At 40.8% G+C, this 72,089-nt stretch overlaps 1 protein-coding gene across 1 annotated transcript; it reads left to right on the forward strand.

The window, feature by feature from the left end:
- Positions 1-30,259: 30,259 nt before the first annotated feature.
- LOC117041262 (teneurin-2-like) lies at positions 30,260-54,880 on the forward strand. The gene is given in 3 exon segments (XM_033139835.1): positions 30,260-30,305; positions 30,308-30,484; positions 54,748-54,880. Coding segments are annotated over 3 exon segments (336 nt in total). The 3' UTR covers positions 54,861-54,880.
- Positions 54,881-72,089: the final 17,209 nt, after the last annotated feature.

Here is a 72,089-nt window from a genome sequence, read left to right on the forward strand (position 1 = left end):
AATGCCTGCTAATATAAGAGAAGGGGAGGTGAGATTGTCAATTGCTGCTTCTTCCTAGAGCCCCTTCCCTAAAATCGGTTCCAAGGGATTTGGCTGCTCTTCACAAAACCATGTAAAGTTTCACAGGGTGGGAGGAGGTTGTTTGGTGAAAATTACCTTCCTTTTTTCAACATTGGTGTTGCCTCTGCTGAATCAAAAGCTGTTCTCCAAGCAGGGTCCCAGAACTGGAATTCGCCTAATATCTTTATTCCCTCCAGACTGAGGCTCAGATAATAATTAATCACAACTGCATGGAAGGATTTTGCTCATGGTGCTATCTAGTACCCAAATCACTATTCCTAGGAACTGAGAGTGACACTCAAATTGGGGTGCAGGGAATTATGTCAATTGCCCTATGCACATTTTTCCTCCATCTGGACGTTACTAAAGTATCCTGGGACTGCAGTTCAGGGAAATGGTTTCTACACTGTTGTAGCAATGCATGGCTATAGATCAGCCTTTGGTTGTACGTTTGGAACAGGTGTGTGCCAAAGCCCAGCCTGATGGAATTACTTCCAACTAAAAATCCATAGGATTGCAGTGTTAATGTAAAGTGCAGATCAACCAGCAATTGTTTCTTAATAGCAGCTTAATCAGTGTACATTTTTGTGTTGCGAGGGGTTAGGAGCAATAAAACCCCCGCGTTCAGAAGCCATAAATCACCAAAATGGGTCCGGCAGGCTTCCCGATCGCGCAGTTCCAAAACACTTTCACCTTCATAGCAGAGTTTAAATACACAGCGTTCTTGAAGCGAAACCCCCTGCAATATCGTCTTTGTTAATCAGCAGTCTTTAACAAACGTACACTGACTCCTCCACTGTCAGCAAAGCAGATTTATTGCAGCGTAGCATAACTCAAAAACCCGGAGATGAGGCGTTCATGGCTCCTCTCCGGTACAGGCAAAAACGAAAGCAACCTTCTCACACAGACTTCAGACTCGGTCTCTGAGAATTACAGCAGTCTCATATTACAAAGCATAACATCACATGTCAGTTCCTGTGTGACGGCGTAGCTAGATCTGTGTGTAACCCTTTCAGATCCTCACACCCCCTCTCGCCGGACACACAGGGCATGGTGCAGGTTGTGGCCTACACCAGATACAAACCATTGCAGAATTCCCAATGCAGTTGGAACCCTAAAGGTTTGGTGAACCCATCCGCTAGGTTCTCTTGGCTTGGACAATACTTTAGCTTCACCAAGCCTGTCTGAATACTCTGACAAACATTTCTAAACCGGATGTCCAAATGTTTGGTTCTGGACTTGAACTGTCCAGTCTCTGCCAGCTTCATACAGGGCTGGTTGTCCTCCCAAACTGTGATGGGTAAACAACACTCCCCGTTGACTTCCTGGACCAAGCACTTGTAGAACTCCATCTCCCTACAGGCTTCAGATAACGCACTGAATTCAGCCTCTGTAGAGGAGAGAGCTAGAAGACTCTGCTTTCTGGATCTCCACCCGACCAGAGCCTCCCCGTACTTGACAACGAGTCCAGACACTGATTTCCTGTCGTCCAGATTGGCCCAGCTGCTGTCAGACCAGCAAGAAAGCTGTGCTCCACCTTCTGATGACAGCTTGAGGCGCCAATCTCTGGAACCTTGTAGGTATCTCAGTACCCTCTTGATGCCATTCCAGGCATGCACACTGGGTTGTGTTGCTTCCCGGCTGAGCAGATTTACAGCAAAGGCTATATCCGGTCTGCTCCACTGGGAGAGATACAACAGACTTCCAAGTGCTGACTGGAACACCTCGGGGCTCTGGAACGCAGAGTGTTCCCCGGACTGACTGTCCTTTACGTAACAAGCCTCCATTGGTGTTCTGACACTGGCACAGTCAGACATCCTGAACTTCTCTAGTAGCTGTTCGATCTTGCTCTCCTGACTTAGCAAGAAACTGCCATCCTCAGTCCTTTCAATCTTGACTCCTAGGTAAACACTCACTGGACCTAGTTCTTTGAGCTTGAAGTGCTTACTAAGCTCTTGTGCAAACTCCTGCACCTGACTCTCTGACTTGGCAAGGCAAATGATGTCATCGACATAACAGAGCACCAGAGTTTGCTCCTGGCCGGAACCTGCCAGGTAAAGACAACTGTCAGCAAGACTCCGCTGGAAACCCATGCTTTCCAGCGCTTGATGGAGACACAAATTCCAGTTCCTGGCGGACTGCCGTAAGCCATAAATGGATTTGTGTAGCTTCCACACGACATTTGGATTATTGCCCTCGAACCCTGGTGGAGGTAGCATGTACAGAACCTCCTCCAAAGACGAGTTCAGATAAGCGACGTCCACATCAAAGTGGTGCACTACAAAGCCTCTCTGAGCAGCTACAGCTAACAAAAACCGGAGAGTTTCACTTCTAGAAGTCGGCGCATACACCTCCGTGTAATGCAAGCCCTTCTTCTGCGTGAAGCCTCTGGCTACTAGCCTAGCTTTATACTGAGTTTCTCCAGTTGCTGTGGGTTTAAGCCTAAACACCCAGCGACTGCTCACAGCACGCTCACCTTTGGGTAGCGTCACTGTGGAGAACACCTTCAGTGCCTTCATAGAGTCCATCTCCTTCTGCATTGCCTGGTGCCACTTCTTGGCTTCCGGCTCAGGCAATTTCTGCACTTCCTCAAAGCTCTCTGGCTCACACAGAGCCATACAAGCCCACACGCTAGTGGCTGTGTATCTGTCAGGAGGAATTCCTTTCGTGGTCCTCTGGGACCTCCTCAGTGTGTCATTGGAGTCCCCCTCTGACTCAGACGAGCTGGACTCTGCCTGTGAGTCCCTGGCGTCTGGTGACTCTCCTACTGACCTGCTTCTCTTGGACTGTTCCCCTGAACCAGCCTCTGGAGACGTTCTACTGCGCTTGAACTGTCTTCCAGATCTAGCCTTTGGAGAAACTGGTGCACTCCGCGGCTCCTGCTTCGGAGTAGCTACTGGACGTGGTGCAACCTGGCCTTGGTTGGGTGCTCGGCCCGAACCACCAGAAGTGCCAGGAGTGGCAGCACCACTACCTCTCGGAGCTGAACCAACGGCCGGGGCTGGTCCGCCAGCTGGACCTGGTCCACCAGCCGGACCACCACCCAGACCACCACCACCAGCCGGTGGTGCACCTGCTTGTCCCACATCTTCAGGACCTTCCAGAATGTCAGTGAGAACTTCTGGATTGCCGTGAATGCGTTTCCACCCCTCCTGCTCGCAGAACTCAGCACTGCAGCTGAGCACTACCCGAGACTGATCCTTCCCCTCAGGGTAGACGAACCTCCAGGCCTTGGAGGCTGGCTCATACCCGACGAAGATCATCTTTTGGGATCTAGGTCCACCTTTGCGGCGCTTGGCTTTAGGCAGCAGCACATAAGCCTGGCAGCCGAACACTCTCATGAAGTGAACCTTTGGCTTCTTGCCATACAACAGAGCATAGGGCGTGTCACCTACCACTGAATTGTAGGTGCGGTTCAAACAGAAAGAAGCACACTTCCATGCTTCAGCCCAGAACTTCTGAGGCAACTTAGCATCGAAAAGCATGGCTGACACCGCCTCTTGCAGCGTCCTGTTCCTCCTCTCGGCAACTCCGTTCTGGGGAGGAGCATATGGAGCTGACAACCTGTGCTTGATACCTTTCTGGCGGAAAAACCCTTGCAGTGTGGACCCTAAGAATTCCATTCCTCGGTCCGACTGAAAGCTGCGAACTTTGCAGGAAAACTCAAGTTCAACCGCAACGACCCACTCCTTGATCATGCTGGCCGCCTCCCCCTTGTGTTTGAGCGGAATCGACCATCCTGCTCTCGAGTGGTCGTCCGTGAGAGTTAGAATGAATTTGGCTCCGCCCATGCTGGGCGTCGGGAACGGACCACAGAGATCTGCATGAACTAGGGCAAAACACTCCGTGGTGACTCTATCTGATCTAGGAAAATGGCACGTTTTTACCTTGGCCTGTTTGCATGCTGCACAGTCAAGAAACCGTGAGCATGGTGAAAACTCGCACCCTTGCGTGTTACCTGGGGCCTTCTTTACGTACTGCCAATTCCTGTGGGAAAAGCGTCGATGCCATAAGTGTAAACAATCACGATGCATTGGCGTATTGGCGCACAGCGCCTGTGCTGTGTCAGAGGTACTGTTACCTGTTTCCAAAACAAAAACTCCATCATCATTACAAGGAACACTGACCAACAGTTTACCCCCTTTAGAGATGGTACAGACATCATTCTCCAAATGAACCACATACCCATCCCTTAAAAGAGAAGACACAGACAATAAACAGCGCTTCATGCCTGGAAGAACAAAGCATTGAAGATCAGCCTGTAAAAAATCAACAAAGACAGTAGCTTCAGTCTGTAGCTTTTTCTTTGAACCATCAGCAAGGGAAACTTGTTTGCCTCCAACAATGTCCTTGCAGTCCCGAGCATGGTCACCAGATGGCACAAAATGGTGAGATGCTGCTGTGTCAATCATGAACTGTAACTTAGCAACAGGAACGTCCTTGACGGTAGCCATAGCAGCAGCAAGATGACGTGGGTTTCCTCCAGACGATGAGCCCCCACCTGTGCCTCTCCTACGTGCGTTTCCAGGCTTGCCGAAACCTCTTATCTGTGTGTTTACATTAGCAGCGCCTCTGGCCTTGCAGTCTCGTTGCAGGTGGCTACTCGAATTACAGAGATAACAGCGACGTGTAGCAGCATAGGCCTGCACAGTAAAATCATGGCTTTTGTTTCTAGCTGCCCCCCCTCTCCTGCTGGGAACAGGGCAGCCTCCAGCATATCCATTGCCGGAGTCACTGTGCCTCCTACTCTCCTCCTCCTGTAAGCGTCCCGCAATCAACCGGAGATTAAGATCTGCAGCAGGCATGGCTTCCAGAGTGAGACAAAGGCTCTCATACTCATCAAAAACAGTAGTGAGCAAGATATACGACTTCTGCTCCTCCGTATACGTGATGCCCAAAAGCCTCAGCTTTTCCAACGTGGCTATCACTTTTTGCACATGTTCTTGGACGCTCTGTCCATGAGCCAGTTTTAAGCCATACAGCTGCCTGGTCAAATGGATTTTTGCACCAGCTGTAGGTCTCATATAAATTCCTTCCAGCCCGGCCCAGATAGCGTGGGCACTCTCAAGTCCAGCTATCAGGGGCAATTGGGAACCTTCCAGGGCCATTATGAGCATTCCCCTGGCTCTCTCATCCCTGCGTTGCTCAGCTTGTGCAGCTGCGACCGCTGCAGCTCCAGCGCCAGCAGCAGCTTGGACAGGGGGGTTTCTCAGGCATTCACTAAGCCCTCTGGCAAGAATCCAAGCTTGGGCTTTCACTCTCCATTCCAAATAATTTTCTCCATTCAGTGGAGGAAAGGGGCAGGAAAAGGATTCATTTCCTTCAGCAGCGGCAGCCATTCTCTCCCCCCGGGGCTTTTCTACTTACTGCTGTAGAACTCAAACTCCCGGCTCCGGATTAATGGCGTCGTCCCACCAGCGAATGCTTGCCAGCCCTGGCTGCACTCCAGCTGGGTTTCACTGCCGTGGCACGCTGTCCATTCCTCCCTTTGAAGACGATAGCAGGCAGGCAATTAGCAAAGCCATAACCTTTTGCCCATAACCTTTTGTGTTGCGAGGGGTTAGGAGCAATAAAACCCCCGCGTTCAGAAGCCATAAATCACCAAAATGGGTCCGGCAGGCTTCCCGATCGCGCAGTTCCAAAACACTTTCACCTTCATAGCAGAGTTTAAATACACAGCGTTCTTGAAGCGAAACCCCCTGCAATATCGTCTTTGTTAATCAGCAGTCTTTAACAAACGTACACTGACTCCTCCACTGTCAGCAAAGCAGATTTATTGCAGCGTAGCATAACTCAAAAACCCGGAGATGAGGCGTTCATGGCTCCTCTCCGGTACAGGCAAAAACGAAAGCAACCTTCTCACACAGACTTCAGACTCGGTCTCTGAGAATTACAGCAGTCTCATATTACAAAGCATAACATCACATGTCAGTTCCTGTGTGACGGCGTAGCTAGATCTGTGTGTAACCCTTTCAGATCCTCACATACATGATGAAGCATAAAGTCATCTGCTGTCTTTGTGGTTCAGACTTCTATTTCTTGTTCTCATGTTAAGATGATAGCAAAAGAGTTTTGACAGTTTTACCATACATCTTTTATTCAGAAAGACTTCTAATCTCGAACCTGCTGCTTTGTTTGAAATAAGGGAAATATTGATTAGCTGTGAGACTGCATGTAACTCACCAGTAGCTGAGGAGGGTATATACACTATGGAATTAGGACAGTTAAACACTGGAATCGATCAGCTCACTCTGCCGCTGCTGCTGCTGTTGCAGCAGCAGCAAGCAGTTTCTCTAAGCTATTAATTTTATTATTAGCACACCTGGAGACACAGTTTCCCTCAGGGAAAAGCAATTCAGTGTTGTGTGCTACAAAGACTAGTGGCATATGATCAATGAGGTAGCTGGGGCTGTAAGCCCGTTTGGAATCCCTTTGAGTTGAATTCAGGGTGGGTAAAGGAATGTTGCCTTGATAATGCAAAGTTATAATCTCCTCCTCTACTTCTTCATTTCACCATTTTTATTTACAATCAGTCCCCTTTCTAAAGAAGAAAATACCCTTTCTAGGGAGGAAGCCCTAGTGAATGCTTCAAGTTACTTCTACATGCCTAGGACTATGCTGTCAGAGGCAGCGAATTTAACTCTTCATTGGTGATAAAACCAAGATTACTTTTCCATTCCTGTTCTCAAGGGAAAAGTCTTCCTTGCAAAGAAAGTGGCTCACTTTTGTCCTTTCCTGTTCCCTGCCAGCTGCTCTTCAGCTCCACTTAGTTCAGAGGAACATGCTCTCAAGTAAGAGTGCACAGAAGAGGAAAGAATATTTGGGAAGCAGGTCGAGGTTTGATTAATTAGTGTTTGCCTGCATCATGCCGCCTGCTGCCAAACATTCCATTCTTTAAACTGTTTTATCATCTGATCAACCAACAACTGCCCCCCTTCATAGGGAAGATTGTTAAAGTCTTCTCTCCCCCCCCCCTTTTTGTGCCGCTTTGGAGTATAAGTATATTATTTTTTGAACCAAAACTCTCTTATTTCTTATTGTTGGTTATGTTGGAATGAAGGAAAGTGAAGACTGTTAAATTTAAGGAATGTCAGTATGTTTGTCAAGTCATGTGAAGTTGTCAATGTTCTGGTAAGGGTGGGGATGCAAAAAAGAGAGAAACCAATATGACATTCTCACTACAAATAAAATTTTGTTAGAGTTCATGTTGCTTCTTACGTGAAGCTTGAATTCTGCTGTTCTGCATTAGTGCTATCAAATTCCCAGTTCTGAGGATTTCCTGCCACTCTATGTAGGATTCTAAATGTCATGGAATGTGATTCTAAGCAACGAAGCATGTACATACAAACAAGGCAAATGCACAGGTGTATTGCATCAGTATGCAGTATGGGTGTGAAATACAAGGTGTGTGGTAGAAGCACACACTATGCATAGGAATTACAGTAGGCCCCTGTATAATTTATTGGGCTGCAGCAAGAGAGAATTTCTAGATATACCCCTGTGAATCCAATATAAATTTTGTCTTTAGATATATTGTCCCTAAAAATCAAACGCGCTGCTTCTGGCCAGTGTCAAAATATAGATTGTTATTATTTTTAGAAAGGACTATGCATTCTTCACAGTTGAAGGTAAAAATGATATTAATACATGCTGCAGTGAGAAGGGCAGAGGTTTCAAATCACTCTTCTGCCTCTGGACCTTGCAAAATCTTGTTGTTTCAGTGCCATATTCTCTACAAACTACATGTTCTTCTCGCTGGTTGTGTATCCTAGTCAGCTGGGAATCAAGTAGCCAGCGCAATGACATTGCAGTAATGTCATGTAATCAGTTCATGACATTGGCAAGAATCTTTATGTCCCCATTAAGTGTTCTTCCACACTTCAATTTGTCCCATGACATCTAGGCATGGGTCCAAGAGGTTTTTCTTTCGCCCCACCATTTCCCCGGGAAAGCATACTATTTACTGCTGAATCAAAACATATGTCAATTGGGTTTTTTGCAGATCGCTGTTTGTTCTGATTCAGCAGTAGACAGCAGGTTTTCCTGGGGAAAGCAGCATGACAAAAGAAACATCTCTTGGACCCATGCCTGGAAATCATGGGACAAAGGGAAGTGTGGATGGGCCCTCACAGGGAGCCATGCTGTGAACACATTTGTCCCCCCTCAGTCACCCAAAGTGGATGCTTATGATGCAGGACTTCTTGTTCTCAAGAAGTCCACCCTTCATTTCATTTCAGATCTTCTCAAAATTACTGTTTACACTGTAAATACTCCTATTAGAATAGTTGTAAGGTTAGGGGATGTTACGATCTTAACATTGCAGACCGACTGTGGCTGAATATTGGCAGGAAAGTACTGTAATTATCAGGGTGGCTAGCGTCCTACTTTTCAGTCATTAGTAATCTGTGATTTGTTGCTAAAATTCAATGCATGTGTGCAATGTAAAATATACTTGTCAGGAGGAAAAGGCAGGTTATGTTTCTCTGTTTAAACAGCTGTAATTACAACACAAGTTCAAAAAGGCAGCAAAAGTACTAAAAACGGTTTATATAATTTGTGAGTCTTGAAGGAATATGTGGAATCATGAAAATCAGCTTAGTAGCTTTTTCTTAAAACATCTGTACACTAAGCAAGGAGAGCAAAGAACCTTGTTGACCAAAAGGAACATTGTTGTGGTATGATTACTGTAACCTCTTCCTTTCTGGTATGCTAGAAACACAGGTTTCTAGCCAAAAAGATCGTCATAATGTTATCTTAGTTCTTTTCCTTCCCCACAACTTGCTGCAATTTGCTTGTTTGGGGTTTTTTTTATTCGGTTTTATAAACAAGAATAATGTTACACAAACAAGTATACCAAGTTACCTCATGGCAGTTGCTCTCCCTGGGACAGTGCTTAAATGAAAGGCTACTAATAGCAGGAGTTATGGGTGGTAGAATGAAGAATAATGGTTTACAGCATTGTTGTTGTTGTTGTTGTTGTTGTTGTTGTTATTAAACAACAAATAACTACACTTAAATAATTGGTGGGGGAGGATTTCCTAAAATGAAACATCAGTTAGATAGAATAATTTGATAAGCTAGATACTGAGGCAGGATAAGACATGGTGTTGATATCTGAGAATACACAGGATGGGTGGCACGTGAGAGAGTCTCTTGCTAATGAAGAAATTGGATATGATACCTACAGTTTTATACTTTGGAGGCATACATATCACTGTTTTCTTTTTTATAGTTCAGTAGCTTTTATAGTTAATTCAGCAAATGTGTCTGCATCATTAGTAAAATCTAAGGGGGAGAAGTGTGATGAACTTTCTGTGTAGATTACCACGACTTCACAAGTCTATCATATTATGTCTGTTTTACAAGGAAAATAAATATGTTCCACATGAAATCATTAACACAATATGTTTTTTCTTAGCGAATGCCTTGTATGCAGAAATGGGGAGATGCATCTCCGCTTCAAACTGAACTACTATAAAGTGGTGCAGTTATATATTATATCAACTGTTCTACATCTGCGTTACAAATGGTATGGTTAGTTGTGCGGGTGCAAAATATTTTATTTAAAGCTGCCCACTGAAGGATTAGGACATTTTGATTGGAATGGAGGTGGAGGAATATGTGTAGAACGTATATCCCAATCAGATTACACACTTACTGGGATTCTGCAGTGCATATTTGTTGCACAAAAAGTTGGGATTGGGATGGGTTATAGACATGCACATTTCTGCCCTGAAAGGCAGGGGTGAATATAATTTTATAACTTGCATTTTAGAGATGTAAAAATATAATGATTAAACAGCTTAATTCTATTGTTCCCCTTCCACCCAAATAAAAACTGAGTTGGAGAAGAGAGGCAGGTTATAGGTGCATGATAGTAGAACTCTCCCCCAGTCTTACATTCTCTGTTGTTTTCCTGAGGCTATTAGGAACGAAATATTGTCATATAAATCAAGAAGTAGGAGAAAGTACTGTGCCCCTGAAAAGTCCCATGCAGTGAGCCTCTTATATGCAGAATGTTTCTCTGTCTCTCACTATACTAGAACTTGGGGCCATTCGATGAAGTTGAATGCTTGAAAATTCAGGACAGACAAAGTACTTCACACAGCACAAAAGTTCATGGAGGATAAGGTTATCAGTGACCACTAGTGGTGATGACTATGTTCTGCCTCTACTGTTGGAGGCAGTATGTCTCTGAATACGGTGGACGCTCAGGTCGCGAACGCGATCCGTGCGAGAGGCACGTTCGCAAGCCGCAGTGTCCGTAACCTGCAGCACTGCATCTGCGCACACGCGGGTTGCGATTCGGCACTTCTGTGCACGCGTGGGTTGCGATTCGGCGCTTCTGCGCATGCGCAAAGCACCAAACCCGGAAGTAACCTGTTCCAGTACTTCCAGGTTCAGCGCGTTCGTATTATGCAGCGAACACAACCCGCAGCAAACGCAACCCGAGGTATGACTTACCAGTTTCTGGGAATCCCAAGTGGGAAGAATGCTGTTATGCTCATGTCCTGTTTGTGGACTTCCTATAGGCATCTGGATAGAAACTGGACTTGATGGGTTCTTTGGCCCAATCCAGCAGGGTTGTTTTTTTAAATAGTCTTAAATTACAAACTCTAAACATAATCTTGCTGAAACTGGGTATATTGTGTGTTAGCAACAGTGAAACACTTTTATCCAACCAAGTGTAGCAAATCCAGATAAGTTCCTTCTTTGCAGAGACAATTAATACTTGTTTGTTTTTCTCAGTGACAAAAGAACTGAGATGAAAAACAGAATTTTGTCATGGTAGCAGACCCATTTATAAGGACCATGTCATTTTCAAATCATCACAATGCAATGTAAGAGTGGGAGTGAGAGATTTAAAGTGCAGAATAGGAAGGAGGATCTCAGCCTATTCCCCACCCACATTCTTCTCTCTTAAACCATGCTTCTTTAATATATTTTCTTCTGCTGTGGCAACATGAAGGACCAGGACCAAAGCCGGAAACCACTTTTTCAGGATTCCAGGTTATAGTGGGGAGGAGAAAGCAAGTATACTTGTCTATGCAATTTCCAGGCATTCCTCAAGCTCAGAGAATCAAGTAGGTACAGCACATTTCTTCCACCCTCTTTAATATTCAAGCTGGAGAGGGGTAGGCTGAAGCATGTGCGGTTGTCTCTGTCTGCCAGGCACTCTGATTTCAAAGCACCCAGCAGGTACAGAGGCAAAATAATATGGCACCCCTCTGCTTCTTTTGTTCAGCTTCAAGCTGGAGAGGGGAACCAGAAGTGCATTGTTTCTATTGCCTTTTGGTCATTCTGAGTGCCCAGCAAGTGCAGGACCAAAGCTGAACAGCATTTCCTACAACCTCTCCAAGCTTGGAGCTGGAGAGGAAAGTACAGTAGAGGAATTGCCTGTGACCTATGCTATGTTTTAGAAATGCAGCAGAAGGTCAGGGCAGCTGCTGGAAACCACCATGCTCACTCAAAATTTGTGGGACACCTGCCAAAGAGACATAGGTGAGGCAAATGAAATTCTGAACTAGTGCTAGCTTTGAAGAAAAGGGAGAAGAATCATGTTCCACATTGCCAAATATATATATATAAGTGATTGCCACTTCCATTATAGTTCTTCCAGCAGATATATTATGCTTATCATAATACAAATTTAGTTAATACCGTTTTTCCCCCCTCCCAGTGTATGACTTCACAAGCAGGAAATGTTATCTCAAGGTATCTGTTTAGGTAATGTAGTGTTCAAGAGTTTCAAACCACAGTAAATACAGGGTCTTACTATATGTTGTTAACATAATTTTTTTGTGAACACGCTGCTTGTTTTTGAACAGCATCGGAGAGTGTGTAGCTTCAATTGCATGCTACTGCCACCTAGCATCAGTTAATAGCCTTGTGCTTAGATCTCTGAAATTTCCAGGGGGAAAACATGCATTGCATTTTGATTTACTTTTTTACAATGGCTATGATTTTTGTTCCTTTTTTATCAGAGAGGTATAAATAGTTAATTTACTTGAAATAGTCCCTCTCTTTTTAAAAGGTTTTGGTTCTTGTTGATGGAAGACAGTTCCAACCCAAACCTTTAATCAGATAAACTGTTTATATGTGAACTTCAGGCTGGTATGAATGAATGTTTCTGTGCCTGAAGAATTATTACAGATAGCCCAAAATATTGTACATTCCCATTCTGGAAATCAAGCACAGTAATGCTAAGCCTCGGACTCCTTGCTGCTCTTGCTGTGGAAATACTTTGTCACATCTAGCTGTACAGTCTTCTTTGTATCCAGTAATTAGCATATTTGATGTAATTATGAAATTAGTCATCCCCTACATGACTGCACGTAAACCTCTGCCTTGTCTAAGCACCAGGAGGTTTGTTACGCTGCATGACAACATGTAGAGAAGTAATTGAGAGAGATTGCAAATGCAGATGAAAGTTTCTAATGCAAGTTGCTTTGCGAGAAGCACAATCTGCAAACTTGCACGGTATTGCTCTATTGAAAATCAATGCTGTAGTGAACAATTATCCTGTATCTGTTGTCTTTTGATGTTGTGTGCTAATTTATAGTTTTTTAAAATATGATATGTTTAAGCAATTTTGCTAATAAGTGGAAACTGTGCACTTACACTGTTACTTTATATAATAAATCCTTTATGGGCTGTAATACCAAATGTTAATCAATAGACATGCCAGAATAGCTTCCAATACAACCTTGTAGAGTTTCTTAAATTAATCCTTATTAAAAATATTGACTTGTTGTGACTTACTAGGCTTGCAACTGACAGAGTTTTTCATCCTAATTAGGAGGTTAGGCTCCAGTGCTTAGACTGCAGATAATAATCCAATGATTGTTTGTCTTGAAACATGAAAATCAAATTTTGCCAATTGTCACAATTATGGAAATTACTCAGGCTCTTAAAAACTCTTCGCTAAATGTTTTCTTTTAAACAGACTCAAGCAGTGCTACTCAAGAGGATTTCTAATAAGGCAAACCAAAAGGCATTCTCATATTAAACACCACATCAAAACCTATAACCCCAAATTGAAAGTATTTATAATTAAGTCATGCTCTATTATCTAAACTTTTTAGTGGACTGCATGGTGACATTACATTACTGGCAACCATGGTTAATACTGGTTTTTTACTGATTTGAAAAGGAAAGTATATATATTATCCTTGTCTTGCTTTTTTAACAGCAAAAATATAAATATAAAGGAGCTACTCTGCTCACCCCAGATTTTTTAAAAAAAATTTGATGTCTTCTTTTCTATAAATATTCATTTGGTAGATTTTTAGATGCAACATATTCATGCTTGTGTGTTAAAAGAAATGATGTGTTATCTTTTTGATAAATTGAGTGACTTCATTTGACGGTTTGATTTAAAGATTATACTCTCCCTCCCCTTTTCTGCTGTAGCAAATATAGTGCAAATATTGTGAAATGGTCTCTCATTTTTAAATACGCAGTGCTGGATATTAGGGTAATGTTATATGTTGAATACGAAATTTGAGAAAATTCAGTATTACACCTGAGGAGCATATAAGTCTATTATTAAAATACAGAAAGGTGATTTGGTGTTAACACTACTTTAAGCCTTTGCTGGAAGCATAGAAAATGCAACTTTATGAGCAGCTCCAAGCATACAATACTTACAAGTTTAAAAAAAACTCACAACCTTATATTTTAAAACATATTTACAATATTTTAAACATTTCTATAAAAACATAATTTAAGTATTTAAAAGATAAATGTCACACACACATCACATCACATTCAACACCCCTACTTTTAAAAAATCATTTTGTCCTTAAAAATAATGTAAGGATGATGTTTTTAATTAGAAATTAGTCAACACACCAAAACTGAACTATTAATTACGATGCAATTTCTCTGCTGACATAAACTCCATTATTATTATCTACTTAAATTTTCTTTTCTCTGTTAATTCTATACCCCTTGCTAAGTTATATAATGAAAATATTTTACTCTGTGCATATAACTGATTATTATGCAGTACTGCATGTTAAATGAGCAGTAAGGAATGTGAAATTAATATTCTTACAGAGTACAATGGTGTGGAATCTATTTGAAAGAATAGGATTTCCCACCACAACTGCACTTCAAAATACAATTTTTAGTTGTGAGTGCATGTTCCTGTGTATGTATATTTTGAAAGTGTGTTACTTTCAAGAATTATTTTATAGAAAACAAGTGTGGTATTATAGAATAGTGTCAGGAAGCAGCACCGTTGGACACGCTAAAGTGGAAAGGAGCACTGATTGAGTTGACACTCTTAAGGGAGCCCATCCCTTGACCTCTAGAAAAGAGTTTGTGTGGATACAGGGCTGTAATATGGAAAAGAGCTATAAAAAGCCTGTTCCACAAGCGAAATTCTGCTTATTCTGTGGATCCAACCCAATAATCATTTTATTGCGAAAGTTGGCTGCAATTACTTGCATTCATTCTGTGGTGTCGTCAATTATACAACTCCCCCCCCCCCCAAATCACACCCCAACACCCCAGTGGTTTTTATATCTAAGTCCTCAAAACCAGACAGTAAAACTGCATCATTCATGTACCTCCAAACTATACTCTATGCACTGTGTTTTGGTTCATTCCACTAATCCACGCTAGATGGAGGCTGTTCAATGTATTGACTAGTGATCAGCAGTGCTGCTCCAGAGTGTAGACAGACCCAAATCAATGGATTCAATTTACAACAGAGATTCTGGTTAAACATTATAAAGAACATTATAAGCTTCCCCACCAACCTTGAAAATTTTGAATGCATTACTAACAATGAAGGCCACCTTACAGTATTTGCTGTGTCACCTAATTTAAAAATAATAATGGGCCCTTTGGGGTGAAAAGGAGTCATTTTCCTTCTGTGTCAATACAAGTATCTAGTTTTACTTCAGCTTTTGCACTTCCGGAATGTTGTTGCTCAGTTTTTGTTTCAAAAAGCTATCAACATTGTTATTTATTTTGAGTATTTATATACCAATTTTCATTTTTAAAAATCACAAAATAAGTTGAGAAATACAATTTTGAGGGGGAAATGTGGTTTAAAATTGCATATTAGTAAGGAAATCAGATTTAACAGATTTAAGAGTGAGAGCCAGTGTGGTGTAGTGGTTAAGAGCGGTAGACTCGTTATCTGGGGAACCAGGTTCGCGTCTCCACTCCTCCACATGCAGCTGCTGGGTGACCTTGGGCTAGTCACACTTCTCTGAAGTCTCTCAGCCCCACTCACCTCACAGAGTGTTTGTTGTGGGGGAGGAAGGGAAAGGAGAATGTTAGCCGCTTTGAGACTCCTTCGGGTAGTGAAAAGCGGGATATCAAATCCAAACTCTTCTTCTTCTTCTTCACAAGGGTTGGAAATAACTATTTCAATCATCTTAATGTTGCATGCAGTTAAATTCTGCATAAATAGATAAACAATAAAATGTGTCTAATAAAGTCTATGGAGCAATTGGTACTCAAGTGCTGTTTTCTCTGACTGCCCAAATAATCCCATTCAGTTCCAAAAAAAGAACATTATTTTTTACTTTTTTAATAAAATATTTTCCCTAGATAGACTCTTTAGAAATAATTAGGCATTAGTTTTCATAAATACTAAAAGTATGTGTTAATTCAGTTCAAAGTATGTGAACCATACACTATTTGAAATTTGCCTGAAAAGATTCATTATAAACGAATGCTATGAGAAAGTACTCTTTCAAAATTGGTGAAGCACCTGAATGCTTTTAATAAGTGGTTGTCATCAATTTTTTTTAGAGTTTTAGTTATGCTTACAAACCTTCCCTGGCAGCTTTCAACTTGTAAATTTTATATTCCGCAAACCTGCAATACTATCTCTCCTTTAATAATAATGTACTTAACTTTGTTATATATGCTTTCTTTACTTATGTATTTTTATTGATTTAAATCAGGTGATCATGAATACAGTAGTTCTTGCATGCAATGTGTATCCTTGTAAAAAGGTACGCTATATGAGGTGTAAATAGAAGAAATGAATTGTTCTAATAGTTTTTTTACATATACGCATATACTCAGGAAAATGACCCAAGTAATCTCTAGACCTAGACACCATGTGCACTGTACCTTTGAAGCAGTATCACACCACTTTAAAGAGTCATGGCTTTCGTCAAAGAATGCTGGGGAACTGTAGTTTCTTAAGTGTGCTGAGAGTTCTTGGAAGATCCTTATTCCCCTTACATAGGTAGAATTCCCAGAGTTCCCTGGGAAGAGAGGTTGACTAATAAGCCACTCTGCGAGCACTGATCACCACAGTTGGGTGGAGGGACATGTCCTCCCAGTCCAACAGCAAGAGAATAATAAATCATGATTTGATACACTATAAGTAAACACAACTTATTTATAACCAGCAGTTGAATGTATTGTTACTTTGTCTGATATTTTGCTAATGTGTGATTTCATTCTGATGAAAATGGGACTAGATAACATGTTTTTCTAGTTAAGACATATTATAATAGCTGATACATAACCCAGTTAATCTTTAAATCCTTGTATTGAAGATGGTGACTGCAGTTGTATTGAAGTCATAGTTTGGGGAAAGTAAAATTTACATTTTACAGTGGAACCTAGGGTTATGTACCGTCTTCCTTATGAACACTGCGGGTTATGAGCTCCACTACCCCGGAAGTAGATGCTCCTGGTTGCGAACTTTGCCCTGGGATGTGAGCAGAAGTCGTGTGGCAGCAGCGCGGCGGCAGCAAGAGGCCCCATTAGTGAAAGCGCGCCTCATGTTAAGAACGGTTTCAGGTTAAGAACGGACTTCCGGAACAAATTAAGTTTGTAACTGGAGGTACCACTGTACACCCCATATTAAAAACTAAAACTGCAGAATTTATCACAATAGGCACTCATCTGGGACTCTGGGTGGGCGGCCGTTGCCGCATGGTGCAGCCATGGTGGGTTCAGAGGTGCCATCTTCTGGCATTCAGGAACCAAAGGTTCCATTTTTAGTTTAAGACCTATTAGCTGACCTGCCAAATTTGTTGCTTTTGAGATGCACCTAATTTTTAGATCTCTCAACTGAAAACAGATTTTTGGCATTGTTCTAGCATGTTCCCCATTCACAAATATTTCTTGAACAGTTTCTATTTGTTTTATTGAACTTTTTCAACTGTATACAGAGCATGAGATGAATTGTTACATAAATACTCAGTGTATATAGTCTTATGTCCCAATGGTCACTATGTGCACCATCGGGGGGGGGGAGAATCACTTCATATTCTTGGCAAGCAAGTTGGCTATGTTAGGTGGGGGGGGGTTCTTAAAATTGCAGAATATAACATCTCATACAATGAGTTGGATACAAATTCAGGTCTTAATTTCACACCCTCGCTTATTTTTGTTTTGTTTTCACTTGAAGTCAGCTAATATGGGGGGGAGGTAGCTGTATGAACATGCAGCAGTCCATAGGCTTAGTTACTGAGATTGTGATCCTTCAGTCCTCATGTTGAATGGCAGTTAAATAATTGCAGGGTTTGGGCCTTATTTATTTTCCCATCAAACCCCCTGTCACATCAATGGAGAGTTTGCCTAAATGAAGCATGGAAAAGGTGGCCTTTCTTGCACTGGGATCACTGCTAGTCACTATCAACCTTGTGTGATTTATTGGGAGATGTGCAAGCTGAAAAATAATGACCTGATGTTATAGGACAAAATGACTCTCATGAAAACCTTTTCCAGGTTAAAGTGGTAGAAGTCAACCCATAAGGCAACTACAAATACTTTCTGAAAGTCGTTTTAAAAACAAGTCCATAGGAAGGGATTTCTACAGTGTGATAAAAAGTACCATAGTTATTCCTGATTTTAGTGAAAGTTACCTGTGGAAGGATGTGATTGATTGATTGATTGATTGAGGGTTTTTTATTTGTAAATGCTTCCTGTTAAACCAATCTGATTATTTCACACTTTTAGCTTTGCTTCCTACTTTTCCAGTCCCTGTTATACTTCTGATCCTTCAATAAATAACAGCAAATACATATTTTCTTGCATTTTATGCTATTACTATGGTAAAAGTCCCACATATCATGATTATACATGTGAATTCATTGACTTCAACACTATGAACCCACAGCATTTATTCTTAGCAAATATAGCATTATTGTCTATGTAGCTGTTTTGATTTATATGAATTTTCGTAATCTTAAAATTCTGAACAATATAATCCTCACAGAAGTTCACTCACCTTCCTGGGTGGGGCGGTGGATTCGACCAATGGCAGGCTGGTGCACCCAGCTGCCGGCTGTCCTTGTTTCGGTGTTCCCCTGGTAGTGGTCCCAACCAGCCACTGGGGACACTTGGGCCTGCTCCCAGGGGTTGTTAAATTGCAGCTTGCCTGGCAGTCGTTCCTTCCTTTTCGTCAGATCTGCCTTTGATCACCAAATCTGATGTCATAGCTCCTGTGAATGTTCTAGTCCTCAAACACTCTGACTTCAGTCAGAAGAAAGCTACACTTGCAGAGCTCAGGTGATGCTGGATTTCGGCATCAATGTCAGGCCTTGTGGAAAGATAACTGCCCAGGTAGGAGAAGTGATAATCACTTTCCGATGTTACACCATTGAGTTGGATTTGTGGCTCTTCAGAGGGGTTGTTTTGCATTTGTTGGTGCAGCACTTTGATTTTTGTGATGTTGAGCGATAGGCCAAGCTTTCTGTAAGCTTCTGCAAAGATATTTAGGATGGTTTGGATGTCATCCTCTGAGTGTGTGCACACTACATTGTCATCAGTATATTGAAGCTTTATGATAGAAGTTAGGGTAACCTGACACTTTGCTTTTAGCCTATTCAAGTTCTGTTCAATATATTATTTCTACCCTGGTGGGGAGTTTCCCTTTGACAATGTGTAGGATAATGGCAATGAAAATAATAAACAGAGTTGGGGCGATAACACAACCATGTTTAACACCTGATTCCACTGTGAATGGTCCACTTTAAGAGTCATTGTTATCTGTGATTGTTGCTGTCATATTATCATAGAGGAGCAGAAGGATGTTCAAAAATTTATCTGGGCAGCCCATTTTCAGAAGGGCAATCCACAGGGCATTGCAATTTATTGTGTCAGGTCTTAGTCAGGTCAATAAATGCCATGTACAGGGGTTGGTTTTGCTCTCTGCATTTTTCTTGAAGCTGTTGAGCAGTGAAAATCATGTTCATTGTCCCCCCTAGAAGGCCAAAAAAACCATTTTGGGATTCAGGAAGGTAGCCTTGGATATAGTTAGGAGATGGTTTGCTAAGATCCTTGCAAGAATTTTGCCGATTGCAGCTAATAATGAGATCCCTCGATAGTTCTGCAATCCGCTGTATCACCTTTTTGATGAGCTTGTGAAGTTGTGTAACTTCAATTCTGCCCACTTTGAAGACTTTGGCAGGTATGCTATCAGGTCCTCTGACTTTGCTGTTTTTCATTTGGTTAATAGCTGTATGCAACTCTCCAAAGATTTGCAAATACTGCCACCACCCTCTGAGGTCCGTTCTAGTGTGAGCAGCTCTTACCATCAGAAAGTTCTTCCTGATGTTTAGTCAGAATCTCATTTCTTGTAACTTGAAGCCATTAGTTCAGGTCCTACCCTCTGGAGCCAGAGAAAACAAGCTTACTCTATCTTCCATGTGACAGCCCTTGAGATATTTTAAGATGGCTATCATCTCTCAGCTCAGTCTCCTCTTATCCAGGCCAAATATCCCCACCTCTTTCAACCATTCCTTATCAGGCTTGGTTTCCAGACCCTTTATCATCTTGGTCACCATCTTGGTCACCCTTCTCTGCACACGTTCCAGCTTGTCAATATCCTTCTTAAACTGTGACACCCAGAACTGGACATAGTACTCCAGATGTGACCATGACAGAATAGAGTGGTACTGTTATTTCTGTTGATGCAGGCTAGAATACCATTAGCTTTTTTTGCTGCTGCATCGCAGTGTTGACTCATGTTAAGCTTGTGTACAAGAGCCAACAAACCACTTTTGAGTATTTGGGGTGGGATTTCCCCCCCCCATCAAGTGGTATATAAATTTAAATAAGTAAATAAAGTAAATGGAAAGGAGTATCTTTGAAGACACCATGGTCTACTGCCTAGAACCATGAACAGAAGCACTGAACATCTTGTTGTAGGTCCTCCTTGTAACATTCTCTAGATGATTGATTACAGTGCTTCTAAAAGAATATTGGGATGCGGGTGGTGCTGTGGTCTAAACCACAGAGCCTAGGGCTTTCCGATCAGAAGGTCGGCAGTTCGAATCCCCGCAACGGTGTGAGCTCCCGTTGTTCAGTCCCAACTCCTGCCCACCTAGCAGTTCGAAAGCACGTCAAGTGCAAGTAGATAAATAGGTACTGCTCCAGTGGGAAGGTAAATGGTGTTTCCATGCACTGCTCTGGCTTTGCCAGAAACAGCTTAGTCATGCTGGCCACATGACCCAGAAACTGTCTGCGGACAAACGCCGAATGCCTCGGCCTATAGAGCGAGATGAGCACACAACCCTAGAGTCGTCCACAACTGGATTAACGGTCAGGGGTACCTTTACCTTTAAAAGAATATTGTTCTTCTAATTTTTGCAACATATTCAGATACCTTGATTGATTGATTGATTGATTGATTGTTGCCCTGACCATAATCAACATATATTACACCATACCTCTGTTTAGGCCTTTCTTTCTGGTTTAATGTTTATCAGTGTGGATTTTGTAGGGATATTGAGACATATATTGATTTTGCTGAATGTAACTGGGCCATGTTGGAGGATATTTTCTATTTTAATAAACCTTCCCTTATGCATAGAATTCCTTTTTAATGTAAAAATACTGTATTATCCAATGTTAGTCATATTCAGAACAGACCAAATGAAATGATTTTGACAATTGACTTCAATATGTCTTCTCTGAATATGACTTCATTAGGTATCACTGTATACATATTTTTGTTAATAAGTGAAATGGACAGTGTAAGTTTTTTATACTAGAGCAACATTTATTTTGTAGTTATCTTGTTTGTTCAAATTCAATGACTTTTTTATCACGGCACTTTAAAGTAAAATATTTAAAATATACATAAACACTGTATATATAGTTACCCTCATAAAGCTGGACCCTTGACTATTCATATATTCACAAGCAATTAAAGTATTCATTGAAACTAGAGTGAGAACAGTTACTAAAGAGAAATTCTTAAGCATGGAACCATAGGTTAATTAACATTTTTAATGTAATTAAAAGGTCAGAATATTATATAAATATTTGAATGCAATTTCAATGAATTAATTTAAGAGATCATCTATAGAGCTAAGATAAATGCTCTTACCAACACATACAGCATCTTTAACAAAAAAATTGGCTAACTATACTTGACTGGTGAAATATGCTGTAAAATAACATAGAATATATTAAACATAATGGGAAGAAGAACAGATTATTATAGATGGAAATGGCACAAGAAATGAAGAATTGTTCAGTAAGGCAAACATACCATCTTAATGAGAATTTTCATAGAAATACAATGCAAGTATATTGCCTCTGAACTACAAAATCTCATCACTACTCCCCACCCCCCACCCCGCAAAATTGTCGTAATTGCTTTGAACCATTTCAAAACCATTTCTGTGTTCAGAGCTGCATTTGGGAGTGATTTGGTAGCCCTGACTGATTACCTTCATTTGGAGACAGACAAGTGGGAGTTTGACCCTGCTGCTTCTATACATTCTATCATCTGCTTTTGATACCATCAACCATTGTATCCTCCTAGGAGATAGATATTTGGGGACACTGTTCTGCAGTGATTAAACTACTGCTTCCAGGAACCGGGGGGGGGGGGGGACATTGGATAAGTGTTTCTCCTATGCTATCTGATATCTGTATAAAGCCATTTGGAGTTGTCATTAGGAGATTTGGAGTGAGGTGTAATCATATGCTGATACGAAGCTTTTATTTTTCTGTAACTTCTCAATCATAAGTGGCTATGTGTCTGGATGCAGTAGTGGGCTGGATGTGGGCTAATGAGCTGAATCTGAAGATGGAGGGTGAGTGGTTCCTGAGTTCCCAACATCAAGCCTAGGCCTAAGCATGCACTGATCTCTGGCTTGGAGCACTAGGCTTTAATTTTATGCGTAGGTATCTTTATTGGGATGGTAGGCTGTAAAAAGGTAGGCTGTAAATAAGACAACATATTTCTGCATACTGTGGGTGGACTAGGGGGTTCAGTAAGAGGATTTTTTTTTTACTGAATTCATAATAGTTTCAATTTTACCATTTACTAATTTGAAAAAATGATTGTATTAAATGTAATATACTGATGATTAGCTGAAGGTCATAAATAATTTGGTAGCAGGATATAAAATAGTAAATAAAGGTATGGAATTTCCCCCTTTTAGAATTAACTTTCTTATTCATTAAAGGTTTCAGTTGTCCATTTCTTTGTTGTTTTTTTACCTTTTGCTTTCTTAGAGTTTTTACTGCACGCTTTGAAATGTTAGGACAAAGACTCACAGTAGGAAGTTGTGTTATTTCTGACAAAGTTTCTGCGCATAAAGCACTGGGAATTCATGGTAACTAAGTTAATGGTTTATGTACACTAAAGGAACTTTTATGCTCAAAGGTAGGTGGAACAAAGCTCCATTTGTATAAGAAACAACTTCAGTCTTTCTTCTACTGAATCTAGGGCTTTTAAACTAATCTTTGGAATTATTTTTGGAGAAAGTTCTGGAAATGTGTAAATTATCTCCAACAATTCCCCTTTCCCAAATGATATGTTCAATGGTGTATCGCAAAAAAATAAACAGAAAAGGTATTGTGATAAATGAATCAATTAAAAGACTACAGAAAACTCCAGTTGATGATTTTGCTGTCAAGTTTCAATCAACATATGCAATTCACACAACTAATTTAGCTCCCCTCGTCTAGGGTCCCCCAGTCTACAAAACTTCCATCGTGTGTCCATTTCAAGAGCAAATAATTCATACCGCTGGAGAGATCCAACCCCCCCCTTCAATTTCTTTCTTTCCCTATTTTTTTCAGATGTTTGGAGGGGAAAGCTTTGAGCTTCTGCTGCCAAGATAGGCGAACTTGCTTATATGATTTAGCAAGTAAAAGGAAAACAAAGAGAATTGGCCAAACGTAATGCATATACATGATTTGTGCTTGCATCTTTGTTTAAAATATAGATAGGGTAATCCTGATCAGGACCAAGTCAGTGTGTATGTATGTTAAAACTCTTTCCCTTCATACATATAAATCACAAAAAAAATTGCTCCCTGAAGCTGGGAGTTGCCCTGAAAGGAAAGCTATCAGTGCCAAGAGCAGCTTTTCTCATGAAGAGGCAGCATTTGGAGTGGGGGTGGTTGTTAAGACCACCACAAGAAGGAAAGGATTTATATCACTCTCCAACCCCACTGTGGTCCTAATTCAGATTCACTCATTTAAAAAAAAACAAAAAACAAGGGCAAACAACACCTTGAATATAAAATGTAGTTTAATCCAAAGACTAGGCTGGACTTGTCTGTCTTTGCTACAGCCTCAGAACAATTAAATCTTCCATTATATGCACACAAACATGAAAATTAGTGTCATTGAACCCAATGGATACAAATGTGTTGGATCTGGCTGCAAATTGTATGTATTGAGATGCAGTCTGGGAAGTTGTCCAGCTCAGTTCTATTATTATTATTTTTGAGCTGTCACAGGACACAGGAATGCTGCCAAAAGAAACGTCCCCATATTGAGATCCCTTCCTCCCTCACAATGTGTACTAGCAGCCATCATATGGCATGACATCATGTCATAAGATTTTTTTACTCATACCAGCATCAGTCAATAATGTAAGTGTGGGCGAGAAATTCACAATGTGATGCCATCATGTCATGTATACATATTTTGGGGAGAAAGAAAGAGTTCCACACAAATGTGGTGTTTTTTGTAGCATATTATCAAAGTTGTTCCCAGCATGAATCTTTGAGAGTAACTGGAGTCTAAATATGTATGTAATATGAAATTAAATATGCGCATACAATGAATTTTGTGCACAGCACAGCCAGAACTCTTCTTTTCTTTTTTTGCTATAATTTTTGGAACTGCTGTTCCTACTGCTTAAGGGACAATCTGATTTTTAAAGCTAAGAAGTATGTCTCCTCAACACCCAGTGGGAAATTCTATACTGGGACTGGTATCCTCTATATATTGCTGAACTACATTTCTCTCCGTCCAAGACAGCATAGGATGATGGGCACTGTAGTCCAATATCTGCTCTATAGCATAACTAGAAATTAGCATGCTGCTGCATACACGAATCTCCCGTGTGTGAGCATACCACCCTTCCGCATACGTAGGTGTCCAGCGACCCACATCCAATGGAGCTGTGGGCACGCTAATGCAGTAGCAGAGTACCAGAAAGAAGCAAAGCTGTGGAGACATTTGGCATTGTGAAAGCTTCTTTATTTACAGCAAATTAAAACAACAAACATAGCAAGTGTGAGCAGCAGCTTCACACGTCCTCTCTGTCTGAAAACAGAGAACAAAGAAGAAATACAAAAGCACACGGAACGGAAGTGCAGTGTCTGAGTTCCGTTCTCACACTCCTAGCACAATGGAATGTAAACAGTGGATCACGAGATCCAACAGCAATGAGAGAATGAAATTACTAAACATTTGTATCTCTTGAATTCACCTTTCCCCTTTTCCTTTCTCATTAATGCTACGTTCTTCTGATCTCACTGTACTTCTCCTTCTCTCTTATCCTTAACCATGAAGTTCTTTATAACTGAAATGTCATTTTCTTTATGCCCATCAGATATGGGCATAGCAGAAATGGTGTTGCCTTTTTATCCAAGGTTGTCATGGCTTGCTTATGGTGGCAGCATCTTTGAGGAGCATATTCCATTGTGAAAATTGCAGCAGCGCCCATATGAAATTATATGTTCATCTAAATAATCCTCCACACAATTGTCAATGACTCATGATCCTGATGGCAGCTCTACCTGCTAGCAGGGTGATTTAACAATGCCACCATTATGTGTGAAACAAAATATTTAAAGCATTGTTATATAGAGGCAATGTGCTGTGCTGTCTTCACTCAAAGTATATTCAGCATTATAACATACTGGGGAATATATGCGCTTCCAACAGCTAGTACTGGATGTCAGAGGAAGAGAGTCAGAGGAAGAGAGTAAAAAATGTAGGTTAGATCTTTGTACCTGCAACTGAAAAGATTGTGTTGGGTTGTTGTTGTTTTAAAGTCAATTTCTACATATCTGATTTTAGAAGTCAATTTAGACAATCAATTTAGACAGTCATGTCAAAAATTGTTCTAAAGTTGTTGCTTAATCGAAAGTATTCTCTAGTGATATGAATCCATTATACAAAATTGTTAAAGCAGGCTTAACAATATTGTGTTAATTATGCAATGATAAATTATTTTATCTACCTTAACAACACTGTAGCAGTAGATAATTGTTCTTTTATGCAAGAGGAAAGTAGTTATAATTTAACAAAGACTAGAACTTTGATCATAATGACTGGTTTCTTTTTTACGTAACCACTATAAAAAATTGTAATAAATGTGATTCTAGTGCACAGGACATATTTCTATGTAACATGATAAAAATAAAAAAGCCAAAGGAACCTTGTAGCTAACAAATGCACAGAGAAAAGCAACTACCAGTCAGAACTCATGAGTTAAATCTGCAGTTTAACTACTGATTCTGAGTTACCTAAAGTCATTTATACTACTCTTTCGCCGTTTGCTTTATTTCATTTATGCTATAATTCATCCTCAGTCTTACTAGCTATTCTATGTATCCATTTCTGCTTTCTAACTCATTTTAAACCACTTGACAAGGACATGAATGTGTAACAGAAAAAAATTATTGTCTCTGTGTATCACTAGTATTGGCTGTGCTGTAGTGCCTAGATAGAAAGGAGAGAAGGCAGAATGAGGAGGAAAAAGAGAAAGTTAGAGGAAGTCTACTGAGGCTGAACATAGGAAGGGAGAGGCAGTCCTTATTGGTAGATTAAATTCAAATAGAGAGATTAATGTCCCCAGTAAGGTTTTTTACTGGATAATAAATGTGGAGATTGTTATCCAGGTGGAAGATCCAAGAAAAAGTCAAGCTGTTTTGGAGTAAGTGGCCAAATCCAGGAATACTCTTAAAGATTGCCATAATGCCAGAAAAGGTGAACCATGCATTTCCAGGCTGCACTGAAGGTGAAATGCAGAGCAAGTGCCTGGTCAGGAACTCTGCTTTCAGACACACAACTTGGACTCTCGGCTCAAGTATTCCTGAGCACTTTACAGTGGTACCTCGGGTTAAGAACTTAATTCGTTCTGGAGGTCCGTTCTTAACCTGAAACTGTTCGTAACCTGAGGTACCACTTTAGCTATGGGGCCTCCCGCCACCGCCGTGCTGCCACTACATGATTTCTGTTCTCATCCTGAAACAAAGTTCTTAACCCGAGGTACTATTTCTGGGTTAGCAGACTCTGTAACCTGAAGCGTCGTAACCTGAAGTGTTGTAACCTGAGGTACCACTGTATTCTAGCACATCAGTTTAAACATAAATTAAGATACAGGTTACAAAATTAGTAGCTCAGAAGCCGGGCTCTAAGATACATGGCTAGGCACAATCTAAGGCATTGTCGCAACCTTACACACTTTCTTTCCTCATCTTTTCAAGGGTGTGGTGGGCACAGTCATTCTCTTCGTTCTCTTCCCAAGCAATGGGAGTGGGCAAGCAAGTGAACACCCCAAGAGGCTGTGTTGGCTTGTACAGCTGCATTTGATGATGCATTCTTGGAGATGGGGCCAACTACTGTCTGACTCAGGGTCTTGCATTTTCCCAGTTGCCAGGGCAGCTTTCATCTCCAGTGACAGTGTGACAGCTGGTTTGTTCAACTCTCTCTCCTCTCTTGAAACATACAACGCATGTGGAGAATGTGGTCTCCTAGGGCACAACCCAGACCCTCTCCACCAACAGACTCGGTAATCTCCTTCCATTCCTCCTCTCTCTTTCTGACAGAATGTCAACCAAGAGTTTTTTCGGCACAAAAGCGGGTGGACATGTCAAGGCTACTTTCTAAAAATATTATAGAAGATGGTGGATCGGTTCAATGTTCTATTGTTATGTTGCTCACCAAAGAAGTGTAGTGGCAAAACTTTAAATCATCTATGGCAACAAAAAAAAACCTTGGGCTGGACTAGTTGATACCTATGAATATGATGTCATATAGTATTTATTATTTCCAGCTTTCCACCTACAAGTGATCCGAGGCCTTTAGCTGATTAACATTCTATGATGCTTTAAGTGTGTTTGTTTTTTTATTTTTATATTTTTAAATTGTGAACCGCCCTTGTGATCTTTAGATAAAGGAAGGTACACCAAATTTAATTAATCATCATCATCATCATCATCATCTGAGGGTGATGACCTAGGTACTCCCCATGCCCTCTAAGCAAAAAGCTTCCCCCATGCATATACATTTCTGTGATATTTAGACTTCTAAGCCTGAAGCAAAACTTCTAATATTGGAAACACATACCTGAATACTAAACTATGCTGCCCGGTGCTTAAAGTTATGCACATGTATATAAATTTGCCTAATATATGCAGGCTGGTGGTTTTTACAATTGTAAGCACTGCAGGCTTTTAAGTAAGTACTTATATTGGTTTTGGTGTTGTTTTCCAGAAAAAGATAGGTGTTTGGTTTTCTATGTTCTGGTTTTTACCTTGTCTCATGATTCTCACATTTTTTAAAAATAAACTTGTTATGATTTAAGAATTCACAGATTGTAATATACATGTGGGTGTCTTCAAACATCTGGTTCCCTGGTTACCTAAATTGCTTCTGTTCAGAGTGATACCTATGAAGGGGGGGGGAGAAACAATGAAATGCTTCATGGTCATGTAGCCTGTTCCTTATCCGGCAATCAGAGGAATACTGGTTTCAGGGTGTTGGCCACACTTTTCTATAGTTAAGCTTAGAATGCCATCTGTTGGCTATCTTCAATAATTAGTTATGTAAAGCCAGGATGTTGCTGCTGCCATGAATGCTGGAAGAAAGATCTGCTCCTGCTTCAAAACACATTTCCACCTGGTCTAGGGGTGGGGCCGAGACTCACCCTGAACAGCTAAAAGAGGCTCCTGGGAGGCTACTGAGACATTGCTGGAACAACTCTTGGTTTGTGACAACTGGCTAAAATATTTTAAAATGTTTCTAATTATGGTTCCTCTGAGGGATTTTTTGTCATGTTGGTGTTGGTTAAATGTTAATTGGAGTTGGTGGTTAGTTTAATTCGTGTATAACTGTAAATTGTTTAGTGTTGTTGTTGTTGTTGTTGATTCTATTGATTTGTTTGTTTGTTTGTTTGTTGCTTGTGGTAGGATATTTGTTGTTGTTGTTTTAATGTTTGATTTGTGGTTTTATATATGCTGTAAGCCACCAGAGTGGCTGGGGAAACATAGCCCTATGGGTGGGATATAAAATTTAACAATAAATAAATAAATAAAGTTATGTCTGTCAGGCCCATAAAAGATTCAGAGGTTGCATGAGTATTAAGACAAGAGATTTGGAGTGATGTAATACAGAGATGCCAACCCAGTGCCCATGGGCACACATTTCATGGCTCTCCTTTTTATTTATTTCCAATGGCAGGCACTTCCTTCACCCATGGAGGGGCTTTCTGAATGTGTGTGCTCAAGTATGCTCTCGCTGTGTGTGTATTATTGAGAGATATCCACTTGGGCAGAGAGAAAGGAGTGAGATGTCTCTGTGTGAGAGAGGGGGGAGGGGAGGAAGCATATATGTATGTGTGATCTGTAAGAAAGGGAGAGGTATATGTGCTGTGTGTACGGTCTGTGTGAGAGATTGAGGGATGCATATGTGAAGTGTGTGTTTGTGTGTGAGAGGAGGCATGTGTGTCTGTGGTCTATATGTGTGTAGTGCTCTGTGTGTATAGGTGTATGAGAGAGAGAGAGAGAATATGGTGTGGCCACATTGTATATTTTCCCTAGTACATAGAAACTTCCCTGTTTATTAGATACCAACAGCTCATTGTGTGCATGATCTCACAATCAAGGACACATAGGTGACTTCCCACAACAAACATGTTGTTAGAGGGAGTAGGGAGCAGAAGATGCCCTCTGTTTTCGGTGATGCCATGCCTCCCAGCAGCCTATGATAAATTATGCCTGTCCCTCCATGGTACACATTTTGTGTTATGGTCTGCTCCCATGAGAGCCATTGTGTAACTGACACCTGCAGCACTTTCTAACAATTTGTAATGTGCCTGCTGGTCAAAAGGTTTTTAACCCCTGATATAGTAAGATAGTTCCAAAAATGCTTAGGCTGTAATCATACACTCTGGGGCGACCCGGCCAGATGGTCGGGGTATAAATAATAATAAATTATTTTATTATTATTATTATTATTATTATTATTATTATATTATAACCTAGACTAAGGGAGCAATCCTAAACTGGCCCATCACCAGTGGAGCTTTATGGTGGGTGAGAAAGCCAGTTGAAGAAAAGAAAAAACGATGAAAAAGGGAATTATGATGGAGTACTAAGGAAGCGCTTGTGGTTTTTCTGAAACTTGCTTGTATAGCATGTGAATCTAAATGGTTCATTCTTTAAACTTCACTGTGTGCTTCATTCTAATCTGCACACTTCATATGATGCTCTACATTTTCAGACCCTCCTGCAGCTATAAAAGGAAATAATTAAAGCTGTTTCCATCTGTTTTTCTGTGTGTTGCTGCAGAGCATGAGCTAATATCAGAGTGTCAAAAGGACTGTCAGTTGTTATCAGTGTGCATGCATAAATGAAAAGATTACAGCAGTTTGTTTTATCATCAATTTTTAAACTCTTCAATAAAAACATAGTTTGAATAAAATATAACTCAAGCAGTTAAATCAAATTTCTTTCATTTGTTTCCATTAGGATCAATTATCCATATAGGATTTTAAAGCAATTGAAATCCTTTGTTGGCTGTTGTGTCTTTTTCACTTTAGTTTTCTAAGAAAGTGAGAAAATGTGACTTTACACATACACACAGATGCACACACACATAAACAAATGTATATTTAAGTCATCACTTTATACTTAAGCATTATTTTATTTTTTGTAGGTGAAAGTGACCAGCTCTGCCTAAAGTTTTACATCAGTGGGGAAAAGTTTCATTTTCTCCCAGAATTATGGATATAAAAGAGCGAAAGGCACCGCTCTTGACAAGAGGCAGGTGTGAAAGGAATGTCGCTACACAAGTTCGTCACTGACAGTGAGGACTGTAGAGTGGCCTACTCAGAAGTCCTATAGTTCAAGTGAGACACCTGAAGGCTTAGGATCTGAAACCAGAATGCACTATGGAAATCGAGTTACTGACCTAGTTCACAGAGAGTCTGATGAGTTTCCAAGACAAGGTATGTTCTAAGACACTTTTTTTTTACCCAGTGATACAATTACAGCAATATATTTAAGTTTGTCCCCGCCAGTTACTCTGCATTTGTATTGGAAGATGTGTTCAGTTGTGATTTGACATGCAAGTACAAAATTCAGTTTTCATTGTGAAGTCAAGAGGTAAATATGTTAGCTTTGTCATATTCAGAAAGCCTTTCTAGATTCCCCTTTTAACATAGAGGTATTAATAATTATTAGTATTAACCAGCTGTCATGTTGTCATATTTTTGGAGAAGCCCACATATTATACCCTTGTGTTATGTCACTAAGGTTCATTACAGGTACAATATAGACATTTTCACTACTTATTTTTGTGGGACTAGCATTACTGATAGACGAGTAAACATTGTGATTACATTGGTAATAATTACCTATGAGGTACTTTGTAATTTATCCCATATTTCTTACTGAAGTGAATTGAAATATGGAGAATGTACACTTTTCTCTGACATCATTTTGTCACTACCAGCTGCCTTACATTTTATTTAATTTAAAAATGGAGGAGAAGACCCATCTAATTATTTTCAAGTTGTTAGTAGTTTGTTAGTGCCTCACACAGAATCAAAAGTCCATGTTAAATTTTAGATTGGACATAATTCTTCACATGAATGTGTAAACTTCCTTTGATAACTTTTTCCATTTTAACAAAACTATTGAGATAAGTATCTTTACATGTTGTTTTTACTTTGCTTACGTTTCTATGTTACTTTAAGTGACAATTTATTATGCTTCTATGTCTTACCCTTTTCAATGTGTGAATAATTCAAATACAGAAAAACATAGCCCGGACTGTGATATGAAAAGTTCCAGATAGTCTGGCTATTAAGAGATAGTTGTGTCCTAAGGCAGGCATAAATGGCGGGTGAGGAATACCAGCACACTTTTCAAATGTCCAGTTGTCATATAGAATGATATTAAGTCCTATAATCCCTTTGTAAGATTGATCCCAGTGAAGTTATTTCTGTTGCTTTTCCTAGCCCAGAATGAATCCTAGACAATACTTTCTCAAAAGATTGTCTTCTCAGCAAAATTGATCCACAAGCATATAGGCTCCGTCTCATGTAAGAATATTTGTTCAACATAGCTTTTAATTTTATCCTACTATATAAAGCTAAAAGCACCTGATGCCCTCTAAACATGTTTTAAATTACTGTATGCATGTGCTTGGTTTGGATTGGAGCTAATAGCTCTTAGCAATAGAATTCCCTGTGAGGTATTTGTGTTTCTTTCAAAATTCTTAAAATTTATTTGGCACTATGAACATTAAATCACAATATCTCTGTGCAGTAGATATATTCCCTGCCATTCTTACAGTGAGCTAGGGTTTAGCCTCATAATGTGAGGTAGCTTAAACTTCAGAATAAAGACTTAGCAAAGGACCCCAGTGAGCTTTACTGCTGAATCAGCATCTGAATCTGGATTCCTCACATTCAGGCACAACAGCGTAGACACTTCTTGTCAATGGTCCTTGTGATGTTTAAGTTGCAACTATGCTTCAGCTGAAGAACTGTTGCTCCTGAAGTGTATAAATTATCCTGTGTTTGCATAGCTTCAAAACAGCAATAGGGTTCTTTGTTTCTATATCAGTGATTTTAATACCTCTTCCCAACTTTCTTCTTCTTTCATGAAACTGCTTCAGCTTTCTTTTGGTATAAAATGGTTTGCTAGTTGTTGTGTACATTAGTTTCCCAAATACAATTATTTTCCCATGGTATTATTTTTCTTTCCATATTTTGGCCTACTTACTATTTCTGTAACTACTAATTTACATTTCCTTGACTGTTATTCCCACTTTGAAGTAAACAATATGTGTAGTAAATTAGCCTTGTATGGGTGTATCTTAATGGTAAATGTATGCACTGCTAGAAAAAAAATTGTTACTCTATTGTTTCTCTTGTTTGTTGGTAGATCAAGTATACAGGTGGTTACTAGTGGTACATAAATATAGGTCTGTACTATGTATAATTTGATGGAAATGAAACACAGTTTTTCAGGAAAGTTAAATCAGTACATTTTGTGAACTTTTTTTCTTTTAAAAGGTGCATTTTATTGCTAGCAAAGTATTCTGAATTCTAAGTACACTGGAGTACTGTAGAATCACATATGTCAAGCTGGCAACTGCTGATTTGTGCCAGTACACTGATTTGCCTCAGGATGCAGAATTAGATGTCTACAAAATAACTTGGGAGTTTAAATGAGGTCACAAGATTTATTTACTGGAAACACTGAATGGATTTATCAGGCCACTCTCTAGACATGAGGCTCATTCTATTAAATGGAGGCATTTGTCTGATTTGCTGGTCCACCCAATATTGGTTGTTCATGCAGTCCCCCTTTATCCACACAGGCCAACAGCTTGCAGTGAAGCTGCCCGTAGACTATAATAATATCGCAAGGGAAGTAAAAGTAAGGTTTTGTTGACTATCTTTCTTCCACAATTCATAACAGCAAAATCTTCTATCTTGGATTAAGATCATGTTAGCAACTAGTGCCTTGTTGTGGCTCAGAAGTCACAGGAATAGAATTAGTTGCAATGGACAGGTATCTATAGAAGTAATGAAAATTAGATCTTTTTCAATAGTTTCATAGTAGATCCAGCCCTGCTCCTGTGGGTGCTATTGAGCAAGGTAACCTTAGATGGACTTCACTGCCTTGTGTCAATGCCATTGAGCAAGTTAATACCTTGTTGATGTAATAATATGTATTAGGTAACCACTGCAGAGCTGCAGAGAATTTTATTCCACAATAAATTAAAAATTGTGCTTTTTTCTGCGGACCCAACATGGTCTGGTCCAAACAAACAAGATAGAGACCCTTTTTTAAAGGGCCATAATTTATAATAGTATTGGGAGGATTTATATCTGGATGCTTTACTTGAGATATATCTTAATTGCATTAATTTAAAGCAGAGAGCCACTGCAGTGTTTTGTAAAAGCAGGGAGTCTGTATAATATTCTGCATGTCTCTAGGTAGACATAGGATATGACTAATTATCTGTGTTGTCATCATAATTTTCTCTCTTGAAGTTCTGGAACAACTTGGAAAAGGTGTGAAGACTGACACACAATTATTGCAAACTACAGTTAGAATGTTACATGATCAAAAGCCCCATCTCTTAACTGTCACATAAGTTATTACTGAGCATTCTGTATTGCACTGAATGCCTTCTCTCTCTTTTTTCACGTTGTAACCAAAGCCAATCTAGTAATCCATCTCCTCCAGGAATTATGAGGACAACTAGCATATGCTTTAAATTTTTAATATGTGCAGCCAACAAAGAATTATTTATGATTTGATAAAGTCTTTCTAATTTGTCATATGTGTTGATAAGTGTACAGTGCACATATTATTGTACCTTCTCTTACAAGGAGGTCTAATTCAGTGAAGCATAGCACAGTAGCTGTATAGTATTGCTATGTGGATCTTCCCTCTATTTTTTTCCCATTTTCTTTTTAAATAAAAATAAAATTCCCCAATTGTTTTTCTAATTTAGTTCAGTGGCATTAGTAAGAAAAATGGCAGTGGTCTTGATATGCACTTCAGTTTGTCATGACATACTTACTATTTTTAAAAGGTGTTCCCTTGAGATAGTTTAACCTTCTGACACAACTATAAAGTAAACTTTCCTTCTTTGCATGTACCCCCCACCAGAGTCAGGTCTAGGAGCAGTCCCAAGCAGTAAACCTGATTCTTAAAGGGTGTGTAGCAACAAAAAGCATGCACAATCCTATTCAAGATAATGAAGGACTAATGAAAGACATGTCTGACTTGCATAGATTAAGCTTCAGGTCTTAAACATATATCCAGTCCATCACCGAACTTAAATACCAAGGTCTTCCACACATCTTGTCAGTTCTGTTGCAGCATCTTTGTATGGAAATTAAATAACCTTGTAGACACAACAATCAAACCGAACCAAAACTTAGAAATAGATTATTTTGAGCAACACTCAAAAGGAGGCACTGTGGGAAACAGAAGTGGCATCATCCCACTGATAGCATCACTGGGATATTGTGGAAATTTAAATAGTGGCTATGTCAGAAGAATCGCGAGGAATTAGCTGCCTAGCACTCATCAGAGCACCATGAAATAAAACTGTTTTTAAAATGAGAGTCTGTGGCCTGAGGAAAAGAAGAAGAGGAGTTTGGATATGATATCCTGTTTTATCACTACGCTAAGGAGTCTCAAAGTGGCTAACATTCTCCTTTCCCTTCCTCCCCCACAACAAACACTCTGTGAGGTGAGTGAAGGCTGAGAGACTTCAAAGAAGTGTGACTAGCCCAAGGTCACCCAGCAGCTGCATGTGGAGGAGCAGATTACAAGACTACCACTCTTAACCACTGCACCACACTGCTACACACTGAGGAGTGGGCCTGTGTACGGCCCTCAAGCCTGAAGTTTGCAACTCCTGATCTATGGGCTCAAGCCACTAGTACAGGGTTGCCATACGTCTGGGAAAACTGAGACTTGTCCTCTTTTGGGGGGCAACATGCCCACCCGGGCAGATTTTTACATTTTAAAGGAAATGTCTGGGGCTTGGGGTGGAGTTGGGGTCTCTGGTGGAGCAGGCTGCTCTGCACGCTGCTGCCACTGCCAGCCTGAGCCAGGGAAAGAAGTGTGTGGGTGTTCTGCATGCTGTGGCCGCTGCCAGTCCAAGCCAGGGAAAGATGTACATGGGCGTAGCAGGCCCGCCTGCCCGCCTCTTTCCCTGGCTCAGGCTGTCCTCGTTTTTGCTCTTCAAGATATGGCAACCCTACACTAGTAGACATTGACTACTGCCATATGTTGTACTTGTGTAGTACACAGGAATTACATTTTCATGTGAATAATCCTTAAAAGAATAGTGTGTGTGTGTGTGTGTGTGTGTGTAATTAGAGATGCTGACAAACTTTTTCTGACTTGTTTTCCTCTAACCCAAGATACCAGCCCTTACATAAAAGTATGTGTGTTTGTATATATTGCAACGATTGTAGTTATTTAGAATCTGCTTTGCTGCAGAAAAATAGATACTCACATGTTTGTGACATGTGACATGCAAGTACATACATAGATTTCCCTATGCCTGCCTAGGAAAAATGTTATGTGACTCAAAGGAGCCTGTTAAAATGTGTTTCCTGCTGTCCCAGTGTCACTCTTTCTTCCATATCTTCCTGAAATTGCACATTAGCATGGCTTGCCAAGATTGCTATGAATTCTGTCTTTTTTAAAAAAAATCCCACAGACACCCATTTTGTGCAAGGTTCAAATAAACAAAAAATAAGCAGCTGTAATTGTTTTGCCCTAAGTGGTTGAATATACATAATATTGATGCAGAACTGCCTGAAGACCCATTTGACTCATCTCTAGAACAAACTTAGATAATGAAGTTGACAAAGCAAATGGCATTCAGACATTTAATATATAGCTTCCCATTCTTTACAAATACTTAGCTGTAAGTGTTTTAGAATGAATGCTAAAATACATATCTCTGAATGCAGACCATATTGGAAACTGAGATTTACTGTCCCAAAGAGTAATGCTTACTCAGCCATCTGATGAGATCTGAGCACTAAACAGTTTGAGAGGGATGCATAAAACTGTTTTATTACAAGATGCTGTTATGAATTATTGCAGCTTTCCTTATGGTATAATGCTGTTACCAAACAACATGCATGAATATTAGTAGTTTTATTTCTTCCTTGTACTTTTTGGGGAGAATACTTGGATTACGGCTTCCGACAGTTTCCATGTATCCTCGGGTAATAGTTCATACAGAGACCTCTGCTCAAAACCCAAAGGTGCTTTTAAAAATTTGGGTTGTAGTATGTGGAAAGCCCATGAAACTGGTGTTAAATGGTGGCATCTCATAGGGATGGATGCAGAAAATAACCATTTTTGCAAGCATTAGTTGGTCTCTAAGGTGCTACTGGACATTAAAAAAAAAAAAAATTATATATTTTGACTGCGTCAGACCAACACAGCTACCTACCTGCATCATTTTGCAGATCGTTTTGTGAAACATTCAGTTGTTGTTAATTAACACCTTTTCTATCATTTTTATTGAACAGGTTACAATTTCTGTTTAATAAATGCAAAGCTGAAAGGGGCTTGTTAATGAGACCCAAAAAATATTATGTAGAAGATGTTTGTGTGTGCATGCACGCACTGTCAGCTGGGACATTATTATTATTGATATAGTCCAATGTGATGTTATTACTTAAAATTTTAGAAGTGTTGCCCTGGGAGGCAACAAATTTTATTTGTGTTGCTCGATCACACCATCACTTCATCTAGCATTTTCAAAATATAGTTTTAGTTTAAAATTCCCTTCTCTTTTCATAAGGGATTTTCTAGCCCTCCAAATTGTCAGGTTGGTGTCTAAATTTATTGTTTCTTGTTCCTGCTATCACTAATTAGCATAAGGGGGAGGGGTTGCTATTGGTTCTTTCTGTAATTCCCAAACTTTCCTACATTCCCACAGCTCTTTGGCTTTCTTCCAGAGATTCTTAATTCAAAATTCAAGATAATTTTTCCTCTTACGCTTTCTAAAACAAAACAAACAAACAAACAAAAAACCATACATGTTTTCTAGTGTGGAATCCCAGGACTGGAAAAGGGGAATAAATGGATCTCACCTAATCTTTTGCCCTTAAGGCTCAGGTCCCTAAAGATGAGCCCACATAATTAAGATGATAACAGTATTTAACTGCAACCAGAGCAATAATATAATCAAGTATCAGTAGATAAGAGTTTTGTTGCCATAACAAGGGTTCTGCAAGAGCAGGGTGCTTCAGTTATCCAAACTGTGGAGAGCTCGTGGGCCTGCAGCTGTTTTAAAACGGCTAAACCACGCCCCCTAGCCAGTCGGATTGGCTGTCTGGGGTGCATAACACAGGCCCAGATCTCCAGTGATGCAGGGGACCTGGCCATGCGCACCTGTGAGCGTGGGAATAGATTCCTACTCACAATCCCTCCCCTCCGGGAAGAGGAGAGTCTTTTCTGCAAATCTTGATGATCAGTAGTCTGAAAGGATGTCAGAAGACTGGAATGGCCAAATAATAATGATAACAACAACAACAACAACAACAACAACAACAACAACAACAACACAATGATTCAGCTTTATCCAAATGCATGTTGTGGTCCCAGTCTCAGTGCTACCCCTCCCAGTGCAGATGCTATAGCTAAGGTGTAAAGGAACAAACATGACAAGATAACAATCTGAGATAAAAATGGCCACAACTTTATTGATTCAGATGTAGGTGGACTTGGCTCAGGCATTGAGTGTATATCCATTTCAGCTTCCTGCCACAGAGCTGAAACATTTTACAGTGCTGTGCCAAGGATTGTGGCCTCCCCAAAATGCCAGTCGACCAGGGTGACCATTCCCAGGCTGCCTCTGGAAGCTCTATGGCCCATCTGCCACACACTGGCTTCTGGACAGAGAATTCCGCCTAGACCCCTCTAATGGGGTACCCTGAGTACCTGTTCTTCACTCAGAATGATGCCCAAATTACCCCCAAGACATTGATGACTAGGATTCCACCCAATGCCTTACCTGCCAAAAGTTGTGACATTTTCCTATGGGGAAGGCAAAAGAAACCCCAATGGGCCCAATCTGTTTGAAGGCAAATCCCTTCCCAGCTCCCAATACGGCAAAACATGATTAAAACACATCACAATACAGTGCAGCATGAAAAGGAGGGAGGGTTTGCTCTCTGCTGACTGCTGATAGTGCCATGTGCAGTCAGCTTTTAAGTGTAGCCAGCAGACCATAGTGGAAGCATGCACGTTCCGGTCTGCCAGTGAAGCTCCACCCTCTCAAGTGTCCATGATTAGGCAGTTCAAATTAGAGCATTTGATGGGCAATCCTGCCTTGCTATGCGGCTGGATGATCTTCAACGGCCAGCTGTGGGCACAGTCATATTGGAGGGGGGCCTCTTGCATGGGTACGATGTGTGTGCAGCCACGAATGCACATACCATTTTCAAATCCTGAAGAGAGTGGAATGGGTGGGGTGTGCTTATGTGTGCTCTGCTGACATGCATAATGACCCAGAACACAGCTCCCACACAGACAGGGAGTTGCTTATACTAAGATACAGGAGAGAATGCCCACTTTTTATTTTAAATTTGATTTCTGATTAATATTTTACACTTTCATTTTGTAGTTGAATAGCTATTAATTTAAAGTAAGTAACTAATACATTTTTGAACAGAGAGTGATAATCTACATACAATACATACATACATACTGAAACAAATCAGCAAAATGTAATTCTTCCATAAGAGTTGCCTGGAAGAAAACACCACTTGCATTTAGTTCATCCCTGGAGAAGGCACAAATGTGACATGTAAAGGAGGACTTCACCTCTTATTAAAAGCTATTGAATCCTCAGAGAAAGCATACATTTTACATAGAAACAATTTTATTTTTTTATTTTTTTAACAAAAATTTATTGGTTTTCCATATCGAAAAGAACAAATACAACAAAGAAACAACAAATAATAACAATCATTCAAAGAAAAAACAAATACAACAAACAACATCAACAAAATAAAAGAAAACAAATACATACCTTACACACAGGAACACACCAACTATTACTTATAATCTTATTCCAAATCTATTGGGGGGACTTCCCCCGTTCTCTCTCCTGCGTTCAGTTCTAATTTACTTTAGTAACTTTTCTAATTATTTTAACTATTCATTCACCATCATTCTTATTCTTCGTCTCAACATCTTATGTCATTTAACTTCTAAATAAAAAATACCACATCATATTGCAAATCTTAACTTCTTATATCTTTTCTTTCTCTTAGTTCCATAAAACTGCTGCTCTTATTACTTCTAATTCATACCTTATAAAATATTAAACCAACACAATATCATAAAAAGCCAAAGTATTTCTTCTCTATTCCAGATCAATTTTTACTCTCTGACGTCGGGGTACCATGATAAGCCTTCCTGATTAATCATATATATTCTTTCACCCTACCCCCCTTCTTGCCATTTTCTCTCCTCCCATCAGTCACCCACCAGACTTCCCCCCAACCATAATCCAGAATGTCATCTTTTCCTTGATATCCAAAAACCAAAACATTGTCCCAAAGCATCTTTGCTGAACTCTTCAAAGGAAGTAATACATCACCACCAAGCATCTCCACTTCAGTCTTCAAGTCAGATTGTAATTGTAGTTTCCAGAATTGTTGTTCCTGCGTTTCTGGGCTCCCACCCCAGAAAGCCGTTATAACGTCACAATAACCAGTCCCAGACCTCTCACGTCGACAGGACTTTTCTTCTTTTTGGAGTTGCATCGTCTCTACTTCAGATAAAATCCCTGAGCATCGCTCTCTAATTGTTTCTTTGAGTTCCTTAGCAAAGTTCTTAAAAGCAGTTCCAATCTCAGAGAATCTTTCAGTGACATTCTGTTGCAAAAGTTCTAGTTTCAAAAGAATATTCCTTTGTCCTAAAGTCATAACTAGGTCTGGAGGCATCGTAGAAACAAAACCAAAAAGGGCAGAAGTAGGCAGGAAATAACAAAGTTCAGTACTTTTCCATCTTCAAATCTCAAATTACAGCCGCCATTTCCCCCTGATCAGAGTGCAAAAAAAATTCACCTTATAATCCACAGTCTCTCAGAGGAAATACCTCAAAATTCTCAGTCCACCTCTGACAGGGGTTTCTTAATAGATCAAATGCAGAGTCAACAAAAACATTGTATCAGCCAAAAGTAGCAACAGCCAGAGCCGATGTTACTGTTCTGTTGTCGCAAGGGAGAGAAACGGACTTCCTCTTTAGCGTTTCTCCCCTAAAGCCAATTAAACTGATTTTTACTTCCAATTAAACTCCGTACTTACAGCTTACGGGTTTCTTCTTGTTTTTAGACCAAATGAAGAAGAACGGGGCGCTCAAATGTCGGCGGCGGCCGCCGCTTGGTTTTCCCGGTTGGGGACAGCCTCCACAGCCCCTCGCCGTTACCCATTCACTCGAGCCTCCCTTTTACAAGGGAAGCCCGAGAATGGGACGGCGCGATGGGGCCCGCCGGAGTGCCCAGACTGCGGGACGCCCCTCCTGCGGCTTACCGGAGCCCGCTGCGCAGTTGCGGGACTCCTGGCCCCCGGGAAAACTGGAGCTGTCTCGAAGCCGACAATGGCGCCCTCGCCGGAAGTCTACATAGAAACAATTTTCAGTATAGAGTTGACACGCTGATCAATTAGCTGGTAAAATGATCTCCCTCAAATATTCCATGATGCCAAGAATGCAACTGAATAAGTAGCTGCTCACAATTTAAAATTCAATTGTTGCGTCTTTTAGCAAGGTTAAATTGGCTGGTTGCCAGTTTAGCAAGTCCGTTGGCTGCCCCCCAGTCATGAAGAACTGCATGGGAAACCAACTGCATGATTGTCACCGACACATGCTGGACATTGCATGTATAGGCAGTATTTGCATATTCCGTCCCAAGTAGATGTGCAGAAGTGAGGGCAGTGCAGCAACTGAGCAAGGAGGGTCAGCATGCTTGTCTTCACATGCTTGTGGTGATGGAATATGAGTATTGCCCCATCTGGCCCCAGTATTCTATGATAAAAGCCAGGGAAGAGCTATTCAATGGGTTCACATTTATAGAAATCTTGCTTAACTTTTTTTTGTTTTTGAATCACTTCATTTGTTTTAAAAGTTATTTTAATTGTGCAGAATAGGAGTTAACTAATGTACTTTTTAAATTTTAAATTTTAGCATAAGTATATTTATTTTGAGGAAGTGTTGCTGGATTATCAGGTTGGGCTTAGGCTCCGCCTTCATGATGAGGCAGGAGGAAAAGACGCTTCTGGGATGTGATTGGTTACCAATCACCTTTTTGCTCCTGCCTGTTTCTCCAATACAGGTACAGAGAGAAGAGTGGTGGCCTTCCACCCCACCTACCGCAATACATCAGGGGAGTTGCAGCTGACTTCTCAGTTAATTGGTCAACTGAAGGAGGCCTTAATTGTGTCTATTGCCTCTGAGATCTCCGTTTCTCAATCTGGGAAGCAGAAGTAACCACAGCAGAGAAACCTCCCTTCCCAGACCACCCCCCTTGCTGATGGTGCTGGTGGTGTGCTTCCTGGCTCAACTAATCAAGAGTGACACAGCAAAGGAAGCCTTTGACCCACTGGTTATGCAATTCATGGGGAGGGCTCCATCCCTGAGATGGAGAAGGTAGAATGGAGCAATGGTGAGATCTCTGAGGAACAGCAGCCCCACCATATTTTTCAAGATGTGCATTATATGCCATGACTTTGCAGAGCCCTGACTGCTCTAGATTTAAACTCCCCCTACCCAAAAGTCCCCCTGCTCCTTCTAAGGAAACTGCAGTGCTCCAGAGCCACAGTCGTCTTCCAAACTAATTCCAACCTCCCTTCAGTTAAAAAAAAAGGCCAGATTGCAAATAAATATGTCCTCTTTAAAATCCTCTTCAGTGGACAAACTGTCAGGAAATGGCCTACTCGCAGGTAGGACCCTGGCAGAGACACATGCCTGACTGGCATGTTCCCTCCCCCCTGGGCGATCATTCGGGAGCTTCATAAGCGTTCCTCAGCCTGAACATCACTGCGACTGATGTGGGAAGACATCAGCACACTCTTAGCATCTGCAGAGTTTGCCCAGCTTGCATGACAGACCACAGCAACTCAGCATGTTTGCTAATCTACTTTATTTACAAATAATACACACGGAGCACTCCATCATGGCTCCCTCTCTCTCTAGCATCAGGCAGCAAAGAGAAAGAACAAAGGACAACAGTCCCACTTCAGGGAACACAGTAATACAAACACCCTGTCTTGCGTCACTTCCCATTCCTGTGGAATCTCAACACACACCCAGTCATGTGATAGACAATAAACCCATGACTGCACACGGAGAATGAATCTCCAACACAAACCAGTCGCCATTTTAGTTTCTAGAAATCTGCTTCCTCAAAAAGGTGACTCTGAACTAAAGGACACCATGGAGAAATGAATAGACTTTCCCTTGCGCAGAGGCTGCTGCTTTTCATTTAGATAGCCTTGTGTTGCCTCCATTTTCTCAAGGGCATTTATCATATGGGTTGAATTATTGACTAACCCACAGCAGGATCCTGCCAGGGATAGACAATCCCTGAAAAAGTTGTGCAGGGTTTGTCTACCCCTGGCAGGATCCTACTGTGGGTTATTCAGTAATTCACTTGTCTTCAGTTCTTCTCCAGTTATTGGCAGAAAATCAGTATTGATCTCTAGATTCTGAACTCTTTAATGTATGGATACAAAACAGAACTTTTGGCTCAGCCATGCCTCCATTTTGTCCCATCACCAATCTCCAATGATTGTGTGACAGTGTGTACACCAGCTTCTAGACATAGCAACCATCGAGCCAGTCCCAGCAGTTGAGGAATTCTGTTCAATTTTCTTTTGTGTTTCTCCAAAATTGCCTCAGCAAGTGGAGGTCCTAGACCTCAAGTTCCTGAACTGCTAAGTAATCTACAAGACGTTCTGCATGGAGTTCCTATTGTCAACTGGAGAAACCCTGCTACAAAGCGGTTATATAAAATCTACAGATCTTCAGGACATGTACCTTCACATTCTCATTCACCCTTCACCCTTCACCCTTCCTACAGGAAATATTTCAGATTTGCACTGGGAAAGCATCATTTCCAATACAACATGCTTCCATCCAGCCTTGTATCAGAAGCATCCAGAGTATTCACAAAAATTATGGTGATCTTGGTGGCACATCTCTGCCTCCACAGCCATCATATTTATACATACCTAGACAACCTGTTCCCAAGAGTGTGGTCTGTCATTCTGGCACAACAGTGGTTGGAATCAACTCTATCAGCCTTACAGACACTTGGCTTTGTTGTTGGACGAAGAGTTACCTCACTACCACCACCCCACAATTGCTGACTTATCAGGGAGATAGACATGCCTGCAGGGCACCTATTCCTCCTCCCAGAGTGCTTCATGATGGACTTCAACCTGCAGAAAGGGACTCTATCCTGTGATAGAGTTATTACACAGTAATAACCACAAATACCAGCCTACAGGGATGGATGACTCACTACAATGGACAAGCAGTTCAGGGGCAGTGATCACCTCTGGGGTCCTCCAATCTGATCAGTTGAGTGGAGCTCAGGGCAGCCCACCTAATCCTTTTCGCATTTCACTCCACACTTGAGGATCAAGCATATTATTCTGCTCACTGATTCTACCAATGTGTGCTTATATCACAAACAGTGGCACCAGGAGTTGGGACTTACAGGCAGTGGACAGAACATCTTATCAGCCTGCCAACAGAGCACATCTCAAGAGTGTCCAATGTACAGTCAGATTGGCTAAGTTGCTCCAGGCTGGATCCAGAAGAATGGACTCTGCACTCCCCATTGTTTTGGCTGCTTCAGTTTCACATAGGACTCTGCAAAGAGGACCTCTTCGCTAGTCAGGGTAATCACCAACTTCCCGGGTATTTTTACAGGTTCCAGGAGCCTCAAACAGAAGGTTGGGGTGCCCTCACATTCTCTTGGCCTCGTGGTCTACATTTTGCATTTCCATCCACATCCATTCTCCAACAAGTGCTGTGCAACATACAGGAACAGAAGCCCCAGCTATGCTGATCACCCCCTTCTGGCTGCACAGACCATGGATGTCAAAGATTCTAGCTCTGGCAACATCACCCCCTTGGCCCATTCTGCTTCACCAGGACATGCTGTCCCAGGGCCCACTCATTCACTCAGCTCTCTGTTGGCTGTGCCTGACTGTGTACTTTGAATGGAGGCACCTGAAGCGACTGGGCCTCTGTCAACCAATAATTACAACCACCCTGCATTCCCATCATCCTTCCATGAAGCTTATATACCAGGCCACCTGTAAGGCCTTTCTGAAGTGGTCCTTGTGCACAGCTATGTCAGTGGACAAGGCAGCAGTTCCTGACATCCTCGACCCAACACACTGAGGTGGCAAGTGGCAACTCGATAATGCCCCCCACTTATTGGCACACCCTCTGCTGAAGCTCTTCCTTCATGGGACAGCCCTAGTGTGTCTACTAGTGGCCCACAGTTTTCCTTCCTGGGACCTGCATGCTGTTGTCTCAGCCCTACAGAAGCCTACGTTTGAACCCTTGGACAAATAGTTATTACTTCCAGTCTTAAGAGTGTCAGAGTTGGAGACCCTATCCCATAACACAGCATTTATGTATGTTCCATAAGGAATGGGCAGTTTTGAGAACTTACTCCTCCTTTCTACCCAAAGTTCTGTCAAGATTCCATGTTCTCCCTACATTTTGTTCCAACCCTTCTCACCCATTGGAAAAGGCCTGGCACTCCATATGCCATCTCAATAAAAGCTTTAAGCCACCTAGATGAGGTGGAGGAGCTGACCTTTTTGCCTAAGGAAGTGGGATGAAAGGAAACAAGGAGCTAGTAAATCTACATTCTTTAGTCCTGGTTATGTATACCTTGAGTGCACACCTCACATCTAATAAGCTTGTATTGTGGTGGCATATTGAGTTTGAAGCTACCCCCATGACCTTCTATTACAGCTTATTCTGCTAGGGCAGCAGCCACTTGGGCAGCTTTCTTTGATTGATATCTGTCAGGCAGCTACTTGGGTATCCCTGACTACATTCACAAGGCATCATAAGATGCCTTAGTGGAGGTCGCTTTTGGCCATATGGTCCTGCAGCAGGTCCTTCTGCCTTAGTAATCTCCAGTGCAGCTTGGAATCACCCTAGTTGGATATGCTGTGCTCCTGAAATAGTTCTGTTGGTACTTACCTGAACAGGATATTTAGGAAGGGTCGCTGGGCTATCGGAACCACACCCTAGTGGAGGCTGCAATGGTTTATAAGTTTGTGTTGGAATGTTTAGATTCTTTAGATTTGTTCACAATCGTTCACAAGTCATTGTCCCCTTTACCAAGAGGTGAGTTTTCTGTTATTTTCCTGATAAAACTGATCAGGAGCCAATCATGTCTCTGAAGCGTTTTTTTTTTTCTCCTGCCTCATCCTCAAGGTGGAGCCCAACAACCTCTCCTAAATCTACCATTCAGTTAAGTAGTACTTTATCAATGTATCTTAGTTTGTTTTCTAATAAAGTTGATGCTTTAAAAATTATTGATTGTTACTTGACACTATTTCCAGGTTCACTGGCTGAATCTAACCCATATCCTGACATATGTTCCAAATGATACACTGCCAAACTGAGAATGAGGTTAGGATCACTATAATCATCAAATGTTTGACCACATAAGAATAGTGTTTGTTATTTGTCAGCCATGATTCAGTGTTATAAATGAAATTCTGATGTTTCTGAAATAGCGATAGTGAATCTCTGGCAAAGTTAATCAAAGCACACATTTGTGTTTTGTTCTCTGATTTCCACAATTTCTTAAATCAAATTTCTCCAAACTGCATTTGATTCTCTGTCTGAGTCTGTGCACGTGTACTCTTATGCATGCAATTAAATGTGTGCTCTCATATTAGCTTTCTTGCCAAATTCTTGTTAAAAAAAACATTGTAAATGCATATATTATCACCACGATCTGCTTCAAGCACTGAATTCATTAAGTAGATTGTTAATAAAATGGGGAATGATATATCACAATTTTAATGCTCTGTCTCCCAAAGTTAATGAAGAGTTATAATTTTCTAGACGACAAATTAAAAGGAGGTTAAAGTGGTTAGTAAGACTGCCTAGAGATTTAGCAACATTCTAATTAAAAGAAAGGGCATTAAAGCGAATTAAAATCTTGATTTTTGAGGGATTAAGAAGTATGAGTAATATGTGGTTTACTATTGCTAGAGGCCAACATTTCTATACAAGTGAGAAAGATACAGTAAACCATATTGAAAGTCAAAAGATTTCTTTCAAATAGGGTATAGAAAAATCAAATGTTTCACATAAGTGCTAGTGAAACGTTCATTGACACAGTAGGATATATTTTCAAAGTCACAGAGAGCTTTAACTGCATGGGTCCAATTGAAGACAACAGGGATCTTTCTTCCAAAATCACAAAGAATGGGAAAGGTACGCTCTGTAGCTAAGATTATTTATAAATATACCCTTAGTGCTTAGATTACTTACAGGTATATAGCACCAATATGTCATGTGTCTGCTAATGCGAAATGGTAAATAATTTATCCATTGTACTACATTGGCTTTTTTTTTTTAGCACTCCAACGCAAGTTTAAATGATATCACTTTGCACCAGAGCGCATGACTTCTACAACATTAATCTTGCCTTATGGTGCATACACCATGTCATATTGATAAGCCATGAACCTGGCACTGAAGCATGTTATATGTTGTGGCTCCTTCTAACAGAAAAGGAAAACCAAGAAGGAGCCAGTTGTAGGGGGTGGGGGGAAGGAAAAGGGGAAATCTTGATGCAGGAGAAGAAAATATTAATTCGAATATATTCTAAACTGAGTTCTCCTCAGGGCATAATGATTATGAGTATTTTATGAATATAAATATTATAAAGCTATATTACAAACCATTTGTGCAAAGCCATTTTTATGAAACATGAAAATAAAATTTAAATTGTTTCTCGCAGTTTTTAGCAATAACAAAATTATGAAAAAGGTCAGGCAAATTATTTAATTACAATATTAAAACATGAGTAAAAAAAACAAAATGATATTTAGATAACTAATATCAATGGCAATAAGCTGAACAGTTGAAAAAACTGAAAAAAAGATTTCTAAAACCTCAAAAAGTTATGAAAAGGCCCAAAACAAACACGGCTTACAAGAAGGGATTATGGTATCTATACCTTCATCTCATGAATCCCCATTAAAGTTATGTTTTATTTCCTTTTATAATTATTTTTTGCCATCATAATGACATAGCACCATTTTGTTACAATGGAAAGCAAGCAGTACATTAGTACACACACATAAACAGCACAAAGGTTGACCAATTAAGGGGCATCTGTAATCCTCCAGCTGCACTAAGCAAGAAAGCAATAAAATGAGCTGAATGTGCAAACAGAAAGCTTTCAATTAATATTAGAAAGGGCCTTCACTGAATTGAATTTACTTATGAATAGACATTATAAAAGCATCTTGGGCGTGGAGGAAAGCTATTACTATTCTTTTTTAAAAAAATAAAAATAAAACGTACCAGGTTGTTTTTTTTAATCCCCTATTGAAACACATTGAGATGTTAGGATTCAGTCTACTAGGCCTAAGTCTGAGACAGTGTTTAAATTAATCTTAGTACAATATTTTAGAAAAGCCATTTAGTTTAAATAATGAGGTAATACCAAACAAATATTTTAAAAAGGTATAGAGGGAGGTAGTGCCAAGAGAAATATATTTACCCATGGAGGGGAAATAAATGGCAGTCTCAGTCCTACTGAGTTGTGGTTTTTTCACTCTTATTTTTATGTAAGTTGTCATGAAAGCATGTTTGAAGGAGTGTTTGTGTGTGTGTGTGTTGATATATAGAATTGGAAGAGGTCCCGACCGCCATGTAATCTTAACAAAAGCATCCATGACAGATAGCTATCCAAACTCTGCTTCTAAACCTTCAATGAAGGAGAGTCTACCACTTTCCAAGGGAGTCTCTTCCTTTGCAATAGAATCACGGAAAGGCAAATTTATTTGATGTCCTTTTATGCCCACATTGCAGGTTGTGTTAAGTAGCATATAGCATCCCTGCAGTGTAGCTCACTATTATGTTCCTATTATAGGTTGGGAAAATGTGTTGAGAAATAATAGCTTACAGCAGTGTAACCCAATACACTGTAGTCCATTATCACTGCTGCAAGTCAGAGATGGATCTGAGACTGGTTTGGATAAATTGGGTTCCCAGCCATAATTCCCTGTACCTCTCAGATTCCAACGAAGGTTAAATTGCCTAAATTGCCCTTTCAGTCCTCCTTCAATGTAAAATTAAAAACTTATATCAAAAGCTCTAATAAAACACATGCAGTTTGGTTTTGAATGTAAATAGTAATACAAAATATATTTTGTACACAAAAACGTATGTTGAAACATGGATTCCTGTCTTGTACCTAACTTTTGCATTTGCACACACGCAACCAGGATATGCTGCAGCATTTTATTTTGAGCCTCTTACTCTATTTTTCATGTTTTAGATTCTATTACTTGTGAAAACAGTATAACAGTAGGAATAGTAACATGCTTCACCTCCAGAGCATGATATAAACATAGGTTGGTGGCAAGCAATGCATATTCTACTTAATATGGGGTGCAATGGAGTTTATATAAAGCTTAACAGTACAGTGGTACCTCGGGTTACGTACTTAATTCGTTCCGGAGTTCTGTTCTTAACCTGAAACTGTTCTTAACCTGAAGCACCACTTTAGCTAATGGGACCTCCCACTGCCGCTGCGCTGCCAGAGCACGATTTCTGTTCTTATCCTGAAGCAAAGTTCTTAACCTGAAGCGTTATTTCTGGGTTAGCGGAGTATGTAACCTGAAGCGTATGTAACCCGAGGTACCACTGTAATACAACATGGCCAGTAGCCTTAGGTTGTGGTGGCAAGCTGTCATTGTGTGTTATGTTCTAGACTTCAATACTCAAAATATTGTGATACAGAATATTCTTGTCTGCTTGCCAGTGCAATATACTGAAATCAACTTAGAATGGCTTTCACCATCCCTGGTGCCCACCATAGATTTTATACTCCAGTTTCTATCACTCTTAGCCACCATGGCTGTTCTGACTGGGGCTAATATGAGTTGTAATCTAAAATCCTCTGGAGAGCACCATCAAGGATGGCCCACCCATGAGGCAGCATAAAGCATTTGCCTCAGGCGGCAGAGCCCCTGCTGGAACCCCACTTGCCCTGCCACCTCTGCTGCTGGCAGAGAAGCGTCGTTGCCACACAGCCTAGGTAAGGTATGCAGCAGGGTGGAGTAGTACTTCCTGTTTCACCTCACACTGCAAAACGGGATGCATATATATATATGTAACTATGTTGTTCTGTTATAAAATAATTTGGTTTGACAAGATGAGGCAAAAGGGTTTGCAGTGTACTTCCTATTGAGGCCTGGGAGATACAATAATGGGTGTTATTCAGTTGGCAGTCTGTCAAGAATGAGCTAGGCTGATAAAGTTCCTTGTGAGGTTATTTTGCTCAGTTAGTTAACATGAAGAGACCATTCTTTTTATAGTGTGCAGTGAAATAAAAAAGGTGATCCATGAACATAGATATTTATGAGTGAAAATGCCATCCATACTTTAGATGTTTATATTGCCCATTCTAGATGGGGTTGCATTTCCTTTGGATGGCAAGAGCCAAAGCTTGGGGGTACTACAGGATCCAACATGGTCCCTGGAGATTTTGGTGGCTAGGTTCAGTTTTGAATTCACATAACCCCTGTTTTAAAATGGCACTGGTTGCCAATTCATTTTATTCAAAGCGTGCACACTAGTGTTTGAAGCCCTAAGAGGCTTCAGTCCCAATTATCTGAAATGCCACCTCTTCCCCTATGGACACTTTGGGGGTTAAAATTGGCAAATGGGACCCTCTTGGTAGTTCCACCACCACCATAAATTTTGGGGTGGCAGCCTCAGCAACGGCCTTCTCTGTGGTAGCCCCTAAGATGTGTAAATCCCTATGCACAGAGGTGAGTCTGGGACTTCCACTGTATAGCTTCTATCATATGCTGAAGACACATCTCCTTTATCCTGGCCTTTGACACTTGATATATATGATTTTAGGACCCACCCTATTCTTTTGTTTGTAAACTGTTTTAACTTATTTTTATTACTTTTAACTTTTTATGTTTTATCATTGATGTTCTGTAATGTGTTTTTAATGTTGTACACCACCCTAGGATCTTCTGATAATGGGCAGTATACAAATGGAATAACTTAAAATTATTATTTTATTTTACATAGCTATACCACTCCCCACCCCAGATCTTATAGTGAAGACTGGGTGAGAGCTCTAAATAGTAGTAGGAGTAGTAATATAAAGTTGTCTGCCAAAATTGCATTTCTGTTGTAAGAATATCAAGGATATCCCACTTGATTCCCTGTTTTTTACCATGATTTCATTTGACATGTTGAAGGGACTTGGGTGCAGTTTAATTGTTTTTTCGTCCAGTCGAAAATGAAAATTCCTTTAATAATTTTTTTAAAAATAAATAAATAAAACCACACATAGGCCAACTCGGCCCTCCAGATGTATTGGGACTACAACTCCTATCATCCCTAGCTAACAGGACCAGTGGTCAGGGATGATGGGAGTTGTAGTCCCAAAACATCTGGAGGGCTGAGTTTGCCAATACCTAAATTAAACGATAGGAGGTTATATTCATGTTAAAAATTGAGAAAGAACTTCTTAACATTAGTGAACAATTTGTCTGTGGTGGCATTAAATCTAAAAGCTTCTATTCATGGAGCAAAAGCACTGGGTGCCACCTAGGTTTAATGAAGACTCGTGTTTCTTGAAAGTTTTCAAGAAAAGATTGGGCAAGCACATTTTTCAGAGATACCATACTTTGGAATATAGAACTTACCTTATCTCTTTGGTCCCTACTAACCATATGAAAGTTCCTGAAGTACTTTCCTGTTAATGGGGATTGTGAGATTGAAAATAATACTCTGTCAGGAGAATCCAGTCATTGGAAAGCTCACCTTGCTGACCCCCAGACTGTGAAGTTCAGATTTCTAAAACCACAAGCAACACAGAGGAAAGAAAGAAAATTTCTGTAGTTGCATCATAGGGTGAATTCCAGAATGGGCAGGGGCCCTTGTGCTTTGCTCCCTAGCTGAAAGCAACTCTAGGAGGTCTGGGTCATTATTATTGAAATGCTTTTCTCTTCTATAGCTCTTTGCCTGCTGGGCTCGGTCTCTGCTTCTGGTCTCCCTATGATCCAGGACACAACAACAGGGAGAATAAAGGCACCTCTTCAGCTTATTTCCTTCTTCACTCACTTCCTAGGACATTGTAGGAAAAGATTTTTATTGAACCCATACTTTTCAAGAAATGCTGAGGCAAACAATGGATCTGCTATCAATCCTACAGAACCTATGCTAGTTGCTGCTGCTTGGACATATGTGCTGTGGCTCTAGGTCGCTGAGAAATAGTGCAAGACCTGGCCATACCCTCCAACATTTCTCCAATGAAAATAGTGTCGTTCTATTCTTTATTTATTGTTTTATTGTTTTATTTCTTTTTTTATTATATGTGCTAGAAACCACCCAGAGTGGCTGGGGAAACCCAGTCAGATGGACATGGTATAAATAATAAAATTATTATTATTATTTTACTATTTATACCCTGGCCATCTGACTGGGATGCTCCAGCTACTCTGGCCATCTTCCAACATATATAATAACATAATAAAGCATTAGAAACGTCCCTATACAGGGCTGCCTTCAGATAACTAGGGGGTCAGATAACTCCATACCCTCCAGTATTTCTCTGATGAAAATAGGGACGTCCTAAGGAAAAGCGGGACATTCCAAGATCAAATCAGAAACTGAGACGGCTTCTGTAAATCTGGGACTGTCCTTGGGAAATAGGGACACTTGGAGGGTCCACATGGTGCAGTACCATGTTTACAAAAGAGCAGTTGCTGTCTCATGTTATGAAGATAGTCTAGATCTTCTTTAGACATTTTCACATATCCAAAACTTTTGTGCAGTATCAATGTTGAGATGGTGTTAAATTATGGGGAGGATACTAGCATTGCAGTTATCTCCAACATGCAAATATCTACACGCTGATTTCTTGTCATAACCTATGGCTACTGCGTGTTTGGTAAATACGCTTCACATTAAATTTGTCCTGGAGTGCATATTAATTTAACCTGCAATTTATTGTTGTCTCAGATCATGCCGGCCAGTTGCTGCATGAAGTTCACTGTTATGGGAGGATGAAAGAGAAGAAATGAGACCTATTTCCCCCCTATTGTAAAACAGGATACAGTCATACCTCGGGTTACGGCTGCTTCATGTTGTGCAATTTCAGGTTGCGCACCGCGCCAATCCCGGAAGTAACGGAACGGGTTACTTTCAGGTTTCTGCGCTCGCACATGCACAGAAGCACTGAATTGCATCATGTGCGTGCACAGACACAGCGGCGTGGGTTGTGAACGCGCCTCCTGCATGGATCACATTCGCAACCCGAGTGTCCACTGTTTAAGTATATCATTTTTACCCTTGTACTGAAGTCCCATAATCTTACAATTAATATCACTTTTCATATTAGCTAAAGAGATGAGTTGCAGGTAATTATTTTGTTGCCTGGTGTGTAGCTTAATAGTCTGAGATCATTAGGCAGTCTGTTTTTGGGTTTGGGTTTGGGTTTGGGTTTTTGTTTTGCTTTGTTTAGCATTTCTCATTCCACAACTGGAGTTAATCATTGCTCTTCTGAGCTGTTGGAAGGGCAAAGATTCTTTCTACCCAAATAGAGTACAGTATCTCATGTGGATTTTTATTTTGTTGGTTTTTTGCACTTTATATTAATTTTTAAAAGATTTTCCTTTTGAGGTGCATGAATTTATTCTTCAGCTGCTCTTTTGCTATGATGTTTGCACTCAATTATTTTTAATCATTTCAGATATACTGCCTAATTACTTCAAATGTTTGTAACTGTAGGTGTGCCATAGAAGCCAGTTTCCCACATTTCGCACACAGCTTTTAAAAAGTAGGCACAAAATTTAGTTGCAACAACTCCCTATATTATAATACCCATTAAATTCAGCACTGTTACAGTTTGTTACATTTTTCACCATTTTCACATTTTCTTCCATTACTGCTGTAATTTCAGGTTTTTGTTGTTTATTCTATAATGAATAATATAATAATCAAAGACATAAGGATAGGAGAGGGAAAAGCAGCTGTTAGCTTCCCATGTATGGTGTCCTAACTCAATGTAAAATACCCTAAGAACCAGATCCCTATATAATTGCTATTTAAAGTCCTTTCCACTATTAATTTCCCCAAGGTAGCTTACATTGAATAACTAAAAATGCTGTGCGTTACAGTGTATACAACAATGAAGCAGAAACATCATCCAGTAAAGCAGCAGACAAATGATGAAAAATGAAAGGCCTCTTGGGCAAAATAAAAAATAAAAATCCTACCAAGTGCAGCCCATTTTCACCAATACCCACTATCAATTGCAGTCTTTCATGCCATGCCTCATACTGTTCCAGAGAGTTCACCAACCACTTTTGGCTGCATTGGCAAAATACAATTCTCTGTCTTGCACTAGTAGAAGCGGTTCCACTAGCACAAAACCACTATTGGATACAACCTATTTGTTAACACTAGGCCCCTCTATGTTTAGGTTTAGCAGTGCTGTGCAGTTAGCATTGCTTCCAAAACATTCTTCTTCACCACAAAATCAGAATTATTCCTTTACTGGTATAGCTCAGTCAAGTAGCGCATGAGACCCTTAATCTCAGGGTTGTGGGTTATAGCCCTACTTTGGGCAAAATATTCCTGCATTGCACGGGGTTGGATGAGATTATCCTTGTGGTCCCTTCCAACTCTACCATTCTAATTATTCTTTAGACAAAATTTACTGTTCAGAGTAGTCTCCACTGGAAGGACGTGGTGCTTACTTTCATAAGCAATGTCATGTTGTAGCAATATTACTTATCACCTTCATATTTAATATTGCATGCTGACAGAATCATATTCCTTCCTTTAGTATAACAACAAAACAAATGTTGCTAGTTACATGGTGGAAATTTTAATTTAATTAATCAGTGTTTTCATCTGTGTTGAGACACCTAAACCAACCTTAAAATAAGATGAGCATCATCTTAAATAATTTCATGATAGATTAGCCTACATCAATAAATCAGGGCAATACTTATCAAAACAGATTTCCATAATCAGTCATTTTAATAAGTAAATAATCATGTAATGTAAACCTGATTGTCCTCTCAAAATATGTACTTGATATAATTCATTTTGTGAGCACTGAAACCCTTCACACAGATGTCTACAGAATTTGTTGTATCTTCTCTTTCAACTAAAGAAAGATGATATTGATTTTCACAGAAATCTTCTGGTTGTTGCTGAAGTACAACTTGCACAATCAGATTGCAATATGTTTTCCCATGTGTTGCAAAGCAAATTATGGAAGGCTTGCCTTTTCCTCTGAAAACTTTATAGTGTTAAGATTAGATCAGTTGATTATAACCTTCATTGGGCATTCTAACTTCTCTTATTGGGAATACAAAGTAGACCCTACCTGTTCATCTGCTAATTTGGATTATTTATTTATCTATTTGTACAGTTGGTCCAGAAGCTAAAGCTGGTACAGAATGCTGCAGCACAGCTGTTGAGTGGTGCTCCTTATTGGGCACATATCATGTTGGTGCTGAAGGATCTGTGTTGACTGCCTATTAACCACTGAGCCAGTTTTAAAGTTCTGCTGCTTTCATACTAAGCGCTTAAAAAACTTTGGGCCACTGCCCAGTAAGGGCTGTGTTTTGCCATGCCCTGATGGTTATAGACTTGCAGTAACACAGAAGCTGGCTTTTTCACTGGCGGCACTAGCATTGTGGAAAGTGATCATTGCTGAAATATAAGAGGGCACATCAGTGTTTGAATTCTGCTGAATCCTGAAGACACACCTGTTTTGAACCCTGAATTGAACTTCTCATTTCATTTCATGTTCTTTTATTTTTTTAACTGTTCTGATTCTCATGCTTTTTAATCGCTTCTTTTGTTGTATATTTTAATGATGTTTTAGTGTCCAGTAGAATTGTTCTTGTGTTTTTAAAATTATTTATTAATTTTTGTAGTTATATGCCAAAATGGCTTCTAAGTGGTTTATAAGTGGCATATAAACAAACAAATAATATTTCTAACCTGCTCTTCACCAATTGCTCCCCTGGTGGCAATAAAGCAATTATTCATCATCATCATCATCATCATCATCATCATCATCATTATTTTAGCAAGCCAACTGAGCTGAAATTTGCTTTGGTTAAGACCTTCTATAGCAGTGTTCCTCAAGTTTCACTCTGTAACTCTCTTCAGCCCAGCCAGCATGGCCATGGTGAGAGGTGATGGGAAATGTGCTCTAAAACGTTTGGAAAGCACAAAGTTATGGAAGGTTCCTCTAAAGCATTTTAAGTGACATTCCTCTTCCTGCCCATGTACTTGGAAGACTGAATCTGTGTAAAGTTGAAGAAAGTCGACCTATGAAAGAAAAAATACATTTTATGTTAGGAATTTTGGAAAGTAAAGCTCAGTGACTGGTGAAGGCTATGACAGGAGAATTGGAAGAGACTCCTTTAAAATACTGACTTTTCCCACAGCCCATCAACTTATTCATGTTCTGAATCCCCAGAGCTCAATCCTGAAGTTCTCTCGCATTCCATTCTGAATCAAATTTCATGACTGGACACAAAATAAATATAAGGATGAATTGGTGCATGTCAAAAGTAAAATAGCTATTTAGACAGATTACTGGTTTAGTTTAGACAAAAAACCAAACAGATTGTAATGACATTTAAGTACTGCATATCTACAATATGTAATTTCATTTTGCTTTATGTATACTGTACTGTACCTGTCATATCACAGCTTTCATAAATACAATGATTCATCAAAAGGCAAGTTAATAATTTTAACAGTACAAAAACACTGAAGAACAATAAGGTGAAGAATGGATTGAGGAATGTATATATCTGCATTATTACTCCGTACTATCTTAAGCATGGGTCGGCAAACTAAGCCCCAGAGGCCGGATCTGGCCAAATTGCCTTCTGGATCTGGCTCATGGACGGTCCGGGAATCGCCATGTGGATCGGCGTGGATCTGATTCTGATCGTTCTGGCTCATAGCTGTCAACTTTCCCCCCCTTTTAAGGGAAATTCCCTTATTCCGAATAGGATTCCTCGCAAGAAAAGGGAAAAGTTGACAGCTATGGCTGCACCATCTCCCCCCCCACACACACACATACTGCAGTGGCGCCTTCCCCCTCTCCTCCTGGCTTCTCCCTGCCCTGCAAAGGAAGGGGGCTGGACTTTGATTGGTGCCAGCACAGCAGCATGATCACTCAAGTGGACACCATTTAAAGCAGCCCCTCTTGGGAGCCGTTTCAGGCGCCACTCATTGTCCCTCTGCCGCCACTGCCCGGCCCCCCACAAGGTCTGAGTAACAGTGGACCGGCCCCCTGCTAAAAAATTTTGCCCTGATCTTGAAGTTACTGCACCTCTTACCGTGTGGTATATCACTCTAATTCTGAAATCCTGCTTGATGCTTCTTTCACTCCAGGTCAAAATACAGCTGCCCCCGCCCCCCATCTTATGCGCGGTTGACTTGTGCATGACAATGTACAGGACAGTGCTGGGAAATAAATATATAAATAGATTCAAACCAAGACATGGCGGGAGAGAACTGGAGAGTCTCCATGGCTTGCAAGGAGAACCTCCCCGGAGCCCAAAGAGGACTTCAGTGAGGGCAGAGAAAGCCCCAAAGAGACCGGAGGCACTGCACAACCTCCCTGCCTATCAGCTGACGTGTGGTAGCACAGCCACCGCCGCTTTTCCATGCATCCTCCATCCCCCAGCTGGCCCCAGAGCTTAAACTCTAGTTGAAGAGAGAGTTGTGGGGGGGGGGAGTGCAGGGGGGAAATGGACCTGCTCATCATTTAAACAGAGAGCACTGGACAGGCAATGGCCAATTTAGGCGCGTACAAATGATGTGTGATTGCATGCACACACATGGTGCCAAACCCCAAAACATCATGAAAAGGGGTGGAATGGGGCAGGGATGGAGCAGAGCGGGCTTATGTGTGAAGGCACCCAGAACAGAACCCACATGCAAAACAAGAATGGCCTGTATAAAAGATGGAATGGCTCAAGGCTCCAAGGGAGTTGAAACTGGCAATGAAGCAGAATCCTGGAAAAGACTTAAGCAAGACTTCACCATCTACATAGAAGCTACAGAGAAGCATGAAAAATAATATCCTCAAAAGGCAGCAATATTTTTGCATATAGCAGGGCACAAGGTAGTAGGTCTTTTCTATGCCATGCAAGTTAAGCCAGGAGTAACAGGCTAGTTTTTCAGTAGCTCTAAAGCTGAAAAATATTGCATGCCCAAGAGCAATGAGACTTATGAAAGATAAAAGTTTTGCCTCAGAGTGCAGCATGAAGGGGAATCAGTAAAAGAATTCCTTACTGACCTAAAACTGATGAGTCAGACATGCAACTTTGGGACCCTAACAGAGTCATTAATTAGAGATCAGATAGTGTTGGGAGTTAGAGACTGCAAACTGCAAAAAAGACTCCTGGAAGAATGTGATCTGACTCTAGAAAGGGCAATCAAGACTGCACCAATTGCTGCTGCAAGAGACGCTAGAATGCAAGTCTCAGAGAGAAAAACTGCAAATGTTTCCATTAATACAATTAGTGGAGACATAAGCCCCAGAAATCTTAGATGCAACAAGAGTAGGTTTTCATAGAAGAACCAGCCCCTGGGGGGAAAAGAATGTAAAGAAACAAGGAAATAACAGAGATACTAGGTTGCAACGTGCACACATAAGATGACTTCCTTATTTGGGGTAGTACTAAAGCATAACGTGATGCACATCTATAGCAAGTTTTAGAAAGTGCTTAGGCCACAGCAGTGAAAATAAACTGTGAAAATGCATATTCAGATTAAAGGATATAAACTTTCTGGGAGTAATATTAACCGACCAAGGACTTCTGATTGATCCGGAGGGGGGATAGCCATCACAGTTATGCCGCCTCCCCAAGACAAAGAAAGTGTACAGAATTTTCTAGGCTTAATTTATACCCAACATGGCAATATTTTTACTCAATCTGAGAGCACTTTTACAAAAAGATGGACAGGGGATGCAAACATGGCCCAATGGTTCAAACACTTAAAAAAAAATCTAATTTGAAAAAATATCCTGTGCTGCAGTATTTTGATAATGAAAGGTAGACTAAAATGTCCTCAGATGTCTCCAGATAAGGCATAGGAGCTGCATTGATGGAATAATATGAGAAACTCTGGAGAAACACTTCAAGGGATCTCACCAGCTCCAAATGCAACTACATACAAATAGAAAAAGAGGCACTGCCTCTTGCATTTAGAGGGAGACTAATTTTAGCTTAAGCAGATTACAAACCTCATATCATCATTGCAAAAAAGGGCCTTGTGGATTCATAGGTTATTTTTCAGGTGCAATCCTATGATATTTCCTTGGAGTTCACACCTGGACAAGATTTAGTAGTGGCTGATGCATTGTCTGAGTGGCTGAGCTTTTAGCAAAGTGGAAACAAGGAGCAAGACAGAGGGTGAGACAGAAAACATCAATTATAAAATTATAATACTTGCCAGTGCCTAAAAGAGCATGGACTAAACTGAGAGAAGCCACTGGTGATACACTTCGGATGGTCAAAATGGCCATCTCTACAGGCGGGTTAGGACACAGAATGCCAAGACCATATAATTATAATACAACTGAGCTCACAGATATGATTGTGGTACCCAAAGCACTTATAGGCAGAAATGCTTATGAAAATGCATGAAGGGCATCTTGGGATAGAGAAATGCACGAGAAGAGCCAGAAAGGGTTCTAGTAGCCACAAATGAATGAGACTATAGATAAAAATGTCCCACATGTCAATTATACCAGCCTAGACAACAGAAAGAAACCCATGGTTATTGAGCAAGAGACTTTAGGACCTTGGTACAAGGTGGGAAAAGTTTCATTTGCATGTCTTGGATGTGACTACTTATTGGTCATAGATTATTACGCAAGATAGCCACACCTGAGGATACCATAGTTAAACAGGTAATAATTCACTTGAGATCTATTTTTTCCAGACATGGGATGCCTCAGATTCGCAGGAGTGATAATGGTCTTCAGTGTACAGCATGAGAATTTAGTAAATTTACTAAGGACTATGATTTTATTCATGTTACCTCTGATCTCAAATAACCCAGTCTAATGGGTTGGCAGTGAAAACTGTGAAGTGCTGGCTGAAAAAGGCCTTGGACTCACAAAAGCATAGCAGCAGGAGTACCCGGAGAGAGGAGCACAGTGGCTGGGATCACCTCTCCAGGAACCCTCACACTCACACATCTGTACTAAGCTGTGTAAACCAGCTCACTATTGTTGTTGTTGTTTTTTTAACTCTAAAATGAAACACAGATCAAGGTCAATTAAAACTGACATTTTTCCCCTCTTCCACAAAATAAGAGATTTGATTAGAGCAACTTATTCAAGTAGATTTCTGCACAATTCTGCAAATAATTATGATGCTCTTAATCGTGTCCAAGAACAGGAAGCTTTTGATGGCCGTGTTCTTTGGTTAAACAATTTGACAAGGCAGATTCAAAAGCTGCATCAAAGCATTGCCTTGAATAAAATGGCTATCGGCGTCTGCATTCAGAGAAGGATATCTGCATGTACTGTTGTTTCCACCACCAACTGTATTTATCCTCATCAGGGGATGCCAGGATATATTACTTCTTCTAAACGCGGGTGTTAAATACGGTCTTTCCAACTAAGAAGCATTTTAAATTAATTTTAGGAAATTTTAATGGACTGGAAATTGGTCTGAGATTTGAGAGTAGCAAATTTTCCTTCTGGCATCAGAAATGTGTTCCAGAAGCCCTAGTGAGGTAATAATCTTTATGGAAATGTCAGATGTTACATACCAATAGATGCTGCATTTGCAAGTTACTTATTTGAACACAGATGTTCCCAGAGCATTTTTAATGCAGCAATTTCTGATAAAATACTAAACACAACATTTTATATTGTCACCTATCCTTTTCTCTTTGAATCTGTCATTCTCAGCTTTCAATGTGTGCAAACAGTTGGCAGGGTAGTTTCAATTTCTGTGCTCTCTCCCATTCTAGTTGTGTGCCGTGATTGGACCAGAGCATAACAGCATTCCCTCTCTATGAGAATAATATTAATGGCTATATGAGCTACTCTATCTGCTGTGCATGGTACTGTTTGTATAGTAATTTGTTATCATGGATCATGTGGGAAGTAAACAACCCTGCCAGTGTCATCAGCCCTAAGGAGGATTGATCCAGTTACTTTCCATATGGTTGTCTCATCCCATGTGATTCCTCCGTCCAAATGAATATCTGAGTTGTGTGGAATCTAGCCTTTGGAAGACCTTTCCACTTCCACACAGCTTATAAATAATTGAAATTTATTTATTTATTTAGCTCATTTATTAAATTTATATCATACCCTTCCTACAAATGGAGCCCAATGCAGCACATAACAAGTGCTAAAACAATAAACCATCTAAAAAACTAAATAGAGACTTGCATTACCAATGTCTCACCAATGTCTCACATTGAATATAATTGGTCTGTTAAAAAAAAAAAAAGACTCTGTGACCTGAAAAAAGAAACGTTGCATGTACTTTTGTAACCAAATAAAATCTTTCATGTAGTTGTTATTTGGCCAGATAGTGGGAGAAATTCAATGTCACACTATTACTATTGTTCCATCAGTGCAAGCATTTCTGCTTACCGGAAAGAGAAGTGTTCCCTCTCTTCCTCATGTGCATTGTTCTGGGAGTCTCCCAAATTAGCAGACATGGGGGAAGAATAGGGAGGCAGCAAGATTTGTGGGCCCATGTGCAAGTGTGCCGTGGGGACAGGAAGGGGCGACGTGGTAACAGGTAAAAAAATTGACACAGCAACATTCTGGAATTGAAAATTGCCACAACTTTATTGATCACAGGTTTGAACAAGGTCATGCCTGGGTTAAGGGCCACCCATGCAGGTCAACTAAACTGGCCCTAAGACGGTCATTGGAAGTTCTGTAGACCGTCTGCTCACCTTATGCCTTCAGGACATTAACTTCCACCCACAGCCCATTACTATTAAAATAAATAAATTTGTATAATGCCCTTCATCCATAGATCTCAGGGTGGTTCACAATATAAAATTACAACATTAAAAACACAAAATACATAATAAGAATGAAAACAAACCAATAATTCCTGCTTCCCACAACACATTTTAAAGAGCATCAGATGCCAGTCAGACAAAGGCCTGGTTGAAGAACTTTTTCATGTGGTGCCTAAAGATGTATAATGAAGGCAGCAGCCAAACCTCCCTGGGGAGAGCATTCCACAAATGAGGAGCCAATGCAGAAAAGGCCCCTTCTTGTGTTGCCACCCTCTGGACCGCTTACTGAGGAGGCAAACAACGAAGGGTCTCAGAGGATAATTTCAAGGTCAGGGTAGGTTCATATGGAGAGAGTCAGTCCTTGAGGTATTGCGGTCCTGAGCTGTTTAAAGCTTTACCCTGAGATATCATACCTGCTGGAGGGAAGGGGATGATGCACTAATTCATCCCCTCTCAGGAAACAGACTAATGATTCAACCCAATGTTTTATTCTCCAAAACCTGTGACGATTGCTAGGAGGCAGGCAAAACTCCCAAGGAGGCCCAATCTGTTTGCAGGCAAATTCCTTCCCAGCCCTGAATACAACAACCATAGAATCATAGAATCATAGAGTTGGAAGAGACCACAAGGGCCATCCAGTCCAACCCCCTGCCAAGCAGGAAACACCATCAAAGCATTCCTGATGGTGAATGCTTATATCTGATTATATCTACAGCAATGTCTTCTTAACACAGTACTCATACACCTGTGTATGGGGTGGATGGGCAGGTTGATCTGCTACCAACTTCGCTGGTGATTCCCAGCACAGTCGGTCTTTGTACCATAGTGGTAAATTGAAGCCTTGCTCCCTTGAGTCTGCCACTGATGCCCCACCCCCTTTGAGACCACTATTGGCCAATTCAAGTTTAAAGTTCAGGCGGGTGTTACCGTCTCCCTACCACCACAGCCAGCTAGGGCTGAAGCCAGTGGCCAGCCACAAATGAGGGGACTGCTCTCACCTCTCCCCACTCCAAGAAGCCGTGCTGGGCTGCAACTTCTGCCCATCCCAAAAGTGGGTAAGCAGTCATTTACTGTACTGGCTCCCACTAGGGCAACTATTTAATTGAATCAGGCCCAGTGAGTTTTCAAGATCTGAGTATTAATAGTTTGTAAACCTTGCAGCTTTGGTAGTATGACAGACACAATAACTTTCATAGAGTTCAGCATTGTGAAAAGCAGCTACAAAATTGTGGCAGGCAAAGCAACCAGGTAAAAGTTAATGTAAGAGTTAAGCACAATGGTAAATGTGCCTATGTAGAAATGAATATATATGTTACAACCAAATCAATGTGTTTTTTTAAACATATAGAGGCAGGGGAGGTAGTATGCTGCACACAGTCCTCGTGTGCATACAGCTACGTGCGTGCAACTTTTTTGCATGATTCGAAAAGGAGGATTCCCAATAATGTTTGAGGCCATGCATCATATGACTTGCCGCTCTTTGCAGACTTACTGTACACGTGAATGTGTAGAAGCTGTGAACAAGAACAGCCTGTGAAATCCCATTCCTCCAGATGCATCTGAGCTGCTTAGTCCAGCAGTGATGCTAAGTAGTGTCCACCACCACCGTGTAGGAAACAGGCCAGCTTAGACTAGCTTAGGGACCACAAATCAAGCATCAATGCCAGCAACAAGTAAGCTTTGCACTAACAGAGCACTGGCTCAGGAACAGCCAGGGAGGACTCTGCAGGAACAGGTAGAAGGTTGCCACCTCCTCAAAAACTGGTGCCAGAGAAGGCTACTGGCTCTGTTCACATGCACTGAAAGAACATCTGCATGGGGCATATATAAAATATAGTTAAAATACCCTGTAATAATGGATTTCTGAAACTAGGAATTACTATTTTTTATTATCATTATTACTATTACTATTACTACTACTGTTCTAAAATAGTAGTGATGGTTATTGTACTTTGAATGTAATAAACAAGCCTTCATTTTCCAAATAAACCTCTGCAGGGATAGTTTTGCCAATGCTTATATTTTCTAAATCAGTCTGATAAATGTGGGTTGGAAATAATAGCACATTACAAACCTTATCAGCATGTTATTCTTAATATGTTGAATGTAATGTGCAGTTTATAACCAGCATGTTAGTCTACTGTATGCTACAAGCATTGTGCATGTAAACTTACTTCCAATATCTGTTTAAAATTACAGCACAAGTTTGAAATTTAAAAGCACAATTAATGAATATTTTTAAAGCACTGGCAACAGACTTGTTAGTACTGAATAATAATAACAAACTAAAAAGACCCAAAGAGAGCCGGAATAATACCATGACTAAACAGTGGTATAGTAATGTAACAGAGGCTCTCAAAAGCAACAAGATATGCCCACAAAAGGACATTCCTTTTATGTCATGATTGCTTAGCCTTGGGAAAGACCCCTGTCAAAAGCTTTTAGAAAGTCAAAGTACATAGCATCAAAGCTGCCGCTTTTATCCTCATGTTTATTGATGGCTGTATGTCATGGTTTTCCTTTTACAAAATTCCTGACTTATCAAGTTTATCCATGTATTTAACCGATTTTTTTTCTCTCTCCATAGTAATTTTTAGCCAACTAGTGAAGCACTAAAAGCAACATCTCTGGCCTCTTGTCTTTTAGCATGCAAGCATTTCTGATTATTACATTATTATTATTATTATTATTATTATTATTATTATTATTACTACTACTACTACCATTGATTTATTGATCTGTTTCTGAACTGCCATCTCAAGGTGATTCACACATAAGAGAATTTAAAACAGTGGAAAACACAAAAATGACAATTACATTTAAAACAAGGATAAAACCCTAACAAGTGGACACTTGTGGTAAAGACTCATTTATGCAGCTGGGAAAGCCAGGTGGGACAACAATGTGTGCTGTTGTTGTGAGACTAGACCCTGTGTTTGTCTGGCTTTTAGACTGACGACTCAGCTAGACTGGTAAATAAAAAGTGATCTTTATGTGTTGTATGTGCGTTATAACATTGTGCCACCAGATGGCGATGTGAAGTCCCTTTTTTCTCTACTTGTTTTCCCTGTTTAAATTTACAATGCTTTAAACTGAAACGCTTCTTTAATGTGTCTAGATCTAGCCTAAGTGATCTAATTCATATTTGAATCTGTACTAACAAACAGTATTAACTTAAAAAAATAAAAAATAAATAAGAGAATGTTGCACAGCTGCTTCTTAAAGTATAATGGCAAATATTTTTAGTGCTTTAATTGTTTTAATCTTTGAAACTTGCTCCCCGCCCCCAAGCAAATGGGAGAAGGAGAGTGTTTGAGTACTATTGAGGTTACAGTAATGACATTTGTAGAAGAGGTGGAGCACAATGATTGTTAACTACAAGCAGAGCTTTGTCGCGGTGTAAGCCAGTGTTATGAAGAAGGGTCAGTTGCAATATCGATCCACAGAGATGATGTGGCTGTACCAGTGCTGAAGGAAGATCATCCTTTCAGCTGTGTCTTATACAAAAGTTCTGAGAGACAAAATCCAATAAAACGGGAAAAGAGCTCCTGAAAAGGCTGAAGGAAAAGGTTAAGTAGAAGACAATGGCTTTTGCTAGGCCTGTCTTTCACAGACAGTTTTAATAATTGATAATTAATTACATTAATGTTTTGGAACCTCCTTGGATATTTTTACTTGAGGTTCCAAGTATTTAATTGAATTTCTGTAGGGAGAGTGTTAATCATTCACTTAAGCCATATATTTATATTAGCCAGTGAAAGAACTAAGTCAAAGGGCTAATCTATTGAGTGAGCAAAGCATTGCTTTTCTGCTGGAGGCCATGCAGAGACTGCAAGTCTCTGAGGAGCCCTTATCCTGGAGACAGCTTGCTTTCAGTACACTCCAGAGACCTTTGGAGCCAAGGATGTGAGTGACAGCTGTTCTTTTTGGATCTGCATAGAAGAGGCGATGCTATTGCGATCCTCTTTTATCAAAGTGTTTTATCTAATGCATTAAATATCACAGTAAGCAGGATGGATTTTTGGCATAACACAGTCGAATTAAAATAACTTCAGAAGGAAATGTTTTAATTATCTGAGTTTTGTTTGTCTTTCTGTATGTCTGTGTTGGTAATGGTGCGGTCATGATAAGCCATCTAATATACAAACATTTGAAGTGAAGATATTTTCCCCACCATCAATTTGTTTTGATTTTTGTGCGAATCCACCTGACATTTTACACAGAATTCAAAACTGCTGTTTGGAGATCTGGAGATAGTCAGAAGACTGAATTTTTTAGCAATTGATTAACTTTTAAATTGCTGTTAATTTAGAATCTGAGTGACTCTGCATAACTGTCCCAAGGGCAAAAAAGGTCTATCTAAAATTATTTAAAACAAATTGGGTACAAGAAATACTTCATCATCATCATCATCATAAATTTTATTTGTATCTGGCCCTCCCCTGCCGAAGCTTGGCTCAGAACGGCTAACATCATATAAATAATGCAATATACATAAAACAAGCAATCAAACGATTAAAATGCATCCTAAAATTAATTCAAATAAATTGAAATTAAGATTAGTCTGGATTAAAATTGAAAGCGGTTAATACTCGCCAGGACCAACTACCGGTATTTCCACTGATATTATAAGGACTTGTGACCGGGCTGGGAAACCTCCTTCGTGTTTGTTCTTATACAAAGAGAAATTGAGTCAGGCTGAACCCTGGCCAAAGGCCTGGCGGAAATTTCAGCATATAATACTAACACTGTATATCACCACAATCTCATCTACTTGTAACCCTCCCAACCAAAGCCCTGCATGAAGAGATAAGGTTTTTAACTGGCACCTAAAACTAAACAAAGACAGTGACAGATAGATATGCGCATGCAGCTAATGATATGTGACATTGGCAATGTATAACCAGGGTGAAATGGTCAGTGGCCGAAATTTTTGTTACATTGGTTAGAGAGGAATCCAGGAAAATGTGTTTTTCCTGTAAGTGCAATTTATGGATAATTCAGTTCTTAGATGCTGCTGTAATAAACACAAATTGTTCCACAATAAAGCAGATTACTTAATATTGAAGCTTCAAAGGACAATCATAGTAAAATCCCTAAATTAACCCAATAAGGCCCCCCCCCTTCATTCATTAGTCACATGAAGGGGACTCCATGTCATAACTAGAGAGTCAGGCTGCATTGCAGTGCATAGGATTCTACTGTGTTGGCACCAAGGGGGCAGGGGCAGGGGCACAACCCCATTTCCTGGTCATTGCATAAACTCGCCTAGACGTTATTAACATGCAGTGACCACGGTGGTTTGTTTCTAAATCTTACTGTGATAGTCCTTTGAAGATGCTGTTCTAAGCACATATGCCCTTTTGAAATCAATGTGTTTAAGACTAGAGAGTAAAAGGAGCCATTGGTTATTGCCCCTGCATGGATCTGCTATCAATCGTTGGCTTATGTCAGAGTCATCCAAAATTGGTTATGAGTGCAACATAATAAGCACTGTATGTAGAGTTCAACTTTTTTATATAGCTGTCTGTCACAAAGTTCTGAAGTACGTTTCTTTAAAGTCTCCCTGTCTCCTGAGGAAAGGGGGATAAGGCAGTGAGTCCCTGGACAGGATCTATGACTCATTACGTCAATCAAACCCTACTTCAGAGGGGAATAAAGAGATTTGTATCTCAAAGCTGTGCATAACGACTTCTCGGCTTTTCATTTCATATTTATGAGCGGTTTACTTTGAAGTGTTTATCAGGCAATACGCAGAAACATGAGAGAGCATTGCCTGAAACCATGTTCAAGTGTCTAATCTGTTAAATGCTTGCTGAGCAGGCTAGTTCATCAGTGCATGCAATGCAAAAAAGAAAAATATATAAACTTTCTGTTTTTGAGGTTCTGAAGCAGAATATTTCTATTAGCAATATAAAAAAGGATTATTAATGCCAGGCATTTTGAAATAATTGTACCATAGAAAACTTACAAAACCAGTTAAATCCACATTCAAACAGAAGCTAGACGAAACTTAACAATGTAGATAAAAATTACCACAGTGTGTACTCCAACACAGAATATTTAAGTTTACAGAGGCCACCGGGCTCTTACTAATTCTATGAAAATTAGGACATCAAATAGGAAGAAATCTCAGGCTCCTTTGAGAGACATTCCTGGCATCCTATGAAAAAAGAAACACTTCCACCCTTGGTCTTTCAAGGAGATAACTGCTCCAAAATGCTTCCCATAGAGCCTCCCCTAGCTGCATATTTTAGCTATTAAACAGAAAATGATCCTAATCGAGACATCCATAACACAAGGTGAGATTAGCAATACTATCCTAAATATATTTATTCTGAAGCAAGTCCCATAATGTTCGGTGGGGCTTGCTTCCAGTTAAATATGCATGGGATTGCAATGGATTACTAAGATTATTTTGCTTTCAAATTGGGTTTGTGATTGTACGATGATGTACTTAAAATCATAAACTAGCAGTTCAGATCCATTCTATCTGTTTTCTAATATTTAAGTGTCTTCTCAGCAGCCCTAGTCTCATTTAATCATATGGACAGGCTAATCCATGAACTGTTAGAAGAAGGAATACCAGAGTTTAAAATTAAATAGTCCCACTGACACTCAAATAAATACAGACACTCAAATAAGTACAAATTATTTGTCATCATAAACAGAAGGATTCTGAAATGTATGAGAGTCTTTGTAATCATCATGTTTTGGATCATGGATATTTAATTGTGTTGTCTTCTGTGTGGGATTCTGAAACCCAAACTGTATGATACACAATAACTTTGATCTTGCCATTAATAGATTTAATGCCATTAGGTTTCCAGCTAGCTCACTGATAGTTTATAGGGATTGAGGAAATACTGAATAGACATTCCCATGCTAGGGATTTGATTAAAAGGGATTTGAAATGGTTTCTGTCCCAGATCACAGTCCAAAAATGTATCCATTAGATTCATTAGAGTCTCAAGTCCCCCCCCCATAGAATTATTTTAGGAAATGGATTAATCACATGATTTATGGTAGGGACATTCATTAGTAATCATGAGAACAACTCACAAATAATTGTATCTCACAATGAGTTGATTCCCACATGCACACACACAGTGACATCTTTTCCAAATTAACTGCTACCCCCACCCCATCCAGTAGATGAGGTAGCAAATTATATATTGTAACATTTCTTCCCCTGTGAGGAAAGGTTACAACATTTTGGGCTTTTAAGTTTAGGGAAGAGGTGGGATAAAGGAAGAGAACGTGACAGAGGTTTATAAACTTATGCATGGTGTGGAGAAAGTGAATGAGAAGTTTCCCAATGGAATTTACTTCCACAAGATATAGCAATGGACATCAATTTGAATGCCTTTGAAAGAGGATTAGACAAATTCATGGAGGATAAGGCTATCAGTGATGACTAGTCACAATGATAAAGGCTATGTTCTACCTCCACTGTCAGATGCAGTATGCCTCTCAATACCAGTTGCCCGGAATCATAAGCAGGGAGAATGCTGCTGCACTCAGATGCTGCTTGAAGGCTTGCAGGGATCTGATTGGCCACTGTGAGAACGGTATATGCTGAACTAGGTGAGCCTTGGTCAGATCCAGCAAGGCTCTTGTTATGTTTTTCCTTTTACATTCTTTAAAAAAAAGAGAGAGAGAGAAATTCAACAGTTGTTACTCATGATATCTTGATAGGATTTCCAGGTATATATTTCTGGGTACCAGATACTAGGGAGAAACAACAGAAGAAGGCTCTCACTTCATGAACTGCTTGTAAGCTACAAGAGGCATCTAGCTGGTCTCTATTGGTAATAGCATGCTGGTCCAGCAAGACATTTTTATTATTTTATGTGCATATTGACTAGTGGTTTAGAGTAAGGAAGTGTATAAGCTTAGTACATGAATGCAGAGAATCACATTCAACTCTCTTTACAAGCAGTATGGAAGTTGGTAATCATCTAGTAACGCTGACCTGCATCAGCATTTGTTTACTTGTGACAATAGCACATTGTACTATGCAGATTTTGTTTAAAGAAAGGGTCAGTATACTTGTCTGTGCTCCTGTCTGTATATTAAATTTACAGATGCCAGTCATTGGCAGATAAGGCAAACAAATAAATGAATCTTATGTTAAAACAGATACACCATCTGTAGGAATGAATGTTTGAGCTCATGGTTAATTGGCTGAGTTGGTGCCAAGTGCTCGATTTTATAACACTACAATAGAAATTGACCATGAAAGCAAGGAATTATTTCACAAGGTCTAAATAACCAGGGGGGGGGGGGAATATAGCACACCACATTAAAAAGTGTTCCTGATTCAAAAAAGAAGTGAACAGTATAGCAGGGCAATGTGCTGTTCTTTCTGCTTATTTTGATATACCGTATATCGCGGCGTATAAGACGACTTTTTAAGCCCGAAAAATCTTCTCTGAAGTCGGGGGTCGTCTTGTACGCCGGCAACATCATGACCCGGAGTTCCGCCCCGCCACTGGCTGCATGGAGCCTCTCCCCGGCGCTTCAGCCGCCATGGAGCCCGGGCTGGGCGTGGGAGGCAAGCGCGGAGGCTTCCTGTGCGGTGACGGGGAGCTTCTCCCCGCTGCCCCAGGCGTCGCTACCGACGCCTCAGCAGCCGCGGAGGCCGTCCTGCGCTTCAGCAGGAAGCGCGGAGGCCTCCTTTGGGGCGACGGGGAGCTTCTCCCCGCTGCCCCAGGCGTCGCTACCGACGCCTCAGCAGCCGGGGAGGCCGTCCTGCGCTTCAGCAGGAAGCGCGGAGGCCTCCTTTGGGGCGACGGGGAGCTTCTCCCCGCTGCCCCAGGCGTCGCTACCGACGCCTCAGCAGCCGTGGAGGCCGTCCTGCGCTTCAGCAGGAAGCGCGGAGGCCTCCTTTGGGGCGACGGGGAGCTTCTCCCCGCTGCCCCAGGCGTCGCTACCGACGCCTCAGCAGCCGGGGAGGCCGTCCTGCGCTTCAGCAGGAAGCGCGGAGGCCTCCTTTGGGGCGACGGGGAGCTTCTCCCCGCTGCCCCAGGCGTCGCTACCGACGCCTCAGCAGCCGGGGAGGCCGTCCTGCGCTTCAGCAGGAAGCGCGGAGGCCTCCTTTGGGGCGACGGGGAGCTTCTCCCCGCTGCCCCAGGCGTCGCTACCGACGCCTCAGCAGCCGTGGAGGCCGTCCTGCGCTTCAGCAGGAAGCGCGGAGGCCTCCTTTGGGGCGACGGGGAGCTTCTCCCCGCTGCCCCAGGCGTCGCTACCGACGCCTCAGCAGCCGGGGAGGCCGTCCTGCGCTTCAGCAGGAAGCGCGGAGGCCTCCTTTGGGGTGACGGGGAGCTTCTCCCCGCTGCCCCAGGCGTCGCTACCGACGCCTCAGCAGCCGGGGAGGCCGTCCTGCGCTTCAGCAGGAAGCGCGGAGGCCTCCTTTGGGGCGACGGGGAGCTTCTCCCCGCTGCCCCAGGCGTCGCTACCGACGCCTCAGCAGCCGGGGAGGCCGTCCTGCGCTTCAGCAGGAAGCGCGGAGGCCTCCTTTGGGGCGACGGGGAGCTTCTCCCCGCTGCCCCAGGCGTCGCTGCCGACGCCTCAGCAGCCGTGGAGGCCGTCCTGCGCTTCGGCGGCAAGCGCGGAGGCCTCCTTTGGGGCGATGGGGAGCTTCTCCCCGCTGCCCCAGGCGTCGCTACCGACGCCTCAGCAGCCGGGGAGGCCGTCCTGCGCTTCAGCAGGAAGCGCGGAGGCCTCCTTTGCGGCGACGGGGAGCTTCTCCCCGCTGCCCCAGGCGTCGCTGCCGCCGCCTCAGCAGCCATGGGGGCCGCTGTGCGCTTGGGCGGCAAGCGCGGAAATCTCCTGTGTGGCGCGGGGGACGCTCTCCCCGCCGCTGCCGCCGCCTCAGCAGCCATGGATCCCGGGCTGGGTGAGTATACCCCAAACTCTGTTTTTTTCACATTAAAAGTTGGGGGGTCGTCTTATACGCCGAGTCGCCTTATACGCCGCGATATACGGTAATAGTATATGGTTGAAACTCTGATATCTGTGCTTATTTTATACATAGTTATAGTCATCAGATCCTATTAATGCTCCATTCCCACTGATTTTGGAATAAACTTTGTGAAACAATGGTCTGGCATTTTCATGGTCTGGCATTTTTAATCAAATGCTAAACCAGAGGCTTTTCTCTGTACACTCTCTCTGCTCTTCGCCTTCTTTACATAAAAAGGCATATATCCATTATTATTATTATTATTATTATTATTATTATTATTATTGTTATTATTATTATTATCATCATCATTAAACTACTGGGTTTTATGAAATATTTTTCCAGCACCTTTGAATGAACAATAACATGTGTTTTTTATTTTAGAAATGTGTAAGTTCACACCTGTCAAATACATAGAAATATTTGCTATATAGTGATGTCAGACTTGTATCTTGCTCTGTAGGAGCTGTCACCAAGTTGGTGCCCTCCAGACATTATTGGACTGTAAGTCCCATCAGCCCTCAGCTAGCTGTGCTGGTTGGAGGTTGATGGAAATTGCAGTCCAATAACATCTGGAGGGCACCAAGTTGGGAAAAGCTGCTCTACAGGATTGGCTCTGTTTTCTAAAACCAGCCCTAAGAGTTTCCACCCACCCACCCACACTTCACTTTTATTACTCCCATAACCCTTTTCCTCATAACAAAGCATGCTTTTAAACTTGGTTAGCTTTTCTCTTTGTTTATGTGTGAGTCTGCTAAAATAAA

Source organism: Lacerta agilis, chromosome 2 (genome assembly GCF_009819535.1).
Source record: "Lacerta agilis isolate rLacAgi1 chromosome 2, rLacAgi1.pri, whole genome shotgun sequence".
NCBI classification, from domain to species: Eukaryota; Metazoa; Chordata; class Lepidosauria; order Squamata; family Lacertidae; genus Lacerta; species Lacerta agilis.